The 72,089-nt window shown below is 38.8% G+C and overlaps 1 long non-coding RNA gene across 1 annotated transcript; it reads left to right on the top strand.

Annotated features, from left to right (window-relative positions):
• Positions 1-34,913: 34,913 nt before the first annotated feature.
• On the top strand, positions 34,914-43,175 carry LOC116563699. Its single transcript, XR_004274526.1, has 3 exons — positions 34,914-35,298; positions 37,203-37,273; positions 42,766-43,175. It is a non-coding gene; the product is annotated as an uncharacterized LOC116563699 (long non-coding RNA).
• Positions 43,176-72,089: the final 28,914 nt, after the last annotated feature.

Below are 72,089 nucleotides of genomic sequence, written 5' to 3'. Positions count from 1 at the left end.
GTCTCCACAGGAAACTTGCTGTTCTTTTTCTCCTTCTGCACAGCTCCGTACCTTTTATGAGCAGGAGGCGTTTTAAGTCATGTATTAGGTACATGACTCACATGTCTTGTCTTTTTTATGAGATTTCCGAATTCTCCTTGTATAACAATGATCACACTGATCAAGCTCAGTCCCCTTCTCTTCTTCCTTTCCCTCTTGATCTCTCTCACTTGCCAGCCCTGCTTTCTTCTCTGCCAGCTGCCCTTCCCACTTTTCTTGTGTTTCTCTTCTTGGTTTCCTCCTTTCTCTGATTGACAGATAACTAGTTTTTGTTTGCTCGCTGGACGTTAGAGCTCCTTCACATCCTCTGTGTGTCTCTCTCTGCTTTTATTTCTTTGATGAGAAAAGCAGACCCTTAAGCCTCCAAGGAATTTGGAGCTATAGAGGTTAGAGTTCTCACTTTGGCCTGAGGACAGCTTACCCCTTCCTTCGCCTTTTGTTGGGGATAGGAATCTTCCTCTTTCCTAAGGTTTTGGTGGCCTTTGCCTGGAAGTTTGGAGAATTAGTCTACAGCTACCAAATTAGTGATGTTTTCAGCCATTTTGGCTGAACATTCTTATGTATGGACCAGCCACAATGCCCTGTCAACAGGTGAAGCCATGGAGTCAGTAAGAGACAGGGTGTAGGTGTCTGAGGATTATTCCATCCAGCTCAGCCAATGAGACACATAGTTTGTATAAGAATAAACAAAAGAGACAAAAATAGCTTGAGAAAGACTGGGCAGAACTGTGAAATTAGGATAGCAAGAATCTATACAGAAAGAGAAAGGAATTTTACTTTGAAGATATTTTGTGGCCATCTGAGCAGAAGCTGCTCCACATGTTCCTTCCATTTGTGACCTAGAAATGAAGTTGATGACAGTTGATAGGAACAGCTCCTTGTTCACAGGAATTAAATAAAGGGAAGCTGTAAGTAAGTGTTCCAAGTACAAACGTGTGGCTCAAATAAGCCCAAGACTTAGCTGCCTGTGTATTGAATAAGGTTGTATTAATACGAATTCCCAAATCTCACTGATTTTACACCTACCCCCACTGTGAAAGATCATCTCTCTCCACCTCTCCTGTCCCCTAGATACATAAGTCAGTCCCCATGTCTTACATAGGACCAGGACCAAGGCAGCTACTTTCTGCTGACCTTGACAATTTAGCCACTTTCAGGTTACCGCTGCATGTGGTGGCCCACTTAATGCTGTAGATATATTTGTGAGCCACTGTCTCTCTTGGAGCTGGGCAAGTGTTGACATGATGGGTAGATCTAGGTGTTTTTTCCTTGATGCTGGTGATGCTCAGTCCTCAGTGAGGTAAGGGGAAACAACTCCTGTCCAAGCAGAGTTGTTTGGGTCCAAAATGTTGCAAGGTTTTGTAAAAATACTCTTTCAGCTCATGCTCCAGCAAACTCTCTACCTGGGGAGTGGGTCTGCCAGAGTTATGCTACTTTCAGACCCTCCTATTCCTTCATTTCAGGCTAAGTCAAACTCCTAGCCATAGGAGAAATTCCCACTGAAGATCTTTGCACTTACCTTCACCTCTTCTGCCCCAGCCCTGTGCACGCTATACTTGCCATACTGTGAACAGGGTTCAAGCATTTTTCACAAAAACCTCCAGTCTCTACAAAAATCAATGTGGACAAACATAAACTCGGAGGGATACCCAGATATATCCAGATTTTGTCTCAGGCCTGGCCTTGAACTAAAGGGTCAGTGAACGTCATATTTAACAACTTCAAAATACAACTTGAGGCCACTTCAAAATATTCACCCCCAAAACTTCAATCTACTTGTCTCTACCCCTTTCTCCCACTTTTACTCAAGTACCAGAATTTCAGATGAAGGTTTTAGAATCTGTGTTTCACATTTCTGTGCCTGGCTTATTTAATTTAGACAATGTCCTATAACTCCATCTATGTTGTTGCAAATAACAAAATTTTCTTCCTTTTTTAAGGTGGAATAGCATTTCATTGTGTGTATATACCTCATTTTCTTCACTCATTTATCTGCCAATGGACACTTAGGTTGATTCCATGACTTGTCTATAGTGAATAGTGCAACAATAAACATGAAAGTGCCAACATTTCTTCAACAAATTTATTTCAGGATTGCTGGTTTACATGGTAACTGTGTTTTTAGTTTTTTGAGGCATCTTCACACAATTTTTCATAGTGGCTGTACTACTTTACATTCCCACTGACAGTGTAAAACAGTTTTCTTTTCTCCACATCCTTGCCAACACTTGTTACTTTTTGTATTTTGATTATAGCCATATTGAGAGGTGCTAGGTGATATCTTATGGTGGTGGGAGTGTAAATTAGTTCAACCATTGTGGAAGACAGTGTGGAGATCCCTTAAGGATCTAGAACTAGATATACCATTTGACTCAGCAATCACATTACTGGGTATATATCCAAAGGATTATAAATTCTATTATAAAGACCCATGTACACATATGTTTATTGCAGCACTGTTCACAATAGCAAAGACTTGGAACCAACTCAAATGCCCATCAATGATAGACTGGATAAAGAAAATGTGGCACATATACACCATGAAATACTATGCAGCCATAAAAAAGGATGAGTTCATGTTCTTTGTAGGAACATGGATGAAGCTGGAAACCATCATTCTCAGCAAACTGACACAAGCACAGAAAATCAAACGCTGCATGTTCTCACTTATAAGTGGGTGGTGAACAATGAGAACACACGGACACAGGAAGGGGAACATCAAACACTGAAGCCTGTCGGGGGTGGGAGGCTAGAGGAGGGATAGCAGGGGTTGGGGGATTGGGGAGGGATAGCATTAGAAGAAATGCCTAATATAGATGATGGGGTGATGGATGCAGCAAACCACCATGGCACATGTATGCCTATTTAATAAGCCTGCACATTCTGCACATGTACCCCAGAACTTAAAGAATAATAAATAAATTTTTAAAATTTGCATTTCCCTAATGATTAGTAATGTTGAGCATTTTAAAATGTGTCTATTTTCCATTTATATATCTTATTTTGATAAATTTTATTCATATCTCTTGGTCATTTTTCAGTTAGCTTTTCTTGTTTTATCACTATTGAGTTGTTTATATATTCTGAATATTAACCCTTTATTGAATGTAAATATTTATTGCTTGCACATGTATTTTCTCCTAATCTGTAGGTTGTTGCTTCACATTGTTAAATGTTTTCTTTGCTACACAAAAGCTTTTTAGTTTGACATAAATTCATTTGTTTTTGCTTTTATTGTCTGTACTTTTGGTGTCAAATCCAAAAGGGAATTACCCAGACCAATGCTATACAGTGCTTCCTCTGTGTTTTCTTTTATAAGTTTATGGTTTCTTATCTTACATTTGAGTCTTTAATCAATTTTGAGTAGGTTTTTGTATATGATGTGAGATAAGAATCTAATTTTTTTTTTTTTGCATGTGGATATCCAGTCTTCCCAACACTATTTATTGGAGAGGCTATTTTTTGCATTGTATATTTGTATTAGTCCATTTTCACATTGCTATAAAGAACTGCCTGAGACTGGGTAATTTATAAGGAAACAGGTTTAATTGACTCACAGTTCAGCATAAGAAACTTACCATATGGTGGAAGGAGAAGGGGAAACAAGGCACCTTCTTCACAAGGCTACAGGAAGTGGAAGTGCTGAGTGAAGGGGGAAGAGCCCCTTATAAAACCATCAGATCTTGTGAGAACTCACTATCATAAGAACAACATGGGGAAACCACCCCCATGATAAAATTACCTCAGTTGGTCTCTCCCATGACATATGGGGATTATGATACTTACAATTCAAGATGTGATTTAGGTGGGGACGCAGCCAAACCACATCATTCCACCTCTGGCCCCTCCCAAATTTCATGTCCCTTTTGCATTTAAAAAGTAATCATGCCTTCCCAACAGTCCCCCAAAGTCTTAATTAATTCCAGAATTAACCCAAAAGTCCATGTCCAAAGTCTCATCTAAGACAAGGCAAGTCATTTCCACCTATGAGGCTGTAAAATGAAAAGCAAGTTAGTTACTTCTTAGATACAATGGGAGTACAGGCATTGGGTAATTACACCCATTCTAAATGGGAGACATTGGCCAAAACAAAAGGGCTACAGGCCCCATACAAGTCCAAAATCCAGAGGGGCCATAAAATCTTAAAGCTCTGAAATGCTCTCCTTTGACTCCATGTCTCACATCCAGATCATGCTGATGCAAGAGACAGGCCCCCACAGTTTTGGGTAGCTCTGCTCCTGTGGTTTTGCAGGGTACAGCTCCTCCTCCCCCCCAGCTGCTTTCATGGGCTAGTTTTGAGTGTCTGTGGCTTTTTAAGGCACATAGTGTAAGCTGTCAGTGGATCTACCATTCTGGGGTCTGGAGGACGGTGGCTATCTTCTCACAGCTCCACTAGGCAGTGCCCTATCGGGGACTTTGTGTGGGGACACTGACCTGACATTTTCCTTTCGAACTGCCTTAGCAGAGGTTCTCCATGAGAGCCCCACCCCTGCAGCAAACTTCTGCCTGGACATCTAGGCATTTCCATACAGGCTCTGAAATCTAGGCAGAGGTTCCCAAGCCTCAATTCTTGATATCTGTGCACCCACAGGCCCAACGTCATGTGTAAACCACCAAGGCTAGTAGCTGGCACCCTCTGAAGCAATGGCCTAAGCTTTACATTGGCTCCTTTTAGTCATGGCTGAGATGCAGGGCACCAAGTCCCAAGACTGCAGAAAGCAGCAAGGCCCTGTGCCTGGTCCAGGAAATAATATTTTCCTCCTAGGTCTCCAGGCCTCTAATGGGAGGGGCTGCCGTGAAGACCTCTGATATGCTCTGGAGTCATTTTTCCCATTTCTTGGCGATTAACATCTGGCCCCTCATTACTTATGCAATTTTCTGCAGTGGCTTGAATTTCTCCTCAGAAAATCAGTTTTCTTTTCTATAGCATCCTCAGGCTGCAAATTTTCCAAACTTTTATGCTCTGCTTCCTTTTTAAAAATAAGTTCCATTTCTAAAACATCTCTTTGTGAATGCATAAAACAGAATGCTTTTAAGAGGAGCCAAGTCAGCTCTTGAACACTTTGCTGCTTAGCAATTTCTTCTGCCAGATACCCTTAATCATCTTTCTCAAGGTCAAAGTTCCACAGATCTCTAGGGTAGGGTCAAAATGCTGCCAGTATCTTTGCTAAAATATAGCAAGTGTCACCTTTATTCCAGTTCCCAACAAGTTCCTCATCTCCATCTGAGACCACCTCAGCCTGATATTGTCCATATCACTGTTAGCATTTTGGTCAAAGCCATTCAACAAATCTCTAGGAAGTTCCAAGCTTTTCCACATTTTCCTGCCTTTTTCTGAGCCCTCCAAACTATTCCAATGTCTGCCCATAACTCAGTTCCAAAGTTATTTCCACATTCTAAGGTATCTTATAGCAATGCCCTACTACTTTGATACCAATTTACTATATTAGGCCTTTTTTACACTGCTATAAATAATTGCCCAAAACTGGGTAATTTATAAAGGAAAGAGGTTTAATCGACTCTCAATTAAGCATAGCTGGAGAAGCCTCAGGAAATTTACAATCATGGCAGAAGGCAAAGGGGAAGCAAGGCACCTTCTTTACAAGGCGACAGAAAGGAGAAGTGCTGAGTAAAGGGAGAAGAGCCCCTTATAGAATCATCAGATCTAGTGAGAACACACTCACTATCTTGAGAACAGCATGGGGGAAACTGCTCCCATGAGTCAATTACCTCCACCTGGTCTCTACTTGGACACATAGGGATTGTTTTTTTAAAAATTTTATTTACTATACTTTACTTTCTGGGGTACATGTGCAGATTGTTCAGGTTTGTTACATAGGTATACATGGTGGTGGTATGCTGCATCCATCACTCTGTCATCTGTATTAGGTAATTCTCCTAAAATTATCCTTCCCAATCTGCCTCCATGCTATCCCTCCCCTAGCCACCCAACCCCTAGCCCTGGTGTGTGAGGTTCCCCTCCCTGTGTCCATGTGTTTTCATTATTCAGCATCCACTTGAGTGAGAACATGAGGTGTTTGGTTTTCTGTTCTTGTGTCAGTTTGCGGAGAATAATGGTTTCCAGCTTCATCCACGTTCCTGCAAAGAACATGAACTCATCATTTTTTATGGCTGCATAGTATTTCATGGTGTATATGTGCTACATTTTCTTTATCCAGTCTATCATTGATGGGCATTTTTTTTTTTTTTTTTTTTTTTTTTTTTTTTTTGAGACGGAGTTTCACTCATGTTACCCAGGCTGGAGTGCAATGGCGCGATCTCGGCTCACCGCAACCTCCGCCTCCCGGATTCAGGCAATTCTCCTGCCTCAGCCTCCTGAGTAGCTGGGATTACAGGCATGTGCCACCATGCCCAGCTAATTTTTTGTATTTTTAGTAGAGACGGGGTTTCACCATGTTGACCAGGATGGTCTCGATCTCTTGACCTCGTGATCCACCCGCCTCGGCCTCCCAAAGTGCTGGGATTACAGGCTTGAGCCACCGTGCCCGGCCCAAATCTTTGCTATTGTAAAGAGTGCTGCAATAAACATACATGTGCCTGTGTCTTTAGAATGATTTCTAATCCTTTGGATATATACCCAGTAATGTGATTGCTGGGTCAAATGGTATTTCTATTTCTAGATCCTTAAGTAATTGTCACACTGTATTCCACAACGGTTGAATTAATTTACACTCCCACCAACAGTGTAAAAGCATTTCTTTTTCTCCACATCCTCTCCAGCTCTGTTGTCTCCAGATTTTTTACTGATCCCCATTTTAACTGGCATGAGGTGGTATCTCAATGTGGTTTTGATTTGCATTTCTCTAATGACCAGTGATGATGAGCTTTTTTTCATGTTTTTTGGCTGCATAAATGTCTTCTTTTGAAAAGTGTCTATTCATATCCTTTGCCCACTTTTTGATGGGGTAGTTTGTTTTTTTTCTTGTATATTTGTTTAAGTTCTCCATAGATTCGGGATATTAGCCCTTTGTCAGATGGGTAGATTGCAAAAAAATTTTCCCATTCTGTTGGTTGCCAGTTCACTCTATTGACAGTTTCTTTTGCTGTGCAGAAACTCTTAATTGTAATTAGACCCAATTTGTCTATTTTTGCTTTTGTTGCCATTGCTTTTGGTGTTTTAGTCATGAAGTCCTTGCCCATGCCTATGTTCTGAATGGTATTGCCTAGGTTTTCTTCTAGAGTCTTTATGGTGTTAGTCCTCATGATTAAATCTTTTTCTATCTACAGTTAATTTTTGTGTAAGGTGTAAGGAAGGGATCCAGTTTCAGCTTGCTGCATATGGCTAGCCAGTTTTCCCAACACCATTTGTTAAATAGGGAATCCTTTCCCTATTGCTTGTTTTTGTCTGGTTTGTCAACTATCAGATGGTTGTAGTTGTGTGGCATTCTTTCTAAGGCCTCTGTTCTGTTCCGTTGGTCTATATCTCTGTTTTGGTACCAGTACTATGCTGTTTTGAGTACAGTAGCCTTATAATATAGTTTAAAGTCAGGTAACACGTTGCCTCCAATTTTTTTTTTTTTTTTTTTTGGTTAGGATTGTCTTGGCTATTTGGGTTCTTTTTAGTTCCATATGAAGTTTAAGGTGGTTTTTTCCAGTTCTGTGAAGAAAGTCATTGGTAGCGTGATGGGGATAGCATTGAATCTATAATTTACTTTGGGCAGTATGACCATTTTCATGATATTGACTCTCCCTAACCATGAGCCTGGAATGTATCTCCATCTGTTTGTGTCCTCTCTTATTTCCTTGAGCAGTGATTTGTAGTTCTCCTTGAAGAGGTCCTTCACATTCCTTGTTAGTTGTATTCCTAGGTATTTTATTCTCTTTGTAGCAATTGTGAATGGGAGTTCACTCATGTTTTGGCTCTCTGTTTGTCTACTATTGGTGTATAGGAATGGTTGTGATTTTTGCACATTAATTTTCTATCCTGAGACTTGGCTGAATTTGCTTATCAGCTTAAGGAGATTTTGGGCTGAGATGATGGGGTTTTCTAAATATACAATCATGTCATCTGCAAACAGGGACCATTTGGCGTCCTCTCTTCCTATTCGAATTTCTTTCTCTTGCCTAATGGCCCTTGCCAGAAATTCCAGTACTATATTGAATTGGAGTGGTGAGAGAGGGCATCCTTGTTTTGTGGTGCCAGTTTTCAAAGGGAATTCTTCCAGTTTATGCCTATTCAGTATGATATTGTCTGTGGGTTTGTCATAAATAGCTCTTATTATTTTGAGATATACTCTATCGATACATAGTTTATTGAGAGTTTTTAGCATAAAATGCTGTTGAATTTTGCCAAAGGTCTTCTCTGCATCTATTGAGATAATCATGTGGTTTTTATCTTTGGTTCTGTTTATGTGATGGATTACATTTATAGATTTGCAGATGTTGAATCAGCCTTGCATCCCTGGGATGAAGCTGACTTGATCTTGATGGATAAACTTCTTGTTGTGCTGTTGGATTTGGTTTGCCAGTATTTACTGAAGATTTTTACATCAATGTTCCACATGGATATTGTCCTGAAATTTTGTTTTTTATTTGCATCTCTGCCAGCTTTTGGTATCAGGATGATGTTGGTCTCATAAAATGAGTTAGGATGGATTCCCTCTTTTTGTATTGTTTGGAATAGTTTCAGAAGGAATGGTACTAGCTCCTCTTTCCACCTCTATTAGAATTTGGCTGTGAACTCGTCTGGTCCTGGACTTTTTTTTGGTTGGTAGGCTATTAATTACTCCCTCAACTTTTACTGGTCTATTCAGGAATTCAACTTCTTCCTGGTTTGGTCTTGGGAGGGTGTAAGTGTCCAGGAATGTATTCATTTCTTCGGATTTATGGGTTTATTTTCATAGAAGTGTTTGTAGTAATCTCTGATAGTAGTTTGTATTTGTGTGGAATCAGTGGTGATATCCCCATTATCATTTTTTATTGCATCTATTTTAATCTTCTCTCTTTTCTTTATTATTAGTCTGGCTAGCAGTCTATCTATTTTGTTGATCTCTTCAAAAAACCACCTCCTGGATTTATTGATTTTTTGAAGGGTCTTTTGTGTCTCTGTCTCCTTCAGATCTGCTTTGATCTTAGTTATTTCTTGTCTTCTGCTAGCTTTTGAATTTGTTTGATTTTGCTTTTAGTTTTTTTAATCGTGACATTAGGGTGTCAATTTTGTCTTTCCTCACTTCTCTGGTGCGCATTTAGTGCTATAAATTTCCCTATAGACAGTGCTTTAAATGTGTCCCAGAGATTCTGCTACATTGTGTCTTCATTCTCATTGGTTTCAAAGAACATCTTTATTTCTGCCTTCATTTCATTATTTATCCAGTAGTCATTCAGGAGCAGATTGTTTAGTTTCCATGTAGTTTTATGGTTTGAGTGAGATTCTTAATCCTGAGTTCTAATTTGATTGCACTGTGGTCTGAGAGACTGTTTGGTATGATTTTCGTTGTTTTGCATTTGCTGAGGAGTGATTTACTTCCAATTATGTGGTCAATTTTAGAGTAAGTGGGATGTGGTGCTGAGAAGAGTGTATATTCTGTGGATTTGGGGTGGAGAGTTCTGTAGATGTCTATTAGATCCACTTGGTCCAGATCTGCATTCAAGTCCTGGATATCCTTGTTAATTTTCTGTCTCATTGATCTGTCTAGTATTGACAGTGGGGTGTTAAGGTCTCCCAATATTATTGTGTGTAAGTCTAAGTTCCTTTGTAGGTCATTAAGAACTTGCTTTACGTATCTGGATGCTCCTGTATTGGGTGCATATATATTTAGGACAGTTAGCTCTTCTTGTTGCATTGATCCCTTTACCATTATTAATGCCCTTCTTTGTCTCTTTTGATATTTTTTGGTTTAAAGTCAGAGACTAGGATTGCAACCCCTGCTTTTTTTTTTTTTTTTTTTTTTCTCTCCATTTGCTTGGTAAATCACCCTCCATCCCTTTATTTGGAGCCTTTGTGTGTCTTTGCACATGAGATGGGTTTCCTGAATACAGCACACTGATGAGTCTTGACTTTTTATCCAATTTGCCAGTCTGCGTCTTTTGACTGGGGCCTTTAGCCCATTTACATTTAAGGTTAATATTGTTATGTGTGAATTTGATCCTGACATTTTGATGCTAGCTGGTTGTTTTACCCATTAGTTGATGCAGTTTCTTCATTGTGTTGATGGTCTTTATAGTTCAGTATGTTTTTGCAGTGGCTGGTACTGGTTGTTCCTTTCCATGTTTAGTACGTCCTTCAGGAGCTCTTATAGGGCAGGCCTGGTGGTGTCGAAATCTCTTAGCATTTACTTGTCTGTAAAGGATTTTATTTCTCCTTCATTTATGAAACTTAGTTTGACTGGATATGAAATTGTGGGTTGAATATACTTTTCTTTATGATGCTGAATATTGGCCCCCACTCTCTTCTGGCTTGTAGGGTTTTTGCTGAGAGAGCCACTGTGAGTCTGATGGGCTTTCTTTTGTGGGTAGCCAGACCTTTCTCTTTGGCTGCCCTTAGCATTTTTTCCTTCATTTCAACACTGGTGAATCTGACGATTATGTGCCTTGGGGTTGCTCTTTTCAAGGAATATTTTTGTGGTGTTCTCTGTAGTTCCTGAATTTGAATGTTGGCCTGCCTTGCTAGGTTGAAGAAGTTATCCTGCATAATGTGCTGGAGTGTGTTTTCCAACTTGGATTCATTCTCCCAGAACTTTCAGGTACGCCAATCAAATGTAGATTTGGTCTTTTCACATAATCCCATATTTCTTGCAGGCTTTGTTCATTTCTTTTCACTCTTTTCTCTCTAATCTTGCCTTCTCCCTTTATTTCATTGAGTTGATCTTCAATCTCTGATATCCTTTCTTCCGCTTGATCGATTTGGCTATTGAAACTTGTGCATGCTTCGTGAAGTTCACATGCTATGTTTTTCAGCTCCATATTGTTGTTTATGTTCTTCTTCACACTGGTTATTTTCATTAGCATTTCATCTAACCTTTTTTCAAGGTTCTTAGTTTCCTTGCATTGGGTTAGAACATGCTCCTTTAGCTTGGAGAAGTTTGTTATTACCCAACTTCTGAAGACTGCTTCTGTCAATTCATCACAGTCATTCTCATCCAGTTTTGTTCCCTTTCTCTCTCTCTCTCTTTCTTTCTTTCTTTCTTTCCTCTCTTTCTCTTTCCTCTCTTTCTTTCTTTCCTTCTTTCTTTCTTTCTCTTTCCTTTCTTTATAAGATCTCACTAAGCTGGTCTCAAACTCCTGGGCCCAAGTGATCCTCCTGCTTCAGCCTCCCTAAGTGCTGGGATTACAGGCATGCACCACTACACTGAGCCACATTTATTTTTGTCTTCTTCAATTTCTTTCATTAGCATTTTATTATAATCTCAATGTCCAACTCTTTAATCTCCTTGATTAAATTTATTCCAAAGTAATTGTTTATTGGTATCTATTGTAAAAGGTTGTTCTCTTGATTTCTTTTTAGGATAGTTTATTGTTAGTGTATAGAAACACTACTGATTTTTGTGTGTTGATTTTGCATCCTCCAAATTTACTATATGAATTCATTAATTCTAGCAAGTTTTTGGTGGAATTTTTAGGGTTTTCTATATATACAACCATGTCATTAGCCAAACAGTGATAATTTTACTTCTTCCTTTTCTGTTTAGATGCCTTTTATTATTTCTCTCATCTAATCACTCTGGCAATCCACCACTATGTTGAACAGAAGTGGTAATCGTTGACATCCTTGTCTTGTTCCATGTCTCAGTAAAAAGGCTTTCATTTTTTCACTATTGAGTATGTTAGTGGTTGGTTCCTCATATATGACCTTTATTGCCTTGAGTTACCTTCCTTTTATAACAAATTTGATGAGTTATAGAAACGATGTTGAATTTTGTCAAATGTTTATTCTGCATCTAATGAAATCATCATGTTTTTGTCTTTCATCCTATTAATGTGCTGCATCACATTTATTGATTGTGTATGTCAAACCACCCTTGCATCCTTGCAATAAATCCCATTTGATCCTTGTAGATTAGCAGTCACCAACCTTTTTGGCACCAGGGACCAGTTTTATGGAAGATGATTTTTCCTTAGATAGGGGTCAGGGGGACTGTTCCACCTCAGATCACCAGCCACCAGATTCTAATAAGGAGCAGACAACCTAGATCCCTTGAATGCTCAGTTCACAATAGGGTTTATGCTCCTATGAGAATCTAATGCCACTACGCATCTGACAGGAGGTGAAGCTCAGGTCATAATTTTTGCTGGTTTGCCACTCACCTCCTGCTGTGAGCCCTGGTTCCTAACAGGCTGTGGACTGGTATTGGTCTATGGCCTGGGGGTTGGGTACCCCTGTGGTGGATGATCCTTTTAATGTGTTATTGAATTTGGTTTGCTAGTATTTTGTTAAGGATTTTTTCATCTGTGTTCATCAAGAATATTGGAATCTAATTTTCTTTGCTTACAATGTCATTGTCTGGCTATAATATCAGGGTAATATTGGCCTTGTAAAGAGGGTTTGGAAGTTTTCTCTTCTCGTTGATTTTCTGAAAGTTTGAAAAGGATTTATATTAATTCTTCTTTAAATATTTGGTAGAATTCAGCAATGAAGCCATCCACTCCTGGTTTTTTTCTTAATGGGAGACTTTTTATTACAGATTTAATCTTTTTATTTGTTATTGGTTTGCTCAGATTTTCTGTTTCTTTATGATTCAGTCTTTGTAGTTTGCCTGTGTCTAGGAATTTGTCTGTTTCTTCTAAGTTACCCAATTTGTTGGTGTATAATTGTTCATCATGTTCTCTTATGATCCATTGTATTCTGTGATATCAATTGTAGTCTCTAGCCACTTGGGGCTAGAAGCAAGTATTAGTGCTAGGCCAAGCTTCCTTTTCTTTCTTTCTTTCTTTTTCTTTTTGAGAAAGAAGACAGTTTTATTATTAAATAAATATTAAGCCAGAATGTGATACACATCACAAGCAATCCACTAAGAACTTGCAAAGACAGAAAGAAATCTCACCCTTTTATAAAGCTAAATAGACACAATCCATTATGTTCATGTTTTCAAGATAAAATTGCTACCATTCTAGTATCTTTTTGAGTGGAAGTAGATTTTGCAATTTGGAATCAAGTGATGGCTGACAAGTCTCCACATTCCCCCAGGGGACAATACTGTGCCCTATGAGGGCCATACCTAGAAGTGAAATTGCTGGGTTGAAGCATGAGCTCACTGTCAGCTTTGTTAGAAATAGCAGTGGCTCTCCAAGTGACCCTGCTGACTTACAGAAGCACTCACAGTGCATTCACGGTCCTGTTTTTCAATATCTATTATGTGAGAGAGGTTATTGGTCATTGGGTATTCTTTTCTCGTATTGGCTGTTAATATTGTTTGCTTAGTTTTCATTTATCTTTTTGTTTATCAATTTGTTCAAATCTTTTAATGTTATGGTATTATGGGTAATACAGTTTTGTAGATATATGTGTGCAAAACATTAGTTTATCTTTTCATTTTTATAATATGTAATGAACTGAAAGTGCAAATTTTAATGCTTTGGGTTTATTAGTATTTTTCCTCATCGTTTTTGATTTTTGTGTTTTGTGTGAACATCACAAATACCTGTGGTCAATATATTGTAATTTTTAAAAGCTTGCGTTTTTACATTTAGGTTTTTAATCACCTGGGATTTAGTTTGTTTATAGTGGGAGGTAGGAGTATATTTTTATTTTTTCCACATTGAAGAAAATCTATTGTTTTCACTTCACCAAGTTGTGATGGAATTTGCATGATTTTTTGAATACTTTTTCTTTTACCCAATGACCTTTGATGCTGCATATGTCCTATATTGGGATTCTAGATGTGCATGGGTCAGTTTCTGGGACCCCTATTTTGTTCCATTGGTCTTTTGTCTATCTCTGGCCAATCTCAGATTGTCTTAATTACTACAGATAGAAAATAAATGCTGATGTTAGGTAGGACAAATCACTCAATCCTGTTTTCCTTCTTTAAAATTTTTATATTTGTTATTGGTCTTTTGTTCCCCCACATACATTTAAAAATCATGTTATTAAATCCATGAAAACTTTTGGATTCTCTGTTAAAATTACATTGGATAAATGAATGCACTGACGGAGTGCTTACATGGTCCAGGCACTGTTCTAAGTATTATTTCACTTAATTCTCACAATAACTCTACAGACAGGTGCTGTAAACTCCTCCCTAGTTTTCAGAGGAGGAGATGAGATATAGAGAGGTGAAATAACCTTTCCAGGACTACATAACCAGGAAGTTGCAGATCCAGGATTCCAATGCAAGCAGTCAGGTTCTAGAACCTCCATGCCTTACCATTATATGGAAGGAAACTGATGCTTGGAGAAGCAGAGAAACTAGTCCATCTGGGCAGGGCTTCAGGGGCATTGATTAATGACCCTGTCTCTAATTCTCTTATTTCATTTTCTAGATGTTCACTTCTCCAGATCCTCCCATGTTTACTGTAAAGTCTAATTCTCATACTAAATCCTTTAATCCCCTAATACATGGCTCTACTTTCCTAACTGAACCATGACACACTCACTGTACTTTCCAGCTCACACATAACTTTCATAGACATGATCTCATGTACTCCAAAGCTCTCCTGGGATTCAAATTATTATTATTTTTTCTTTATGTCTCCCCAAACAAACCCTAAGCCTCTCAAGAGTGAAGATGGTAAAAGAAGAGAGGAATGCTCTTCCTGTAGTGACCTCAAGTCTTAAGTGAGAAAATAGATACAAAATATAGGAGTCACAGTTCATGCATTTGCCAAATGAAAGTAATTCTGAACTTCCAGATGCTTTTTCAAGAAGGTAGAGGTTTGCAAGTCTGGAGGACAGCTCCTGCAGATGAAAATAAATTCTACCACTTTCCCAGAGAGTTTTATTTCCTCCATATGTTTATACATTTTTCTTTCTTTATGGTTGTGATTCATCTCTGGCTCAAGAGATGTGTGGTGGTTGGGAATTGAAGGCCATAAGGGCTGCAAAATGATGTAGACAGTTACTGCAGTGACATGATGCAATTCTAAGAATTTGCACAAATATGGAGAGTTCAGACAGCCATAGCGTGGTGGAAGTAGCTCTGTGAACCCTGACTTTCACTGGGAAATCACTTGGTTTTAGGTAAGGCCAGAGATCACAGAAAAGATGATTGATAGCAAACTTTTACAGCTGCTTTGGGATAGCCTTAGCTATGAGTAAACATTTTCATTACCGATCACAAGGATGTTAGCTTTGATCAGGCCTTTAATGAGGCTTTCTAGTGCTTGTTGTTCTCTCTTCTGCTTTTTTGCTCCTTGGAATTTTACTGCCTCCCTCATAGGCTAGTTGCAAGGTGGATGAAATAATCTATGTAGAACACTTGGCACTTCCCCAGCTTCTCCCATGTTTGCCTGGCTCAAATACCTACTAAAGTGCCTACTGCATAACTGACAACTTGAGATTCATTGGAACACCAGAAATAATTCCCAGGATGTCTGACTTCTATTCTGGTACCCCTTTTGCATTAACTTAAAAAAAAAAAATCAGTTGTTATGTAATGCTCACTCATATATTGCCTTCATATCCCATGTGGCAAAGCACATACTTGTGTTGTAACACCGTATATGGTTAGAGACTGCCTTCCTGGTTCTACTCATTACATTCCAATCATGGCATATCCTCCAAACTTTCTTTTCCCTTCATAAATCCTCTTTCTTTTTTTCCCTCACAGCTTTCCTTAACGGGATGCCTATTAGTTGTGGCTGCTTGATGTGGACACCAGGTGGCGCTGGGTATCAGATTTGGAGAGGCAGTTGTCAAGGGAACCGGGCTCTGCCACCACGGGAGGCAGGCTGGCTTTCCTCCTCCAGGGATGCTCATGCAGGAGGGAGAGGTTGCATGCTGTACACACTAACCTTCAAGAATTCTCCTCTCTCTCTCTCTCTCTCTCTCTCTCTCTCATCATTTAGAAAGGAAGAAATTGTTAATTTTAAAAAATAAGTCAAACTCGAATTTTACAAGAAAGTCCCCCTTTAAACAAGGCCCTACCACACCCAGCTACAAAGTAATGCAAAATTGATAGTTTCTTAACGCTGATGCAAAGGCTTCACTGAGAATGACTTTTCCATTTTTGTGGCAACAGAACAAGGAAGCAGAACATAACCTCTAAGAAGAAAGGTAGTTATTCAGAGAGGGGTAAAGAGACTCCAGGGGGAACTGAATCGCAGCCTGGAATGAGAAATATTACCATTCTTCATAAATGCTAAGATGTCATTGATTTTAAGTCTCCCCACTGTTTTATTTGCACTAAGGAAGAAAACAGTCCTGCCAACTAAATTGAATCATTGATTGTAAGACCCAATCTGATTTCAGAGATATTTAAATGTGAATCAAACTTTCTGTCTTTGTATTAATAAATATGGTAACACTGAGAAAAGTATGCAGAACCGATTGCCTTCTAGTTATCTTAGCCTCCTCCTCAACCTGTGTCTAGCCTGGAGCACCTAAGAGATGGGCTTGAAAACAACCAAGGTTACAGGACTTCTAGAAGAATCGTTCTTGTTCTTACTGAGAGTAAATACAGACTGTTTCTTTCCACATCTCCTTAGAGAGCTAAATGAACCCCTGTAGTCAATGATGATTCACTGCAGCCACTAGACCAGAGTTTGGGCCAACTGTGGTCCTTGGGCCAAAACTGCCTCAATGCCTGTTTTTTTTAATACTCCAGAAGTTAAGAATGGTTTTCATAGATGAACATTTACAATCAATTTGAAAATAGGAAGCATTAGCTGTGACTCCAATTAAGCAAAATGTGATGCCTTCTAAAAGTATTTTATTCTTGTCATTAGTAGACTTGTATTTATAAGAAATTATACTCAATTATTATTATATTTTGAATTTTGCCAATAATACATTTGTGAATTTTACCTCTTGTTACATAAGTAGTTATAGAATGTCATCAGCTTTGCCACTTGGGCTGAAAAGCCTAAAATATTTGCTACCTAGCCCTTTACAGAGAAAGTTTACTGAACCCTACTCAAGACCAAAATGGAAATTATAGGTTAGTCTGTTTCAGTCATCAATAAGAGTGCCAAGATACCTGAACAGAAGTCAGGCTGAATAAATCAGTTTGCTGCAAATGGCCAGACCCAATCAATAGATGCATAGTGGGAATGTAGCTATTCAGTAATGAGATTTTTAAAAACACTAGATATCCACATATAAAATTAGTGCTATTCTACCCAAAGTGGACACCTAGAGAAATTCTATGGTTATTTTAAAGCTCTCAGAATGGTCTTTAAAACTAGTTTATGAACCATGTAATGAAAATCTATTATCCATTCCTATTAGCATTTCTTAAGTATGTGCTCAGTAAAGTGAAAGACATTGATGTGGAAAAAGATGAATAACATATTGTAGTTTCAACTTTATAATCATATTTTTTTTGACCTCAAATAATGTTTATCCGATTTCAATCACTAGTTTTAACTTTAAACGACTTTGAAAAATTTTATAAAATATGCCCTCAAGGTTCGAAGATGCAATTCAAACTAAAACTGGGCCAGGCATGGTGGCTCATTCCTGTAATTCCAGCACTTTTGGAGGCTGAGGCAAGAGGATTGCTTTAGCCCAGGAGTTCAAGGTTGCAGTAAGCTATGATCACACCACTGTACTCCAGCCTGGATGATGGAATGAGATCCTGTCTTTAAACAATAAAAATAAAATATATTGATATAATGCAATCACAAAAGAGAATTGTAATGGAGTTTTAAAAATGCTCAGAGCAGTGGCACAATTGCACAGCCTTCTAATGTGATTGGGAAGAAATACTGCCTGGAAACTCTCTAGCATACACAAGACTAATGTTTTTGATAAAAAGTTCATTCTGTTATTTTATGATCACACTTCATATATTCATATACCACACCAGACTACAGCTTGGCAAGGAACCAATTTCTTGTTTTAGTTGGGAGAAGGGCTATATATAAGGAAGCGGGAATGTTGAAGCAAAACTTTTCTCATAGGGGAATTCTTAGATGCTTTCCCCTTGAAAAATTATACTGCCTCAGAATTAATGGTCATGATAATTTTGAATCCCACTTCTTGAATCTTGGATTTACAGCTGATTTCCTTACTGAAATCTGTATCTGATACTGCTTTCCAAGGACACTGGACAAGTTAATTATGTCTAATTCAAACCTTATTTCTGAAAACAGGGAGAGAGATTGAGAATGGAGAGAGGGAGTGAAGAACAGAGACACATGTACAGAGAGAGCAAGAGATGCAGAGACAGAAAGAGGAATTGAGAGATATTAAGAGAGAGAGATAAAACAATGCAAGTTAGCCCGGTGTGGTCTGCATCTGTTTGGGAGTTAGGAATTGGATTTAAAGTTGAACAGAGAAAAATGGGAGGGCCACTCTACCCTCCTATTTGTCCTAGTTATGTAACTAGGGATGTAATAGCAATGTAGTAGCTTATCTCTCTATTAATGTAACTGGACCTGACATACTCACTAGACTGATTTTCTTTCGTAATTTTCTGTTCTTGGTTACTTTCAAAACTATGTCTCTGACTGGAACAAAGAGAATTGTACATTCAGGGCCTCTATAAGTTCACTTTTATTAATTATCAGTTCGGATCTTGTCAGTGAAATTGGTTTATCGTGACTTTAGCTCAGATCGTAATGTACTTATTGGTCTCTGAAATTCCTGTTTTGGGGGCATGGAGGCAGGGATCTCTAGAAGATTTTCCTCAGGGCCACATCTATAAGAAAAATTGGCATAGTTATATCAAAATGTACAGTTTCCTCTAAGCAACTTTTAAATTACATTTTATTATTTATGCCCTTAAGGATATTTGTCTCAATCTTTTCTTTCCTTAAAAAAATCAATTCGTATTAAGTACATTCTTTTCCTGCGACGCTTATGTTAACAGATGAAAAAGGTTTGCGGAAAGGAGAAGAGTTAGGATATGGTATTTTTGAGCTAAAAAGCATTCCAGAAGGAAAGATGCAGTGCCAGCCAGTCTTCTAATGTTTTGGGGAACATGATGAGATGGTTTATTTTCAAAGCTGTCAAGTCTGAAGGCTTCCTTGGATTTTCAGTGTGGTAGTGTAATCAAGATGGGGATATAACCTTGCTGAAGCACTTGCTGTCTCTTCCACCTTTTAGAAGCAAAAGATCAGTTTGCTTCTAAAAGACTCATGTTGAAATAACATTTGTAGTAAATAAAGTCATGAACTCTTCTACACATTTGTCTTTCTTTTGCCCGAAGTGCATTGATGTGAGTGTTAAAAATCTCACCAAAGCAGAATTCATGTCATATAGCCCCCTAAAAGAATTTTCTCCTGGGAGGTAATGCTGAGTGTTTTGTTTTGTTTTTGACTTGTAGTAAAAATACTCTGTGTGTAGAGATGTCTGGAACTGATTATTCATTGAAGACTGCTCTTTGTATGTTTTTAATGTTCATCCAGAAGATTCAGCTCTGGCTCAGCAGATAAACGATTTCATATACTTGTGCATTCAAAATATTTTAATTATTACAAAATGAAGAGAGTTGAAATGCCTTTTTAAAATTCAGATGCTTGTCTGTTGGTTTTAAAGTCTTGGATACTTTGCTTTTTTACTTCTGCATAGGGTCTGTATGATGTGCCCTGTATCCACATGGTGCATATGAGAGCAGTCCCTGTGAATGGATATCAGTGAGTATAAATATAACTGGGGGCCGGGCGCGGTGGCTCAAGCCTGTAATCCCAGCACTTTGGGAGGCCGAGGCGGGTGGATCACGAGGTCAAGAGATCGAGACCATCCTGGTCAACATGGTGAAACCCCGTCTCTACTAAAAATACAAAAAATTAGCTGGGCATGGTGGTGCGTGCCTGTAATCCCAGCTACTCAGGAGGCTGAGGCAGGAGGATTGCCTGAACCCAGGAGGCGGAGGTTGCGGTGAGCCGAGATCGCGCCATTGCACTCCAGCCTGGGTAACATGAGTGAAACTCCGTCTCAAAAAAAAAAAAAAAAAAAAAAATATATATATATATATAAAACTGGGATTACCCCTTGAAACATCCCTCTGTAATAATGTAAAGAAATATGATTCTAATGTATCTGACACTTTTTAGATAAGGTACTTATGCTTAAATCTGCACACATAAGCTTCATAACCTGCAAATGTTAACAGCTGTAAGAGAGATAGGGCTGGAAATACAGTGGTGGTCATGATTTCAACTTAGAACATAAGATTATAATTTATTATTTTATAAACTTTCCATAACCTATCCTATTTAAACATTTTCCCTAGTATCACTGGGTATGAGAAAAGGCTTCATAGTGCTTTGAGTTTCTTCCTCACTCATATTCTGTGGATTACAAAACAGATTTCAATTTGATACTCAAAACAATTATTTTCTTGTGTGTGTGTGTGTGTGTGTGTGTGTGTGTGTATGTGATATCGGCTATGTAGAATCTTCAGACACTGTTCTAACTACTTTCGATGTATTAATTTTTAACTCCAACAACCCAATGAGGTGTATTATATATTTTATTTTTTTTCCAAAGGGGTAGCTGCTAACACCTAGCCCCACACTAGTTAGTAATCAAACTAGTAGGTAATCATTACTACCTATTGATTTATTCCTGCCAGGTGTCCTATTTTACCTTTGAACAGAAGTAATCTGGAAAGGAATCTTTGGTTTCACTAAGAGCTAGTAGGGGAGGCATGGTGGGTGGTCATCCTGGCATCCCTGAAGTGTCATCCTCTTCCCTGTCTCATTGGCCACAAATACTGGCATGGTGGAGCATTCCTGGAAGACTTTAACAGAGTCATGGACCATAGCTAACATGCTTCAAGTCAAGCATAGCATTTTCTTTGGTTCTCAGGCATTTTTTGGTCACACTGCCTATTACAGAGACAACATTAGATGAGGGCAATTATATTGTTTTATGAAATATGTTTTATTATATGTTTTATAATGTGTTTTGTTATTTGGATTAAAAAACAGTGGAAGTGCAAAGAATTTTTGGTGATATATTAACTATACATTTTATTGGCCTAGTGTCAGTGCTAATGTTTTATGTTTAGAAGTTAACTATTATTGTTATTTAAATTTTCCTAAAGGCTGAAAGTAGTCTTAATGGAGACCTCATCTCCATTCATGTTTACACAGCAAAAGCAATCTTATTCTTTGAGGTTCATTCACAGATTTGAAAATCAGATAGATTGTTCTTAGAAATCAATTTACAGTGTTATTGTTTGAGTATGGCATACATTGGGTTTTTCAAAGGAAATATGCAATCTTCTTAAACTCAAATCAACATCCTCAATCTGACAGATGAGAGGAACTTGGTGAAAATCAAACAACCGCTAATATAGCAAATTGCAAAGGTAAGAGTGGAGATGGAAAATCTATACTCAGAAGAATATTTTTCTCTACAGATTTATATTTAAATAAGCCAGTCAAATGGGTTGCCTTAAAGGACAGAATCAGAAGCATAATTAACCTCTCTGTGGTTGTTAGAAATTGAGAATGTTTAGTGTTTTATAACTGTCTTTTTCTTTTATAAGATAGTGAGTTACATTATCTTTAAAGGAAAATTCTGAAAGTAAGCCCTTTGGTGATTATAAAAAAACCCTGTGGTTATTAATTCACATGAATACTTTTGAAGTCATTCTTGCTTTACATTTTGGACTTTTAGTTTTAATTCTTCCCTTCAAAATTTGCTTCTTCTCTTCTTGCCATTACCTTTGGAAAGGCAAATATTTGTCTCTTTCCAATATTAATGAGATCTTGTTTCCTCAATAACAAAGTAACTGCTGACGGATAAGACAATGAAAATGTTCAATTTTTTTCCCTCAAGGCATTTAATTCACTTGGCTTTTCATCTTTGAGATTGTCAGTTCTGATAAAATTTCAGTATAAATCAGCAAAATATTTGGCTTATTAAGAAGAGTCAAACTACAGAGAATACTGGTCTACAGAACTTCAGACAATCCCTGAGAGAACTCTAAGGTAGTATTTTTGGCTATATTTTATTGGGTGAATGCTCCTGGAAATAGCTGTCAGGGTGTTGATCTTTGGAGCTTTAATACCTTAATTTTCTTGTCATTTTATTTCCAACTTTCTTCTGCATTATTTTACCTGGACGAAATTCACCCTTCAGTCAAGACACATTTAGGATAATAGTTGTCAGGGAATCAACTTGTTTCCAGGAGGTTTTTAAGGCATTTTGATTTCTTCAACTATTATTCTAAATTGGTGTAAAATGGAGAGTTTTTCTCTCTACCATACAATTTATTAAAATATTATGAATTTGTCAATAAAAATGAGGAAGCCTTGCTCTCTGTGGTTTTTCTTTTTTAACTATATCTGACCATTGCTGAGAAGAGTCTTTGGAAAGCCCATCGTGTTATATGTGTTTGTTCATTTGACTATCATTCTGTTAGACTGTGAGCTACTCAAGGACAAGGATTGTGTCTCAGCACCCAGTGGATACTAAATACATGAAAACAAATGACTGCAGTTTAAGAGAAGGTTCTGAGTCTTGCTTCTAATTCCCAGCAAGACTGAACCAAAGGCATCCAACAGGCATAGTTGTGGCATATTCTGTATTTTAAGAGTCTTTGAAGAAGAATGGTCAGCAAAATTGTGTGCAACATGTAGCATATTTACACAGTGAACTTCCCAAAGTACTTACATAATCACATCTATCCTAATAATTAGGTGATGTGTATTGATCCTGGTTGGGTATTGCACTTAGTAGATAATAAATACTTGCTGAATGTGTGAAGGACTAAAGAATTTAGCAAATGAGGGGTTTAAAACACAAATCAACTGTGACTAACTTAAGAAAGTTAACATAATAATTTGAACTAAACTCCAAGTTTCCTGAATTGCTAAGTATATCATGTTGTCTCTTATTTCACCTCTGACTTTACATAATAAGATGAACACTTCTTACAGATACTTGTTTTTTAAAGCTTGCAACAGCTTAATTTGGAGGAAGGTCAATATGACCTAATGTAAAATTAGAAGTATGTAATATTTTTTAAAAATGGACTTCCTCATCCTTCACTTTGTGATATGGTTTGGATGTTTGTCCCCTCCACATCTCATGTTGAAAAGTAATCCTCAGTGTTTGAGGTGAGGCTTGGTGTGAGGTATCTAGGTCATGGTGTGAGGTGTTTGGGGGCAGATCCCTCATAAGGCACCCTTCCTGCAGTAATGAACCCTCACTGTTAGTTCATGCGAGAGCTAGTGGTTTGAAAGAGCCTGGCAGCTCTTTTGCTCCCTCTCTTGCCTTGTGATATGCTGGCTCCCTCATCACCTTCTGCCATGACTGTAGGCTTCCTGAGGTCCTCACTAGAAACTGAGCAGATATTGGCACCATGCTTCTCATAAAGTGTTGAAGAACCATGAGCCAAAATAAACCTCTTTTCCTTATAAATTACCGAGCCTCACATATTCTTTTATAGCAATGCAAAATGGCCTAACACACTTGGTTTCCAGGATATGACATTCTCTTGGTTTTTCTCCTACCTGAGTAGTTGAGCCTTCTCAGCCTCTTAAATACCATCTATATGCTGATGACTCGTACATTTGTATCTCTCTCTCAGACTACAGACTTGAACAAGAAATTGCGTACTTGACACCTCTACTTCATGACTCATAGAGCTCTTAAAAACAGAGCCCCTGACTACCCTCCCACAACTTGTGCCACTACAGCCTTCCCTATCTCAAAGGATCTTCAATGTTTCATTTATTAAGCTCAAACACTTGGAGATATCCTTGTCTCCTCTCTGTATCTTCATCTTAGAGAGTCTACATAATTTATTGTGCAAACAAGGTACTTTCAGAATGAAAGAAACTGCTGTAACCAATTATGACCAGACAGCAAATTAAACTGAGATTGTTCAGGGCAAAAGGGATTTGTGATACCCTACTCCTAACCCACATCCAACCCATCAAGAAATGTTAGCTGAACCTTCAGAAATGATCCAAAATCCACCAACTTTTTACCACTGCCAACTATTAAAATCTTGCCTCAAGTCACTGTTATTGTCTCTCCTGGATCCTCCAATAACTTCCTAATTACCTTTCCTATTTCCACCATTCTCTCATCCTGTCCAAACTCAGTCCCAGGTTGGCCCTGTGTATGTAGGCCTCCATGGTAGGGCTTTTTTCAATGTTTCTTCTCCCTCTCTTCTTTGCAAGTACTTTAGAATATTTTGTGTAGGCATAACAGAATGCCACGGACTGAGTAATTTATAAATAAAATAATTTTATTTCTTGTGGTTCTGGAGGTGAGGGGCCTATATTTGGTGAGGGCCTCCTTCCCATGTCATCCCATGGCAGAGGAAAAAGGGAAAGAGAACATGTACATAAGAGAGAAGGAAGGGAACAAACTCATCCTTTATAAGGAACTCACTCCTGAAATAACTGATGTACTCCTGCCATATGGCAATATTCCATTCATAAGGACAGAGATCTTATGACATAACTGCCTTGTAAAAATTCCACTTCTCAATATTGTATTAGCGATTATGTTTCCAACACATGAACTTTGAGGCACACATTCAGACCACAGCATTTCACTTCTGGTCCTTCCCCAGATTTATGTTCTTATGTGCAAAATGCATTAAGTCCATCTCAATAGTCCCTAAAGTCTTAACTTGTTCTAGCACCAACTCAAAAGTCCAAAGTACAGAGTTTCATAGGAATCAGGTATGGGTGAGTCTCAGTTCATTGGGAATGGGTGAAGAACAATTCATCCTGAGGCAAATTACTTTCCAACTGTGAGCCCATGAAATTAAACAAGTTATGTGCTTCCAAAATACAATGGTGGGAAAGGCATAGGCTAGACATTCCCCTTCCAAAGGGAAGTAACAGAAAATAAGAAATGAAAAACATGTCCCAAGTAATTCCAAAAACCAGCAGGGCTAACAACATTACATTTTTAGACTCCAAAATAATCTTTGACTCCCTGGACCAACTTCTGGACATGCTGGGGTGCGGGTTAGGCATCTAAGGCCTCAGGCAGCCCTGCTCTCACGACTTTGCTGGGCTCAGCCCACTCAGCACTCTCACAGGTATGCCTGCAGCTCTTCTAGGCTGGTTCTGCATACTGGTAGCTCTACAGTTCTGGGGTCTCAGGAATGGCTCCATTCTCACAGCTCCATTAGGCCTAGTGGGGACTCTTGGCAGCAGCCCTCCTCCTGTAGCTTCACTAGGCATTATCCTAGTAGGGACTCTCTGTGGCGATTCCACCTCTGCAACAAGTCTTTGCCTGGGCTTCAGGCTGTCCACTACATCCTTTGAAATCCAGAGGAAGCCACAGACCCACAATTCTTGCATTCTGCATAACTGTAGAATTAGCCCATGGATGCCACCAAGGCTCACTGCTTGTCCCCTCCAGAGTGGAGGCTTGAGATGCACTTGGGCCTGCTTGAGTCAGGTTGGAGAGGCTGAGGAGTGCTGCATTAGAATGTGGAGAGCAGAGACTGAGGTATCCCTGGGCAGTGAGCTCCAAGGTACAGAGGGTACTTGATATGGTTTGGCTGTATCCTCACCCAAATCTCATCTTGATGATTGATGATGATTGAATCATGAGGTTGGGTTAGGTCTTTCCTGTGATGTTCTCATGATAGTGAGTAAATCTCACAAGGTCTGATTATATAAGGGGGAGTCTCCCTGCACAAGCTCTCTTTGCCTGCTGCTATCCAGGTAAGACGTGACTTGCTTCTCCTTGCCTTCCATCATGATTGTGAGGCTTTCCCAGCCATGTGGGAACTGTAAGTCCAATTAAACCTCTTTCCTTTGTAAATTGCCCAGTCTTGGATATGTCTTTATCAGTGGCATGAAAACAGACTAACACAGTACCCTAGGCCTCTCTACTTTCTTCTCCTAGGGCCTAGGCCTTTGTACTCTGAGCCCTGGGCACTGGTAATTTTCAAATTGCCTTCCAGGTTGTTCTTCCATTGTTCTGATAAATGGCCCCAGGCTTCATCCTACCCATACTAATCTCTTTATCAAATGATTGCTTGGCTGCATCTTTGATTTCCTCTCCTGAAAATGTCCTTAATTTCTTTCCACACAGCCAGGCTGAGAAGCCTTCAAATCCCCAATCCTGTTTCTCCTTTAATTTCAAATTTTGTCTTTTAATCATTTCTCTCTTCTATTTTACTGTATGCAGTTAAAAGAAGTCACACAACTCCTTTAATATTTTGTTCAGAAATTTCTTCTACTGGATATCCTGGTTTATTGCTTTTAAAGTCCCTCTTCCATAAAGCCCTACAATATGGACACACTTCTGCTAAGTTCTTTGCAACTGTGTAATAAAGATGGCCTTTTATTCCAGTTTCCATTACCTTGTTCCTCAGTTCCATCTGAGACCTCATCAGAATGAACTTTGCAGTCTATAGTCTATAGTTTTACCAACATTCTGATCAAGACCACGTAAGTAATATCTCAGAAGATGTGGGATCTTGCTTCAAATCTTGTCTTCTGAGCCCTCACCAGAAGCTCCCTAAACACTTCATTCACAGCAATGTAGATATTCTCTAGCCTCCTCCTCCAAATTCTTCTAGCCTCTGTACCCATCACCGAATTTCAGAGCCACTTCCATATTTGCAGGTATCTGCTATAACAACAGCCTCACTCTCAATATCAATTTTCTGTCTTAAAAAATCCTCACATCTGCAAGACATGGTGGGCCACACCTGTAATCCTAGTACTTTGGGAGGCTGAGGTGATAAGATCATTTGAGGCTGAGATTTCAAGACCAGCCAGGGCCACATTGTGAGACTCTGTCTCTACAAAAAGTGTTCTCACCTCTGGCAAGGAACTTCTTGATGCATTATTGCATGGCAGAAGGTGGAAGGGGAAGAGAGCACATGTTGGGGTGGAGAGGGGAACCTCATCCTTTATAAGGGACACCAGTCCTGCAACAATTAACCCACTCCTACAATAATGCCATTAATTCACTCGTGAGGGCAGAGGCCTCGTGACCTAATCACCTCTTAAAGGAAAAAAATCCCTGCCCCTCCCCCAGTGATAGGAGACCTCAGTGGTGTAGAAGTTCCTTCTATGTCTTCTCTACAGGTGGAGGGTTTTCTTTTTTCACTCCCTTTTTTCTTTGTAGCAGCGAGTCTTTTTGTGTGCCTTGTTTGGGGACAGTGGTAATAGGATTTGCTGCTCTCCCCAGTGGTTTAAGACTTTTGCTCCATATGGGAGAAGGGACCTGGGAAGGAATTCTACCCACAGAGGGGGCTGATCCCATTCTGTACATCTGCACTAACAGGGTGGATTCTCTCCATGCTCCCATCTGTCCTTACTCTTCCTGTGGTGTTTTGGGGCCAAGAGCCTGCTGGAGTGCAAACTCCACTGTGTCTGGGGCTCACAGGGCTCTTCTTTCACAATAGCCCACACTTGGCCTCTAGCAGTGTATTAACATTTTAGTTGATTCTGTTTTGCCCACGTGCACAGCGGCTGTTGCCTCCTTCGCCTGTGCTCTGCTGTAGGTGAGCCAGTCTGTGCATCCCACTCTTCTTGATGGGGCTTGTCTCTACTTGGGATTTGGGTAACTTTATAGCCTTGCCACTTTAGCTGTCTCTGTTAGGGTGAGAAAAATGCTTTTTCCAGTTTTTTACACTCAAGCAGAAGCAGAACTTGGCTCTTATTTTAATGATGTGCCTTTGACCAAAATTTTCTGGAACCTCTTTTTGAGAATTCTCTTCTACATTGAATATCCCCGGTTTGTAGCAAAGTTTTACTCTTTAACAGTGAATTTACTCTTGTAGGATAGCTTGAAGTAATTTTGAAGTAAGCTTGATCAATAAATGTGTAAACATGCTGAATACTGTTGCTTTTAATAATCATAGACTCATAAAAGATGAGGGTATATATTAGTAACCAGAAAGATCTATAAGAAAGCATGACTTAGTCCAGCCAGGTTTATTTCATCTTGGAATTGCTTTGATCTGATATTGAGACAGCTGCACTGGTTACTTTGGGGAAACAGAGGCAGAGAATAAAGGAAAGAAAAGGTGCTGGGTAAGCACTTTAGAGGGGGAAGTTCCACCCACCATCACCTACATCAACATTCCCAGACATTCACTAAATAATTATAACAATCTGACTTTAGGCAATTGGGCACATGCCTAGCTCCCTCTCTAGAGTATGGTGTAATAGGAAAAATCAACTAAAATTTGAGGGCCATCTCTATTACTTAAAGCTACGTAAATTCCAGCATGTCATTCAACCATCCAGAGTTTAATTTTTTCATCTAAGAAAAAAGATAAGCATACCATTCTTTCATAGGGTGGCTGTGAGGCTCTATCAAAATAATATATGGGAAGTGTTTGTATAGATCTAATCCAATATTAGTTGTTAGTGATTAGATTTTATTATTTTGTTTGTGAGCAACCTATCACTGTCATAATTATTAACAATGACAAGTGTTTATTGAGCATCATATTACGTTAAACTGTGAGATTAATAAAATTATTTTAATGACTGCTTAATAAGTAGAAAAAATTACTTTTTTGAAAAAGAAAGCATAAGCTTACTCTTCATTAGATAGATCTGGGTTATTAAAAAATTCCTCTTCAAAAAATATTTTCTCTTACTTCTATATTATTTGTAAATATATTTCCACTGACATATCAGCCTTAGGTCAGACTTTTTATGGGATTTTATGTTTTTCCTACATTGGGATATCTTTTATAATTAATGTCTGTATTACTTTACTACAAGTGATTTTAGAGAATGTGGTAGTTTTATTATATATTATTACACACATTTTTATTATGTTTAATATATATTTATTATAAACTTTAGTTTTACTTAGCTCTTATTATATATTGTTGGAATACATATTTTATATCTATATACATTATTGCATATATATGCAGATTAATTTTAATTTTCCTACACACTTTTCATATGTAAATTAATTGAATCCTCATGACAGCCCTCTGAGGTTGGTAGTAGAGTATTTCTACTTTACAGTTGAGGAAACTGAGGTATAGAGAGGTTAATAATTTGCCCAGGGCCTATGGCTACAGAGTGGAGAAGCTGGATTTCATTGCTTGCTCTAGACTGTGCTCCTGTAACCAGGGTGGAAACTGCCTAGGGGCTTCCCGAGAGACAGGGACAAAAATACCTTGCCTTACAGAGGAAGATGTGATGGATTACCCAGAATTTCTCTTGGACTTACAGTTATAGACAGGTACACTTTTTTCCTCTCCTGTTTTCAGAACAGAAGTTAACAACTGCACTCATTCTATATAAATGCCTTCTACTTTTGTATCCATCACAGGCCTGTTATGGGTGTTCATTAGAGGCTCAATAAGTGGATAAAAAGAGACTTCCAGGTGAGGACTTCCTAACCAAGCCAGGGGCAAAGTCAGGTTTTGGCAATAAATTACTATCATTTTTCCCTTTGTCCCAATCACCAGGGCCCAGGTCCTTCCTGCTCCAGAATGGGTCTCTGTTCAAGCCACAGGTGAAGGTGTGATGGGGTCAGAAAGAGGTTCTCTCTTTTGATGTTAAATGAGTGAGAAAATAGTGAATTGGCTCCAGTGACAAACTTAGAGGAAAATTTCAAGTCTTGACATTTTTATTATTGAGAGGTATTTCAGATTGACAGATAATAAGATAAGGTAGGTTATGCTGAAAAACAGTAACAAGAGATATCCATTTTTTTGTTGTTGTTGAGTTTCTAAGTCAGTTTGGAAAACTATTGGCTTATTTCATTTCAAGCCAGCTTGGACATCTGTCATCGATAGAAAAAACATGTTGTTTAATGGTGCTGAATGATGCTTCTCCCTTTGGAATTTACTGTCTCTTCTTGGAAAATGTCGCCAGCTCTTACGCATATGGATTTTAATCCCCCCTTTGGCTACATTTTGCAAATTGTAACTTCAGCTGATGGTGCAGAAACTTTGGTTATATTATCTTTAACAAATTTGTTAGCAAACAGAAAGATCCTGAATGACTGCCATGATCTTGGACAGTGGCATTGACTTAAAGAAATTTCTCTGCAGCTCCTAATTATGTCCCAAGAAGGCCTTTTTTCATTTTTACTAATGAACTTTAAACTTGCAAAAGGCAAGCAGCTATATTCTATGGAATTTGGCCAGTTATGTTTTATTAATGGAGGCCTGGATGACAAGCAAATGTTCCTTGACTTCTTTCCAGTTGTGGCTTTGTGTAGTGCAAAGCCATCATTCAGGATCTTCCCCAAGGCTGCATCATGGTTCACCTGGGATCCTGTACTTTCGAATTGCTGTACATGAGATTTCACAGAGATGTTTACAGTGATGATTCACTTGATATTTAATAACATGGCCTGGTATCCAGTCACATGTTTACAGTGTCTTGAACAAATATTTGGATCAAAGAATGTCCAAAAAGCAATTCTCTAAAATCTGTATTGCAAAAGCCTAAGAGACCCAAATATATATAAAGTGGAACTTCTTTTCGTGATGAAGCCATGGCTAGGATATAAGTAAACATCTTCTCCCCTTTTCTTGGTAAAAGAGGATACTGGTAATGTGCAAGCTAAGGGATTTATTGAATTTTAAACTAATTGTCCCTAGTATTAGGGAAAAAAAAAAAAGCAGGAGAAGAAAACAGCTTATATAAAATGCCCTGTTCATACGAGGGTGAGTATTAGATTTGAAAGAATCATCATCCTTCTCCAAAAGGAGAGAATTACAAAGTCTTAAGCCAAATATTCCAGCAGACATGGAGGAACTCCTCATTGTGACTGGAAGCCCCTTAGAAATCCTGTTAGATTTGTTGATTTCTGTTGGAAGCATCTGTGTGTATCCAAGCAATGCCCAAGTGTGCCTGGAGGGGGGTCTTCTAAAGGAAATCTCTACTCATCAGAGCATTTTCTTTGGAATGCTTCCATGCCATCTCAGGCCTCTAAGGAGATGCTCTTGTGTCCAGCTCTTCCTCAGCATGTCAGAGGCTTTAAAGTATTTGGATGAACCAAGTAGATCCACATGGCAAATATCTGCTGAAGTACAAATCTATACTAATAGGATAACATGAATTATGAATTGCCATTTGAAACCATGCTGTGATAGAAGAAAATGACTGCAGTTTCAGCATTAAAGTGCCAACATGTATTAACCCCCTGGAGTCACTTCATGACCCCTCCACATGCACCAAGGTCAGTGAAGGTTCCCATGGTCAGAAGGATGAAGAATCAACACCACCACCTGTCATGGTCACTTCAGTAGCTGGTCAACTTTAGTACATTAATTAATGCCTTCTTTCATATAGCCATAAGGTTGAATGAAGATCCAGCCTCTTTTCTAAGACAAGAACTAGAGAATATCTTCTTACTCAGTTATTTACAAGTAAAGAGGGCATTGGTGGAGAGCAATAGTGAATCCAGATAAACTGGTACAAATGAAACAAGAAGCTGGGGCTGTTTACAGATCAGCAGTAGGGAGGCTCATCAATCAAAAGTTGTTTTGCTTTTTGGTACTGAAGAGAATTATAGATAGTTATATAGCTAAGACTGTAAAAGAAGTATCATTACTGCCCTGAACTGGTATAAGACAACAGAATCTCTGTGGTGGACGCCATGATTGTCACCTCTATTTCACTTTCCCCATTGTACGCCAGCCATAAGGTTTGAGAGCTGACCCCCAGTCAGGGTGAGCTTATCCTCTTTTCCAAAACAAGAAGTTCAGGGCAATGAGACTCAAGGAGAGATTTGCTAGAGGCTTCTGGGAAATAATATTATTACTCTTAAGAGTTTCTGAAAGTGACTGTCTCTCTTGCTGGATGTGAACAAAACAGTTGTGGTACTGATTGCTACCAGAAGCCCTCCTATGTCCATGAAGAAAACCAGCTTTAGGAGCAATGTCATTCAGAACTCAGGTTCTTTTTCCGTGTATTTACTGTGGAGAGGACAGTAGATACACGGAAAAAGAACCTAAGTTCTTAATGACATTGCTGGGCACCTGGTAAAGCTGAGGCACACTTTATTTCTGGACTTTTTAGTACATGGACCAATGCCTATCCTTGTTTTTAGTTTGAGTTTGATTAATGAATCTTGCTGCTAAAAGCCTCATTATATACTCATTATTTTGGCAGACCTTCACATAGGCACCAAGAGAAATTATGGATCTCCCTGGCTAGGTCAACAACCAAGGGATGGCCACTCTGCACAAAATTTAAATTGTAGTATGTGAGATTTCAGAGAGGGCAGGTAGTACACATGGATGAATCACCTAGTGTTTAAACATAATCTAGTGTTCACTCATACGAAATGTTTGGTTATAACTAATTTCTGTTGTGGTAGGATAGGTAATCTAGGAATCAGCCCCTACTAGATGGAATTGATGAAGAGACTACTAGAGGAAGTCTGGTGAGATATTACTAGTCTTAAAATATCCTAACAGGCTTACTTTCAAACAGGACTTAGAGATACAGATCAAGATTGTGACTAGCTTGGGGAGGTTTGTATGCAGTACAAGAAAATCCGTACAAATTGGGGAAAAGGGCGCCAGTGAAATTTACATTATGAAATACCACTGAGACATTAGACTCAGCTCATCTCTGTTCTTAGGCAAATAGTACCAAAATGTCATGTAATATTTAGAGGTGACATGACTGTATGTGGTATTTGAGGCTATTTATTGTAAAAATTTATATATTTACATTTTTTCCAAACACTGGGGAGTTTCAGTAAAGGCTTCATTCTCTTCCTTCCTCCCTCTCTTTTCTCACCCTCATTCCCATACTCTCTCCTCTTACTGTAGGTCCTACTCTTATTAATCTTTCAAATCCTTGGTTCTTATTTTAGCAACAAGTGGAGGTGGGCCATGTGCATTGACATACTTCATCTTCATATCTTTTTATGTTCATGGGAATTTTCATAGCACGTTGACCTGATGCTTTCTATAAGTTTACTGTAAAATGTTGATTGGATTTTGTGGGTCTTCCTGATACTAGACAGATCTTGTGAAATTTATTCTTTCTTGGTTTGTTTACAAGATAAAAACCATCTGAGCATCTAGGGTCCAAGGCCTAAAAACCTCAACAGCAGGGAGCTGTAGTAGTCGCCACTCACCTTGTCCTTTTCTTCTTCTTTTTCGTGTCCTTGTTTATTATTATTTTTTTTTCTGGCAAAAATTGGTTACTTTGCTTCTGTACCTATTGAAAGAACTGACTCTTGATAGCAGGAATGAACCAAAGAATCTTCTGATTGTTTTAAGACAAAAAGCTTTGAATAATTACAGCTAAGACTACAACAAAGTGAAAAGATTTTGCAAAGCCCAGATAAGATAACATTGAAGTCAATATCACTAAGTATTTTCACTTATTCCCTCTATCACAAAGCTTTCTGTGAACCTCTCCACTGAAATAAATCCTTTTATCTTTAGTACCTCTCTCACCTTACCTGGACCTCTCTTCTAAGATTGACTTCATTAACTGTATAGGCTTTGGGCTGTGTTTTATTCATCTCCATATTCTGGTACCTGGTCTAGAGCTAAGTAGTACATAGCACATGTTAAGTTAGCACACGACTACAAAGTTCTAGAGGCATTTAGGCCTCACTTACACAATAAATATTCACTGAGCATCTATTCAGTACCAAGCACTGTTCTGGGCACTGGGATATACTGTGATAAGTAGAACTGTCAGTCTTTACCCTCATGGAGATTTCACTCTAGTGAGAGAGACTGAAAATACACAAATAATATGAAATATAATGTCAGGCAGTGAAATGGCAATGGGACATAAAGAAGGATAAGAGGATGAGGAGGATGGGGTAGGATGAAGGTAGAGTACTATTTTGTGAGAACTCAGAGACAACAAAGGAGTAAATGAAGCCACGAAAATATCTGAGGAAGGAGCACTCTAGGCAGAAGGAATAACGTGAGTGGAACAGCAAGAACGCCAGTGTGACCAGCAGGAATGCTCAGAGAGGAGGTTGCGACCAGCAGAGTGGGATCATGTGGGATCTTATAGGCTACGCAATAGTTTATTTTTAGTATGGTGGGAAACCAGTAGAGGATTTGGACAAGCAATGGACATGATAAGAAGTTCATTTTTAAAAGGTTGTCCTGATTGCAATATTCAGAATGGATTATTGTGGGATACAAGTGGATGTAATAAAACAGATTTGGGGAAAATAACTTCAGTCTAAGTAGACCAGAATATAGGTAATGAGAGTGGTTAGCAGTGGTTAGATTCCCAATGTAGTTTGGAGTTCATATTATCAGGGCTTATTTGAACTAATAAAACTCTCCTAGAAGGTACGCACTTTACAGAATTTACACTCATGTAAAGGCTGATACTTGACTGCTCGGGCTATAATCTAACACAGTGGTTCTCAATTGTTTTGGTTCCAAGACTACACTCAAATACTATTGAAGACCCCAGAGAGTTTCTCTTTATGTAGATTAGATCTATTGAAAAACATACGTATTTTTAACATATTGGCTGGTTCATTTAAACCAACAATAATAAACTTAATATACCAATTACATGTTAATAGAAATACCATAATTTTGTAAAAACTAACCATATTTTTAAAACAAAAACATTAGTGAACATAATGGCATTGCTTTACATTTTTACTAATTTTCTTAACGTCAGAAGACAGCTGGATTCTCATTTCCGCTTCTGCATTCATTCAGTCTGTTGTGATATAGCACATCCTGTGACTTCTGAAAAACCTCACTGTACACAGGTGAGAGAATTTTAAATCAGGTTTAGCCTAAAGCTGCCTCCTTATATATTTTAAGTTTGGCCTAAAGCTTTCTCTGCACATGATGAACTATCACCTAAATGGAATTGTAAACAGACTGTGGCCTACTGTTGGGCCAATCAAATGTGGCCAACTTTCCAAACTATGTTAAAATGAGGTAAATGCTGAGTTGTAACCAACCTAGCTGTGTCTGCACCTCATGTCCATTTTCTGTAGGTCACTTTCCTTTTTTCGTCCATAAATCATAAGTCTTCTTCAGCCATGTGCCTATGCTGAAGTCTCTGAGCCTACTCTGGGTTGGGAGACTGCCTAATTCACGAATTGTTCTTTCTCAATTAAATTCTTTTAAATTTAACTTGGCTAAATTTTTTTTAAACAAGAATGAAAGTAAAAAAGGTCAATAACATATTAGTATTACTATTTTTTAGATGCTGACCTCACGGACTCCCTGAAAGGATCTCTATGCCCTCTATGGTTCCTTAGACTACACTTTGAGAACTATTGATATAAAGGAAAAAATGCTCTTAGTGGTAAGATTACAGCTATGTAAAAGAGTTAAACGCATAAGTCCCATGAATTACAATGATAGAACCATTATAGAATGTCTTTGTCACTTGTAATCACCAACACTCAATAGAAAACCAGACCACAGTTTAAAGATTGCTTTAAATTAGGGATCCATAATCTTTTAATTCTGAACACCACCAATGGGGGTAAGCATGAAACAGCAAAGATTCTGATAGAAGAGAACAAAGCAAGGAAAAAAATCATAAAAGAAACAGGCTGGGCACTGGCTCACGCCTATAATCCCAGAACTTTGGGAGGCTGAGGCGGGTGGATCACCTGAGGCCAGGAGTTCGAGACCAGCCTGGTCAACATGGTGAAGTCCTGTCTCTACTAAATATACAAAAGTTAGCCAGGCCTGGTGGCACGTACCTGTAATTCAAGCTACTCAGGAGGCTGAGGCAGGAGAATCACCCGAACCTAAAAGGAGGAAGTTGCAGTGAGCTGAGGTTGCACCACTGTACTCCAGCCTGGCTGACAGTCCCAGACTCAGTCTCAAAAAAATAAAAAAGAAAAAACAAATTAATAAAAGAAACAGAGACAGACTCATAGGCCAATGATAAAGAGGTGACAAAACAGAAAGGATTTCTGTTGTCGGATTGGGAGACTAATGATAAAAATTGCCATTGGGTGGCTCAGTGGTTCTCATGTCCATTAGCCATTCTGATCTAACAAGTCAGCTTTGCTCAGGCAGCCTGGTTCTGAACTGTGTGCCCTAAGGCCTTCCCCACAGACAGGGTGGGGGAGGGAGGCCCAAGGAGGAGACACCATACATCTGAAGCCATATGTTGGTCTGACATTACTACATGAGTTGCAAAAACAATCTCTACCAAAGCTTTTCCATTTCCAATGCCAACACTTCATTTCTCCAAGTTAAATTCTGTCTTTAATACTATATTTGTCATAAAATCCACCATAGGTGAGTGTGACTGAATATAAAATAACCTAGTACCCCGTTTGCCTGGATCAGAATTCCAGGGCGTATACTCAGACAACCCCAGTAGTGAGGGAAAAGGGAAGCTTTATCCTCTCCAAACTAAGCATCAAGCAAAACTCAGCTTGTCTTTCCAGAAAACACAATGGATCAGTACATGACATTCAAAACCAAAACTCTATTAACACTCAACTTTTGCCAAAAGGAGCCACAGGAATCCACAACATCCTTACATGGCTTTAACTATCGAAGTAATGTGTAGGATGTCAGAATAGGTCTTAATGGGCCAGGCACAAGTTTCCAAAGAAATTCTGCTGAGTTCTGCTCAGTCTTATAGAACACAAGCCCAGCTGCTGCTAAAAGTAAGGCAGCTTGAAATTTCTGTGCTGGGCAAAAGGCAGCCAAAATGTCAGTGACCTGCTTACTCCCCTTGTGGGCATGGGACTTGGTATTCTGCCATGCATCTGACACCATTGAGAAAGGTTATTTGAGCCCAATGGGACGGGTAGCAAAAATGTAAATGCTTACCAGCTTGCAACTAGAACATATGCACCCCACTGGATTGTCATAGTGTTGTGAAGAATTTATCTGTTTTTTTTTAATCTGCAAAACTTCCTCTTATTCTTTCTCTTTTTAAAAATGCAAATGAAAATGGCACTGGTGTCTCAGGGTTTTAAAGAGCAGAGAGTGCCTGTTATGCAGTGATTTGTGACCGAAGACAGCAAAGAGGTTGGAGACACATTGTCAAGAGCTAGGTGCAAATCCATGGGCTTAAGAAAGCCATGACTTATTTACGACTTCTTATTTGCCACTGGTATCACTTAAGTTTTTAAAGGTTTTAGTATAGTAATATACATATATTGTTCTTTTTTGGAAAACAAGCATGTCTGAAATGTTCCTGAGATTCTTGTAACAGTTATCATTTTGTTTTTGCAGTTCCACTTTAGCACAGAATAAAATCTGGACTGTGTCTGTTTGTGAGGATTTTATGCCTACTTGGTCATCAGGTAAAATTCCTTTCTGTGTTGTGAAAAGAGGCAGACTGGAGTCATTAGTCACTGCCAATGTCGTATCAGTTCTTGCTGGCTTACTCTCGTAGCACTGGAGACATTAATAAAATGGGCTGCCAAAGCCCCTTGCAGGCAAACTTGTAAAGTAGGAAGCAATTTTCTTTGGTTGATTCCCTCTCAAAGGCAGTAGGTGTTGTAGCATCAGTGAAAAGAATTAAGATCATGGGCTTTGCAATCAGAGAGACTTATGATTGGATTGTATTTCTTCATTTATTCATTCAACAAATATTTATTAAGTGCCTACTAAGTGCTGGCCTCTTTTCCAGGCATCGGGATGCAATAGTGGGAAGAAAACAAACACGGGTGCATGCTTGCTAGTTGGGAAGGCAGCCACTAGCATCCAGGTGACAGGCTTGAAGCCTAGCCTTATGCTGAGCAGTTTTTTACCTTTCAGCTGCTAACCTTCCTTTCTATACAGTATTCCATGGGTCTGGGATGGTATTCTTTCTCCTTTGCCCACTGGCTTCCTATAAGGGTCTCATGTATCAGTCTGTCTGCATGCTGCTGATAAACCCATACCCAAGACTAGGCAATTTACAAAAGAAAGAGGTTGATTGGACTTACAGTTCCACAATAATAGCAGAAGACAAGGAGGAGTAAGTCACATCTTACATGGATGGCAGCAGGCAAAGAGACCTTGTGCAGGGAAACTCTTGTTTTTGAAACCATCAGATCTCATGACACCCATTCACTATCATGAGAGCAGCATGGGAAATATCCACCACTGTGATTCAATCATCTCCCACCAGGCCCCTCCCACAACAGGTGGGAATTATCGGAGCTATGAGATGAGATTTGGGTGGGGACACAGAGCCAAACCACATCAGCTGGAAACAGGGATGCTAGAGGGAGACTAGGAGGGTGGAGAAGGGGCTTTCTTTTCCCTTTTTGTTTTTGTTGTTCCTCTCAGCATTGTCCCAACAGTGACCTTGGCCTGACAGCAGCAGTTGGTTCCAGTCTCCAGACTCTTATGAAAACCTGATAGCCAGTCTGTTGGTATGTTCTCAGAAGTAATGGCAACAGCATAGTCATGCTCTTCTTCAGAGGTCTGAGCCCCAGCTCTTTCTCTGAGCTTCTGGGCTGTGATTATTCCAACCTCTTCCTCAGACAGCGGCTGCTCCTGCTGTTGTACATCAGTTACTCTGGCGATCTCTTTTACCCATTCACACTCCATCATCTGGAAAAACAAGTCCCTGTAGTAGATTTTATGTTAAAATGCTTCATGCATTTTTTGTTTTCTTGACAGGATCCTGATATACTCACACTGTACCAGCTTACCTTACAATATTTGAGATTTGTAACAAGGATGCTGGGGAATAGTTAACCAGTTATGAAGCACATTATCTTGGTACATTCACCATTTTCAATAATGAAAAAAGAGCAAGAGAGTACACTTATGTAGTTACAAATTTTGTATGATTTGAAGGAGGAGAAAGCAAAAATGTCTGTGCTTACTTCCAACAGATTAACATGACATTTTTGTGAAAATGAAACATATCAGGGGTAGCTTTTCTTACACATTTGTTTAGACCTATAAAAGAAATAATATTATGACCTACCAAACCATAACTGGATATTACAAACCCATATCCTTCCAGTTTCGTTTATTGGGAACAAGGCTTCTTCTCACTGTCATTCTTCAACCTCTTTTCTGCAAATTCATTTTATTTCTATATTCTCCATATATGATATAAATTAATTTAATCTGAATATGTGTGGATTCTATTGTAAAGAATGCATTTAACAACACTCATATCCTTTTATTTTATTTTTTATTTTGATGGAGTCTTGCTCTGTCACCCAGGCTGGAGTGCAGTGGTGTGATTTCAGCTCACTACAACCTCCACCTCCCTTGTTCAAGCAATTCCCCTGCCTCAGCCTCCCGAGTAGCTGGGATTATAGGCACATGCCACCATATCCTGCTATTTTTTTTTTTTTTTGGTAGAGATGGAGTTTTGCCATGTTGGCCAGACTGGTCTCGAACTCCTGACCTCAGGCGATCTGCCCACCTCAGCCTCCCAAAGTGCTGGGATTACAGGCGTGAGCTACCGCGCCTAGCCCATATCCACTTTTAAGCCCTGCCTTTACTACTTTTTGATGTTAATTTCTAAGTATAGAACATACTTTTTCCTAAATGCAATCTAGCATGTAATGCACTGGATTTTGGAGAGCCAACTTTATATAAATAGGATCAGTGACTCCCTCTCAGATACTGATATGCAATTCCAATTCTGTCAGATTCATAATTATACACTTAACAATCTTATACTATGAAATGAAAATAAGAACCTGTCTATCTGGCTATCTATCTATCTAAATATCAAGCCTGTCTGTCTCTCTATTTACCATGCCCTTTTAAAGTTGCCTTAATATATTCTAGTAGATGGAAGTTTGGCAAGAAGATATAGGTCTTTGTTCACAGGAAATAGGAAAAAGCCTAAAACGTAAAAGTTCAGTTTCACTTAATTTAAAAAAATGTACATATAAGGTGCCTCTAAGTAAAAGACTAGAATGCATTTAATTAAGAATTAAACATCCTTTGATGAGTCTTTGTACATATTTTACAAGTTGCTATAGTTCCCAAGAAATAAAAAGTACATCTTTTAGTTTCACTTTCATGTCAGATTTCCCAATTTCTTCTTATTTTTTGTTTAAGGAGGACTTTTAAAAATTGTCAGATGAAAGATCATGAAAAAATAATTGTTGATGATAGATCACTGTGTGATTTTTGGCATCTAACTCAGGAGATCAAAATCTGGTAACTTACAACTCTTTGTTTCCATCAGATGATTACTCAGCACTTATATGCATTAAAAGATGGTAATAAGGATTGAACTGATGTTGAATCCTGTTTCATTTCGCCATTAAATAATATTCATCCAAGTTTACCTAACTGAGAAAGAAATATGTTGCATTCAGAAGTGGATTTCCAATAACATTTTACTTTTTTTTGCCCAATAATTACTTTTCAAAATTTGAAACATACTTACATTTATTTAATCAACCATGTATAACTAATAATTGTAACAATAACACAATAAAGAAAAATAATTTAATACTTATAGCTTCATGTTTGCAAAACAAAAAACTTGTTTCTTATAATTTTCAGTTTCAAAATATATTTATAGCAGAGAAATATGATAGGGCTATCAATAAAATATTTCCAAGCATAACATCATATTACATTAGGGCAAAATTATGTGAAGGAAGTAGAATGAAAAAACTTCACAAAGAGGCCAAATATTGGGAAAATGTCCAATCATCAAAGAGCATGGTCATTGTTATGGCTTGCCTCTGTGTCCCTACCCAAATCTCCTCTCAAATTGTAATCTCCACAGGTCAAGGGAGGGACCTGGTGGTGATGAATCATGGGGCCGAATTTCCCCGCTTGCTGTTCTTGTGGTAGTGAGTTCTCACAAGATCTGGTTGTTTGATAAATGTCTGACGCTTCCCCCTTCTCACTCTGTCTTTCCTGCCCCTTTGTAAAGAAGGTGCTTGCTTCTCCTTTGCCTTCCACCATGATCGTAAGTTTCCTGAGGCCTCCCCAGCCATGCAGAACTGTGAGTCAATTAAACATCTTTTAATTATAAAGTACCCAGTCACAGGTAGTATCTGTATAGCAGTGTGAAAATGGACCAATATAGTCATGTATCTTTTAAATAGATGATTATCGGTATAAAAACACTATGGTATTTAGATTTATTGCCTTTATTTAAAAATGTAATGAACACTTGATATTTATAAGTATATGTATAATATAATGAAATTATGTCTTTGCCACTTCTTAAACTAATATTGACGTATTTTAAGTAATAGCCTAAAAATATGTACAGGGGTGTCTAGTTTTTCATACTTATTTTAGGAGACAGAAGTAAGAAAATTTGAAGACCACTGGCATACAGAGACTAGCAAGTAGCTGAGACTAGCCTGGGCAACAAAACCAGAGCCCTTCTCATTCAAAAAAAGAAATAAAAATATTGTATTTAGTATTTTTCTTAAACATACATTGAGGAAAAGTTTTTAGAGCTAAAATATTGGAATTCTATTTTTAATATCAGACACAATCTTTTGTTTTCGTATTCACTGTAGTGGCCCATGGATTATCCTGTTGGTATACTATTTTAGCGTAAATCATTTGTATATCTCTTCCAGTTTGCTTGGCACATAGAAAATAACTAATAAATGTTGATTTTAATTAAAATTAAATAAGATAATGGCCAATTCGTCCTTTAGTGGTTTTGTTTTGTTTTGCTTTTTTGAGACAGGGTCTTGCTCTATCACTGAGGCTGAAGTGCAGTGGCACGATCATGGCTCACTGCAGCCTCCACCTCTTGGGCTCAAGTGGTTCTCCCACCTTAGCCTCCCAAAGTGCTGGGATTTCAGGTGTGAGTCACCATGCCCAGCCTAGTCCTTTATGTTTTTAAAAAAGTATGGCTTCAACTTTAATAAACAAATTTAACTCTAGATAAGTAAAGAGAACTGGTGCTTCATTCCATAACAATCATAGCTTAGATAACACCTTCAACCCAGCCCTGTTTTGCTGGCCAGTGTGGAAACACTCATTACCTGTCACTTTTAATTACATGCTAGGACTGAAAGGTCACAGACACTTTTATTTTTGAATGGGACTTTTCAAGTCTGCAAAGGTTATTAGTTGCTGAATCCTACAAGTTACTAACTCCTGACTGTAGATTCCAGCCTGAATCTGTTGCCCATAGATATAACTACAGATTGTAAAAACCGTGATTATTCTGGGCAGACATAAAGCTCTTTGCATTGCACACAGCAGCAGTGGAAAAAACAAAATTAATCTTGCAAATGTTATTGAAATATAAATGTCAACATATTCTCAATTGGGTATGAGCATTCACAAACTTGTGTTCAGGCACCAGGGGTGCTCACAGCACTTGCAAAGGAAAATCTCAACCCTGAAAGACAAAAGCAAAGATGCAAGCAGTTTCCTCATGTCTGTTTGCAAATGTACTTAGCATGGACTCTGTCAAATCCTTGTTCACAGAACCCAACTTGAGTCATTCTGTTTAAATAAACTGTTAGTGTCCTCTCTCTTACTTTCTACAAAAAAGTGACTATATCATTGAAACTGCTGTTATGCAAGATCTTCTCCATTTCCTGCCTCCAGCCTTGCAAGCTTTTGCCCTAAAATTGATTCCAAAAAGCAGCCAGGAAACCTACCCATAGAAAGGGTGTTCTGTGCCAATCCAATCTTCCTGAAAAGCAAGCAGTCTCTTTGATCCTGCAATTTCCTATGCTCATACCACAAATAGTCTGCTGTCGATGCTAGTGTGCTTTTCATTTACATTTTACAAGGTTGGCAAGGCCACTCTCAAAATAATTTCACCAACCAGGCGACATGTCAAGGTGTCTCTTAGTTGTGTACCTAAAGTTAATTCTTTATTTTCTTGAAACAGCCAACAAGGGATTCCAAAGATAGAAGAGGAAGCACCAACACCATGAACATCATGGTCAGGTTATTTTGTGAGAAGAATAAGGCTAAAGTAAAAACCTTGGATTTGTCTTTGTCCTTGTACATGCTATCTGGAAAGAGTTTTCTTAAAAGTATTGTTGTGAACCCATCCATTTCCCCAGTATAATTGAATGCAGGGTTTAATGAATAAAATGAATCTAGTTTTAGTTCCTGTACTGCTGTGGTTTCAATAACCTCTATATTTGAATAACACATTTCAGTAGATATGTTTGTTAGTGTTGACTTTGTAAGTTGACAAAGAAAGGGTAGCATTATCAACCATGAGAGGATAAAGAGAATTCTATGTGTTTTACGGACATATGTTTATCATTTTGAATTTATATATAGTCAAGGATGCAACTCCTCCCTCAATTTATATAAGCTCTTGATGGCTTCTACAGGTATCCCTCCCTGTAAATATTTTATTAGCTGAGTCAGAGTATTCACATACATTCTCAGTAAGAATGTGTTTTAAAGTCACAAGTTCAGAACTGTTAGCAAGCTGGTTGCAATGCTGCAAAGTAATGGAAATCCTTAGACAAACTCAGCCAGTTTGGTCTTGTTTAGTGAGGGTATGCACTGAGAAACCCCATCTTCAGGTACCAGTTAAATAACAGTAAGATGTATCCCTGAGGTTCCCAGTAGTTGTACCACACCCCGTGAGGAGACTCAATCATGACCAAAGCCCTTTGACACTCACTATCTTGACTACATCAAGTCTCCAGGAGCAAAGAGTTTAAAAGCTGCTCATCCACCATGATGAGTTTTGAGGTACTTGAAACTTCTCAGAAAAGAGGTATATTATGGGCATTGGTCGCTGCATCAGTGAAGAGGAACACGTGGCTGCAGAGGTCAGAACAGTTAATAGTCTACTCTGTTAAGAGGGGAAGGGATAATAAATTAGAGAGCACTTAATATTGGCACCACTGAAGGCAGTATGGGAATTGATAGGACTGTGTGAGGGAAAATCTTGTGCCACTACTAACAAACCCCCTAAACTCTTAAGCTCCCTTCAGAGAAAATTGCTTTCCTCTTAGGTCTTGCCTGAACCCTGGCTATACCCCCAGTACAAGTCCATTCCTCCAGAGCTGTTGAGTGGAGCTATTCTTCCTCCATAGTGTGCACACTACAGATGGAAAGTTGGGGTGTGTGTTTATTAGTGTTCCCAAGCACCCCATGTCACTTCACACAGGCCTGCATTTACTCTGTGTAAAACTCATACTTTCAGGAGGTTGATCCCACACCGTGGTGTATGTGGTACACTGGTGCCTACAGAGCCCTAAGGTCATTCTATTTCATGAAAGTCTCCAGCTTTCACTATCGCTCTCCATTCCAGCTACTGTTACAATTGTAGGGTATTTCAGGATCCAAGGGAATTGGGTGAGCTTAAAAACCTCACAATATCCCTGGACTTTCTAAATTCATTGCATTTCAGCCACCTAGGATGAAAATTATGGGTTCTCCTTTACCCCTTCCTCGCTATATTAAGGCCTCCCTAATTACCTCTTGATTCTTGAATCCATCCCTACCACCATGCCCTAGTTCAGAATTTTGTGTCTCTCCACTTCCTTGTATCTTCATCTAATCCCTTTGCTGCATAACCACCAATGCAATATATTGTATTTAAATATAGTCATGTCAGCTGAGCAAGGTGGCTCACGCCTGTAATCCCAACACTTTGGGAGGCTAAGGCGGGTGGATCACTTGAGTTCAAGAGTTCAGGATCAGCCTGGCCAAAATGGTGAAACCCTCTCTCTACTAAAAGAATACAAAACTTAGCTGGGAGTGGTGGTGTATGCCTGTAGTCCTAGCTACTCAGGAGGCTAAGGGAGGACAATTCCTTGAACCTGGGAGGCAGAGGCTTCAGGGAGCTGTGATCGCGCCACTACAGTCCAGCTTGAATAAATATAGCCATGCCAATTCTTTATTTAAATACTTTACTTGCATTTTTCTATCAATTTTCTACCAGGTGGTATTCAGGATTCTTACCATAACATAGCTCCATGAGTTAACCCCTGAGCCGCTTCCCACTTATCTTTCCAGCTCATCTTTCCATGCTCACCACTCTCTTGACTTTGTGGACAGCAAGATTGAAGGGCTTGCAGCTCCCTGTACATACCATTCTATGCCTTGCTTCCATGCTTTTGCTCACCCTGTTCCCTGTACCTGGACTGCCCTTCCATTCTCCCCATTCTACCTTAATGTGCCCCTTAGGACCTACTATGTAATATTCAGTGGGAAGGCCTCATACACTATGAGTTCAATAATCTTTCTTCAAGTTCCCAAACTAATCTGGGCACCTTTCTAGCAGTGTACTCATTACTTTCTATTCACTCATTCATTGGAATTGTCTGCTTATGTTTATCTTTCCTCATCTAGATGTAAACTGTAAGATCCTTGAATTCTTAGAAGATATCTTATTCAAATTCCTATTCAATAGTTGGCACAAAGTGGTTATAAGTAAAAAATAATGTTAAAACAGAGACAACATAATGAAAGCCTCCTATGCACAAGGCATTTAATAGGCATTTACATATCACATATTATCTAATCCTCACCACAGTTCTACATCAAGGAAACTCAGATTCAGAGAGATGGAACAGTTTGTCCAAGGTCACCTGGCCAGGGAATGGCAGAATTAGGATTTGAATCCCATTTGTTTGACTTCAGATCACACATTCTATTTACCACAACCACGTGTGAGGGTCATCCTGGAAGAATGCTCTGCTTTCTGAATCACAATGAGTTGGAGGGGAATGAAAGCTGCCGATAAAGTTAGCACATTAAGTGTCTAGCTGGTCACCACACTCCAGGGCAAGTGCAGCGTTTCATTGTTGCCTGCATTCCTACATCCTTCACCCATGACAGTCCTGTGGTCATGGACATTCAAAGATGTTTAATAGATAGACTTACTGGAAAATGTAACTGACTCATAGAGCAAAGAACGGCATAAACAACATGCCATTCATATTTCTATTACATAAGTAAATTGAAGGCATTACAGAAAAGGAGCATCCATAGACACTGTTTTACTTAGAGCTTTTCCCCCATGAATCATGGATTTACTTATGTAGCAGAATTCTTAAATATGAAATTCAAGTCATCAGCCTAATTAGAGTTTAATATAGTTACAAACTTTATTTTGAAGAGAATAAAAATATACGGAGTCAGAGATATTCCAGAAAATAAAGAAACCATAGGTATTATATCTTAAGAAGCAGCACAGTGTAGTTACAGTAAGTATTGCATAGATGAAAGCTATGCATATTTCAAAACAAAATTTCTGTGACTTAAATTAGCATCTGTCATTATGACAGCTGCAAACCATCCCCAAAGAGTCTCATCTTTATGTGTGGTTCAAGCCAGCCCATTAGTCAACATTAGATCAAAATCCCTCTCCATGATGCTGGCAAATGGATCTCATCTAGTAGAAATGCAACAAATGTTTATTGAAAACCTGCTGTAAGACCTGAGGTAGGCTTTGCGGAGGATATGAAGATAGCACATCTCTCCCTTAAGACTCTTACAAAACAGTCACGAATTAAAAGTTAAATCAGAATACAAGGTGTTATATTGATAGTGAGTCACACAGACAGTGGCTGTTACCAACTCTCCTTACCTTGGTTGACATTTCCTCAAGTCTATGTGTGTGTCTTTGTGTGTGTGTGTGTGTGTGTGTGTGTGTGTGTGTGTGTGTGTGTACAGACATTATCTCTTACTTAATGATGGGGATACATTCTGAGAAATGCATCATTAGCTGTGTTGCCATTGTGGAAACATCATAGAGTGGATTCACACAAATCTAGATGGCATAGCCTATTATACACCTAGGCTATATGTTATAGCCTATTGCTCTGTTCCCAGGCTACAAACCTGCACACCATATTACTGAACTTAATACCGTAGGCTACTGTAAGACATGGGTAAGTATTTATGTACCTAAACATATCTAAACATGGAAAAGTAAAAACAAGGTATCATAATGTTATGGGAACACTGTATGTGCTCTTTCATTGACCAAAATGTCGTGTGTCACATAACTGCATCTCTATTATTTATCTATCTCTATCTATCTATTGATCTCCATCTACATCTATCTATATCTCTTTGTATTTGTTGTTGTTGCCCTAGACTTCTCCACTAGGATTTTAAGTGTAGTAAGGGCAGGGACTTTGTGTGTCTTGATCACCATTGTATTCACAGCAACTACAATTCCTGGCACATAGTAAGTGTTCAATAAATATTTGTTGAATGAATGAGTGAATCTGGAGAAGAGATAAATTACTACAAACAGAACTAATTAAAGAACAGGGGGCATTTCATTTAGTTCTTGATGAATGAAGATGATCTGGATAAAGGCAGGAAGAATTTCAGGATGGACATTTAACAAGTACAAGGTTAGCTGCAGATAGACCTTCCTAGCTTTAAAGTATGTTTTCTGTTGTTCATTATTTAGCCGTAGGATTGATTGGACCAAGTAAGGAGTCTTCTGTAGAGTGTAGGCACTAGAACTGTTTGAGAGACTAAGTTGTTCATGTCAAAACAATTTCTGTTTCCCCAAGTTTGTGGCAGTCTGTCTGTGCTTGTAATTGTGGTTTCTTACCACTACCTAGGACTACATGTTCATTGCCTTGCCTGCAGCAGATGGCTAACAAGTCCTGTGTTGAGCAGGCTGTCAGCACTGATGGGCTAAAATGTCAGTTCATCTGAAAATGATACCTCTTCACCAGTGTATTTTGCAGAAAAATCCTTCAGAGCAAGGACACTGGCTCATTCATTGTGTTTTAATTTTTGTATTTTCCCCCATATGCTTGAAGTTTCATCTCCCTTGATTTTACTCTCAACCCACTAAGATTGATAATCAGTGATTGAGTGCTCAAAACCCCACTACATCCCTTATCAATCCTCCAGATATGTCTGCATGAAGACTCAGATGTGGGCCAGGCTGGGTGACTTTGTCATGGAGGTCAGCAGCAGCTGGGATTAAGTTTGTATATCTCCACTTGAAATTCTAACTGGGTGATCCAAGTATTCTTATGTTAACTTGGAGCATATGTAGAAGCTATAAAATTATTAACTTGTTGAATTTTTAAATATTCTTCTTTGCTCTTGCAGTTTCATCAAATCTGCTTTGTGGCTCAAATTTTTGCCTCAAGTTTTGAAAATGAGCTACAGGAAACTTTTAAGTTTTACTTATAAAGATAACATTAAGATGGCCAACATATATTAGGGCTTTGGTTAATTTTAAAAATTAATGAGGCCGGGCTCAGTGGCTCACGCCTGTAATCCCAGCACTTTGGGAGGCCAAGGCGGGCGGATCACAAGGTCAGGAGTTCTAGACCAGCCTGGTCAACATGGCAAAACCAATCTCTCCTAAAAATACAAAAATTAGCTGGGCATGGTGGCACACACCTGTAGTCCCAGCTACTCTGGAGGCTAAGGCAGGAGAATCGCTTGAACCCGAGAGGTGGAGGTTGTGATGAGTGGTGATCATACGACTGCATTCCAGCCTGGGCGACAGAGTGAGACTCTGTTAAAAAACAAAAACAAAACAAAAACAAAAACAAAAAACCATTTAATTGTGTCACCCTGAAGACCATAAAGCTGGTCATTCTTCCAGGGCTCACTTTATAGTGTCATTACCCCAGTATGCACTCTTCTCTCCTGACAAATTAGGCTATTAATAGTATGTTTAGCCTTCTGAAAAATTCTCGTCCACATGTGCTGGGAATATAAGACAGAAAAATATAGCCTGCATCATGTTCTAGATAAACATAAAGTATCCTGTCAATAATATAAATGATTCTTGTGAAAAATAGAAACTTTCACTTGCAATATTATTTGTTTTGCCTAAACTCTTAACATTTCAGTTATTTAGTATAAATCCATGGTCAGTACAGAGAACAGGTGACAGATTTGAGTTAGAAAATGTTAATATAGCACTTTCGATGCCATCAGGAGCTCAGTGATTTGTAACCTTTTGTTAATCTTCAGGAGCCTCCCCACAAACCCTATTGGTTAATGATGCTATTGCTACTCCTGCACAGATGGTGCAATGTGGCTGTGGAGCCTGTTGTTGGGGGGTGCTCAAAACATACTGAACTTGTCATGGGCATGGAATAGGTCAGAAATTAGGTTTGGCTTTCACCCTTTGATCCTCTCCAAGAGTCATGCTCCTTTCATGTCATCTACAGATAAAAAGTGGCTGGTGTTGCCTGCTATTAATTGGATTGGAATCATAAACTGTCATGTAAAAAAACTTATTTAATATAATTATGTAAGAATATACCAAGATATCATATAATTAATTAAATTTAACAAAGGGTAACCTCTATGTTGTGAGGGGGCTGTCATAGATTACAAGGGCATACAACGTTACCCGGTAAATGAGAGAAGATATTAGAACATACTTAACTTTTATAGCATTTTACAATTTTTCTATTTTTGTATCTTTCATAATATACATATTATGTTATTGTAGCATCACAAATACATATTAATATTTATGAATCCATACATATACATGTGAAATATTTTACTAATAGGATATGAGAACTACTTCATCTGGCTCTCACTGCACAAAAATGAGCTCTCCATTTTACTGCTCAATAGTTTAGATGAATACAGAGCCAAAGACAGAGGCATAGGGATAGAATGAAGACTAGCACCCAACAGGTCTGTGTTTAAATCTGGCCTTGGCCAGTTGCCACCCTGGTCATCTAGGACAAGTTTGCGTCTCCAAACATCAATTTCTTCATCCATGAAAAAGGGATAATAATGTAATTATTTTAAATTGGGCAATCTGTTTACAGTGTATACTAGCGTATCTGACACAATAAATTGTATCTATTATTTGTGAAACTCACTATTCAAGTTGTCCTCCAATTTGTCACATTTTCAGCTATCAGTAAAACACAGTTAACATTAAAAACATAAATAATGTCTATTCCCTCGGGATAAAAAGAGGTCCAGGTTTTCTCATTCTTTTCAGCTCTTTGGCCATGAAGGCTGCATTCTGCATTCATGAATCTGTGTATTGAAGGAGGAGGACCCTTGATTCTCGTCTTCGATAAGTTCTGCTCTGCTCAGCCATGGCTGGATTAATGCATGTCCATATCCACATTACAGAAGTCAGTAAGAAAAGAAAAGTCGGCTCACCCCATGTGGTTAAAGATAATAGAAATTTGCTTATTAGAAGTCTCGCAGAGAGGAAATTTCTTAATTACTTGCCTTTGATCAAAATGAAGGTAAATGGAAGCAATTCTGAAGCAAGCCTTGTTATTGTGTTTTTCTGAACATAGTGTGGAAGTCTGACAATTAGGAAGCAGTTTCCTGCAGTTCGTTCACATTTGTTTGAGTCTCACAGAGTTTGGAACCAAACTAATAAAGAAGGGAGTCACCTCACATACTTTTTAGAAGAAAGTGATATATAATTATGGAGTTTGCCAAGAACAAATCTCATCAGAGCAGCCTAATTAAAAAAAAAATAATGGGTTACTAGTCCATTTAGTTAATAGACTACAGTAGACACAATGTGTGTGATTTCAGAAAAGCATTTGCAGAATATGTCATGGCAATTTTATAGTCAACATGGGAAATGTGGTCCTGACCATGCCAGGATTAGGTAGGTAAGATTGTAACCCAGCCCGTACAGGACATTATGTGATTAAGTTAGTAATGCTTTGAATGATTGTTTTTGGGCAGATGGTTAATGATGAATTTTTTTGTGTGCAACAGGAAAAGCCTAGTGATCCTTACGATTTTAGTGTGTAAAATATTACCCAAATAACTACAGCTTTCTGAAAAACCTGGCTGCTTTAGAAAGAATGTAGCCGTGGTAGAAAATGCAGTCAGACAATCTATACAAAAAGAAATCTAGACCTCTAGTCCCAAAATGGCTGCATAAAAGCAAACTAGCTTTACCCCCCACAACAGAAAATAAAAAAATCAATTATACAGTACCAAGATTATCACCAGCAATATGTCAGAACTCAAATATAAGAGGAGACAGTTCCTGGGACCATCAAGAAGTGAAACAACTTACAGCACACAATAAGAGAATCAGACTTCCATATCTGAGACATCACTCTCCACAATCTGTCTGGCACCTAGTGTGTGAAAAATTTTCCCCAACTCACAGTTTCTATACTAGAAAGTGAGATGAAGTTTAACAACCAGCTTCCCCACCATCTTGGGTTTTCTAGAAAGAGATCTGTCCCAGCCTCAACCCACAGGAAGCATCAGGAGTTCTTGAAAGGAGAAATTCTCTGAGGACAGCCAAAGACAAAGGGGAAAGACAGGACCACCATCCCCAGCCCTGAAAACTCTGCTCTGTAACTCAGCCAAAGGAGAAACCAAATCAGAGTGGCTGGTCGGCAGCACCACACTGTAGAAGGATTTTTTTCATATATCCTCTGGGCATGAACCCTAGCCAGCCTTTCCACACCACTGGGATATCCCCTGAGACTTCCACCATTTGAGATGAGCGGCACTCAGGTTGTTTACTACAATCAAGACAAACCTGGGCTTGAGGCACCATGTAGTGCCAAGACAGCAGCAACCCAGCATCAGGGAGAAAAAGAAAGAAAAACAACAGGTGAATTACAAAGAATCTCTAAGCAAACATATCCAGTAAAAAACAAGCCAGATGACTGAAATAAAGAAGAAATCATTCAGTAGAAAGACATATTTATGTACATCCACAAGCAACAACAGCAAACGGGAAACTATGACCTCCTCATATGGAGAAAGCAAGTGACCAGTGACTGACCCCAATGAGCCTGTGATATGTTAACTCTCTGACCAAGAATTCAAAATAGCAGTTTTAAGGAAACTCGGTGATCTCCAAGATAATGCAGAAAAGCAAATAAGAAATTTATCAAAGAAATTTAACAGAGATTAAAATAATTTTTAAAAATCTAAAATAAATAAATGGTGGTGCATCCAAACAATGGTGCTAAAACATGCTACAAGGAAATAAACTATCAAGCCATGGAAAAGTATGGAGGAACCTTAAAATGCATATTACTAAGTAAAAGAAGTCATTATGAAAAGGTTACACACTATATGATACCAACTGTATGGCATTCTGGAAAAGGCAAAATTGTAGAGACATTAAAAAGATCAGTGGTTTCCAGGGATTAGGTAGGACGGAGGGATGAGTAGGTGGGATACAGAGGATTTTTAGGACAGTGACATTACTCTGTGTGATATTATAATGGTGGATACTTGTCAGTACATTTAGCCAAATTTTAAGAATGTACAATGCCAAGAGTGAAGCCTACTGTAAGCCACAAACTTTAATAAGGATGTGTCAATGTAGGTTCATTAACTGTAACAAATGTACCACTCTCGTGGGAGATGTTGGTAATGGGTGAGGCTAAGCACATGGGGATAGGAGTATATGGGAACTTTCCATACCTTCTGTTCAATTTTGCTGTGAACCTAAATCTGCCCTAAAATTAAAATCTATTAAAAATAAAAATAAACAAAACAAGAGCTCCAAAGCTACATCATTACACAATCACTTTGTTTATAAGTATAGCAGTAGGTCAGATTCTTCTATAGTAGTCAGTTGATTAAAAATGTTTACTATGGTCAAGGTATGAGTAAAGACTATTATCACCTTTCTCATTAGTATTGAAAGTCTTGAAGAGTGGTGGGTTGGTAAATGTTTAATAACCAGCTCTTTAGGAAAATAATGTATGCTTATAGATACCATAGAAATAAATAACCTCAAGTACATAGATAATAAGACAGATAATAAAATAAATAAGAAGTGATGAGTTTAGAGTTTACCTTTTTCAAAAAGGCTTTTAAACTTTAAAAATGTTTTATTTTGAAAAAATTATAGATTTACAGAGAGTTACAAGATGGTACAGAGTGTATTCATATAACCCCCACCACCCAACTTCCTCTAATGTTAACTTATTATATAACCATGGTCATTTGTCAAAACTAGCAAAAACATGGGTCTAACGTTGTTAAGTAATGTAAACACTCCATTTAGGCTTGGCCCGTGTTTCTACTACTATCTTTTCCTGCATTCCAGAATTCCATTTAGGATGCCATGTTGTACTTAGTTACCATGACTCCTTAGTCTCCGTGATCTATTTAAGTTTCTTAGGCTTTTCTTCTTTTCTCATGACCTTGGTTTTTAGTATAACTTATTAATTGTATGTATATTTATGAGTTATTGACTTTATAGATTCATAATTTATTAAAGCAGTTACCCAAAGAGTGTGGTTTCATGGATTGATGTCATATGAATAGAAGTTACTGCGGACATGCCCACGAGAACCTGTCATTGGTCTCTTCTCCTCAACCCTTTTACCAATGACTTAGAAAAATTTGTTGCTGTCATGAACATCATATTAGCAAGTGATACAAATCAGGAAGTGTTACAAATACATTGAATAATAATTCAGAACCATGGGGACTACAGCATAATAGGCAAATCTAACAGTGTAAAGTATTACAGGGATGAATGTATTACCCCACAATGTGTGCCAAAAAATCCCTCTATCACTGAGCCTAGAGAGATGTTATTTAAAAGAAGTGAATGCTAAAAACATGCTTAGGGCTTTAAGATTATTCATGCTTCTTTTGTGGACAGAATGGCTACCCTAGGGCCTGGTAAGAAGTAACTTGAAGGTCTGAGTTCCATTCGGGAGCATGATCTCTCCTCCATGTGAGGGAGATAAAAATATTTTCAGGGACATGCCAGTCCAAAATTAGGTAGCTAGTCTAAAATGGGACACGATAAGAATGATATAATCTTCAAGGGAGAGTCCAGAATCATAAATAGCTGTTGCCTAGGGAGGTATGAAGAAGGACCTGGAAAGGTGAAGCTAGGCAGAACTCTCTGCCAGTGATCAGGCAGCCACAGAGGCCTTGTATTTAGTTTCTGTAATGATGGGCAAGGTTGTTTGCAGAAGCTAGAAGTTACCCTCTAGGTTAGGGCATAGGTGATTGCAAGTAGAATATGTGCCCATGATGTCATTTGTCTGCCAAAAATCTACTTAGCTTACTCTGTTCCCACAGAAATACAGTGTCTAGCCTAAAAGAGCTGATAGTTGTATCTGTATTGATCAAACAAATTCAGAGTATTATGGTTGATAATTCTGGACACCAATACCCCGACCATTTCAAAGCGATATAGAGTGAGTGATTAGAGGCTGTAAACAATGCCATGTGATAAGCACGTAAAAAATTGAAGAATGCTTAGCTGAGCAAAGAGAAGATATAGGGGAGGTAAGGTGGTCATTTCTGAGCATATGAAAAGCTGTGTCATGTGGAAGCACAGACTCAGATAAATGGGTGGGCAGCACAGCAAAACAAATTTTAGCTCAAAATGCAGAAGAGCTTTTAATTATTAGGGCTGTCACTGGGCATGGTGGCTCACACCTGTAATCCTAGCACTTTGGGAGGCCAAAGTGGGTGGATCACCTAAGGTCGGGAGTTCAAGACCATCCTGGCCAACATGGAGAAACACTGTCTCTACTAAAAATACAAAAAATTAGCCAGGCATGGTGGCACATGCCTGTAATCCCAGCTACTCATGAGGCTGAGGCTGGAGAATCGCTTGAACCCAGGAGGCAGAGGTTGAGGTGAGCCAAGATCGAGCCATTGCACTCTAATCTGGGCAACTAGAGCAAAACTCCATCTCAAAAAAAAAATTATTAGGGCTTTGCAACAATGGGTAAGGCTATCTCAGGCAAAAGTGTTCCAAGTAGAAGAGAATAAACATTTGGTAGACATGCTGTCTGGATGATTGATTTAGATCTGTGATGCCAAGACGTGTTTCTAAATGTGACATAGTGCCTATATAGCTGGCTGCTAGCAGAATAATATTAGTATAACAGAGATGTTATGTTGGATCATTTTGGGCTCACATAAGCCCTTTAATCTTTTGCACTACCAAGCAACCCTGTATGAATGCAACTTGCCCTCATGCTGCTGAAAACAGCCAGCCATGTAGAACAATGCAGTATCCGATGTCTGTTCCGTCCAGGTTCATCTTGGCTCAGTTTGCCCAGGTATTCTGACTTAGATGTGCTTGTTGTACAGTTCTTCCCAATCTTTGTGATTTTTTAAAAAACTCAATACTTAACCTTTCTTACACTCTCTTCCATCAAACTAACTCCTCTCTTTCTTTCAAGGTTCAGTCCTATATTTACTATATCCATTTTTAAAGGCATTTAACATTTTAAAAACCATGCTGGTGTTTTTCTACTATCAATGTTTTTGTTAATGGCCTTCTTACCAAGTTACATGCACTTTCAGTAGTCTGTTTTTGTGTCTATTTTGCTCATTAACCCAGGAAGTTTTAGTTTGTGATTTGGAAGAGTAAGTGGTGACAGAACAGAATTGCCTATTCTGAATGAAGTGTTGGACTTAGAGCAATGGTTCCCAGTCCTGATGGCACATCATAATCACCAAGGGAAACTGGAAAAAAAAACAACCTTCAAATCTCTAGGGCCCACTTCCGGGCCTCCCAGGAATAGGACCTGTAACTTTATGTTTTTAGCAAGTCTCTGCAGCCAGCCTGAAACTAGCTGTGAAGCTGTGATTTGGAATCACTAGACAGATGACCTCTAGCTTCACAATTTTAAGATGCTACTCACCTCCCCTGTGATCTGTTACAATGAGACACACACTATCCTTGGAATAGTGAAGCAGCAAAACATGAATTTCAATGTCTATGTCGACAGCTGCCCCCACTGCACTGAATTTTATGTATCAAGCACAGTATGTTAAAACTATGGACATTTTGCCAGATAAACATCTCCATTTAAAATAGCCTTCAAGTCACAAATGTCTTCATATCACTAAAAGTTTAGCTCTCAAGAACATTGTGTTTATCAGGCAAATTTAAAAGGTGAACTTGTCTTTCAGCTAGACAGTCAGAAATTTAAATAGATTAAGAATATTCTGAAGTTGGAATGCAAATTGCCAATAGAACTCTAATTTGTGACTATTTTCATCCCCACCAACATGGGACATTTTGATATTATTGGAAATCTTTACTTGCAAGAGCTGTTATTAGAATAGGAAGGGTGGGGTGGTCAGGATGGAGGTACGTTTACTCTGCAGCTGATCATTAGCCTGGAACTTGCTCAAGTCAATTTTATGGCCATTAATTTCAATGCCCCCATTAGAAAATTTACTTTGAAGGCCATTTGCATGACATCTGCTCTCCTTTCAATCTTGTCTTCTCCCCTCAGTAAGTGTAATTTCCACAGTGACTGCTTAACTGACAATTTTAAGCAGGCAAATCTTGAACTTTCCACGTTAAATAGGAATCTAACTTTTTAGAAAGTTATCTATAGCAATGAAGTATTTTCTTAGTCTTGTGCTAAAGTATAAATAGACAGCTGAGCTATGGGCCTACTGCTGCCGAATCTTGATAAGAGACATGCCAAGAGGTTTGAAGAAGAAGAATAAGAAAAGCCTGATATAAAGCTGTGCTTCAATACTTCCAGCAAATTATAGGATATTAATAACCCATCCCCCGTTGTCGCGTGTGCAGGCAGGCTCACTGCAGCAGAACAGAGATTATGCCCTCCCTTGTGTACCTTGGATGTCTGACAAAACACATTTAAAACAGGAACCTTAACTCACACATCAAAGATAAAAAGTATTCCTTTTAACATTTCCTGGGAATTACTAGGTCTGTTCCGCAACTACTCTCACCTGTTAATGAGTTAAGGTCTCATTAGAATGGTGAGTGATTCTGTAAAGCAGGAACCCTGCATTTTGCAGCCACTGGTCTCAAAATCGTCACCACTTGCCTTGACTTCTTGGCCTTCTGTAGGTCTTTACAACAAAGAGAAAACCAGAATTGCATTTCTTCAGTCCCTTTATAGAATAATTTGACTACAAAATCATACTTTATTGGATAAATTTCTGTACGTAAGCAGAAGATATTTGAAATATTTATAATGTGGGAAAGGTTAAAAAAAGGAGTGAAAGCAAGTCCTTTGTAGAAACTAGAATCCTTGCCACCCTCCACCCTAAGCAAGAGAGTAAGATAAAAGTGACAATATTTACTGAGCCCTAAATTATCTTAAATGAGCAAGACTGAACTGAAAATTTCAGCGGTCTCTAGGCTACTTGAATGAGAGGCCCTAATCCAGAACAAGAAGAGTTACTGAAAATATGAGCAAGAAATGAGAGGAAGAAAGAATTAAGAGGGGAAAAGAGAGAAATGAAAGTAGATAAGGATGGAAAGAGAACAGAATATTTCATACCTTATATACTATGTTTGATACACTGCATACAACAACATCTTAGAAATATCATTTGAAAATGACTGTTCATTTTCCCAGAAAATTAAATATTAAAACAGCTTGTTGTTCATTTTGCTGCTGTATTGTGTGTTCCCCCTATTGTGATTAATCTTCTTCCAGTACTACCATACACCTAGTACATAGTAGACACTCAATAAACTGGAGGAGGGGGAGGCAGCAGGACAATGTTTGCTTTTTTATTTTTAAATACTTCAGTTTTTGAATCAGTATTACATTCACATTGTTATGAACTGAACTGTGTTGTCCCCCCACCTCCAAAATGCGTATTTTGAACCCCTAATCCTCAATATGATTGTATTTGGAGATAAAGCGTCTAAGAAGGTAATTAAGGTTAGATGTGGTCATAAGAGTGGGGCCCTAATCCCAGAGGACCAGTGTCCGTATAAGAAGAGGAGGAGACCTGGGGAGTGCATGCATGCAGAGGAAAGATCATGTGAGGACACAGTGGGGAGGAGGCCATCTACAATTAGGAAGAGAGGCCTCGTGAGACCAAGCCTGCTGTCACCTTGGTTTTGGAATTTCAGCCTCCACAACTATAAGAAGATACATTTCTGTGAAGCCACTCAGTCTGTGGTATTTGGTTAAAGCAGCCTGAGCTGACTAAAACAACATGGTCCCAATATTCAAAGGTAACAGTGAAAAGTCTTTCTCCTTGCCTGTTTCTCAAATGATGATATCCTTCCCTACCTTTAAAATAGTAGGCAGCATATTAATGAATTCCCTTCTGGCGGACTCTGACTAATGTGTCCGTCAGTAATACAATGGAATCCAATAGGCTGTAGTAGAGTGATGTCCTTACCACCAGGGGATATGCAGGGCTTTGAACTATTACCCTTTTTATTCTCACACTGTGGTAACTTTCCCTTTTTGAATTTTTAAAAATAGTTTTTAAGATTTTTCTCCATCAAGTTATCAGCTATTATTGGGTCTATGAATGTGCTTAACAATAGCACCTGCCCCACTTACTGCTGATTACCAATTTTGTTAAAATTGTTTCTTTTAAAAAAAAATCTTTATTTGATTTTAAGTTCCAGGATACATGTTCAGAACGTGCAGGTTTGCTACACAGGTAACATGTGCCGTGGTGGTTTGCTGCACCTATCAACCCATCACCTGAGTATTAAGCCCCACATGTGTTAGCTATTTATCCTGATGTACTCTACCTCCTCCTTCCCCCCACCACCTGCTAAAAGATCCCAGTGTGTGTTGTTCTCCTCTTTGTGTCCATTGTTCTCATTGCTCAGCTTCCACTTAGAAGTAAGAACATGCAGTGTTTGGTTTGCTGTTCCTGAGATAGTTTGCTGAGGATAATGGCTTCTAGCTCCATCCATGTTCATGCAAAGGACATGATCTGATTCCTTTTTATGGCTGCATAGTAGTCCATGGTATATATGTACCACTTTTCTTTATCCAGTCTATCATTGATGGGCATTTGGGTTGATTCTTAAAATTGTTTCTAAAGTAGAAGTCAGTAAGATCTAAGTGACAGCCAAGCTTTGTTGTATGAGGTAAGCACATGGGCTTTGATTTCTCTTTTACTGTTTCAAAAGTCATTTTTAAAAATTATTTTCTGGTCGGGCGCGGTGGCTCAAGCCTGTAATCCCAGCACTTTGGGAGGCCGAGGCGGGTGGATCACGAGGTCAAGAGATCGAGACCATCCTGGTCAACATGGTGAAACCCCGTCTCTACCAAAACTACAAAAAAATTAGCTGGGCATGGTGGCGCGTGCCTGTAGTCCCAGCTACTCAGGAGGCTGAGGCAGGAGAATTGCTTGAACCCAGGAGGCGGAGGTTGCGGTGAGCCGAGATCGCGCCATTGCACTCCAGCCTGGGTAACAAGAGCGAAACTCCGTCTCCAAAAAAAAAAAAAAAAAAAAACTTATTTTCTATGTTCTGGTAGTTGAGGTTGCCAGAGAAGTGATTTGCAGTTAGCATTCTGTATTCATAACTGACTGTTCCTCCTGTATAATTTCACAGTCTAATATGTCCTGGTTTTGCCAGGAGATGGCATCAGTTTGCCTGGTAGCTTATAGTTATGGGCCTTGCATTGTTTGCCTTTGAGAGTTTCAAAAATATCCACTTATTCTCAACCCATCAGTTTCACATATCTGCCCAGATGATTTGATATCTAAGCAGAAAACTATTTGGAGCAATAAACTACAAATTAAACAAGGAACCCCTTAATTAGGTGTGAGCTTTTCCATTACACATGCATGTAATACTCTCTGGAAAAGTGCCTGGTGGGCAGCACTCAGGCTGAGGACTAAACTGTGAGAGCCCCTTTAAATCATTGCTTGCTAAGCATCGTCATTGTCATAGATTGAAACTAGACAGATACGAACACTCTCTTTTACTCTCTCCCAGTCCAGAAAGGGAGCAGCAACTTTCTTGCTCCTTAGTCTAAACTTAACCATACAATAAAATATGACCATTTCCCTATATTTTTAGCCCATTTGGGAGAATCAGCCAGGCCTGGATGTACCTCTAGTTCTATCACATGAGTCTGGAGTCTGAGAGACATGAGTTCAAATCTTTTTTTTTTTGAGACGGAGTTTCGCTCTTGTTACCCAGGCTGGAGTGCAATGGCGCGATCTCGGCTCACCGCAACCTCCGCCTCCCGGGTTCAGGCAATTCTCCTGCCTCAGCCTCCTGAGTAGCTGGGATTACAGGCACGTGCCACCATGCCCAGCTAATGTTTTGTATTTTTAGTAGAGACGGGGTTTCACCATGTTGACCAGGATGGTCTCGATCTCTTGACCTCGTGATCCACCCGCCTCGGCCTCCCAAAGTGCTGGGATTACAGGCTTGAGCCACCGCGTCCGGCCCATGAGTTCAAATCTTGATTCCAGCACTAACTGGCCAAATGACTATACTGAAATTTCTTAATATTTCTACACCTTGCTTTTTTATATGTAAAATAGGAATATTCTTAATATCTATCTCATAGTGTTGTTAGGATTAAATGAGATGATATATGTGAAGAACTTCTTGGAACCTTTTGGCGTGAAGATCAATTTAGGATATATTAACTATTTATGGGCTACTTTAAAAATTGAGATTTGAAATATATTTAAGTCTCTTGGAAAGAATATATATCCATACAAATTAAATTGCCTACATTATTTAATAGAAGAATGTCAGTGAGAAAATGGCATGCTCATTATCCCCAGCAATTTTGCTATCAGGGCACAACTCTAATCTTTCATTGTGGAATTAGCTTGTGAGTCAAAAGGGATCCACAGACCATGGGATGCTCAATGTTGAACACAACACTAAGAGTTGATGGATAATTTGACTGATTAGAATGACTTATCATCATCAATAAATCACAGCATGTGAAACCGTACTGCATACCTTGAATATTATTGCTTCAACTCTCATTCCCCTCTCATAGCACAAAGCATTTTGCTTAACAAGAGCCCCAATTTTTTTTTGAGACGGAGTCTCACTCTGTCACGCAGGCTGGAGTGCAATGGAATGATCTCGGCTCACTTCAACCTCCGCCTCCCAGGTTCAAGCGATTCTCTTGCCTCAGCCTCCTGAGTAGCTGGGATTACAGGCGAGTGCCACCGTACTCAGCTAATTTTTGTATTTTTAGTAGAGACGGGGTTTCAACATCTTGGGCAGGCTGGTCTTGAACTCCTGACCTCGTGATCCACCCGCCTCGGCCTCCCAAAGTGCTGGAATTACAGGCGTGAGCCACTGCACCCGGCCGCCGCATTCTTATTAAAGTGAGCCCACAGGAAATGTTTGAAAATGGTATCCTAAGACCAGAATCACATGAAGGTTTGTTGAAATGCAGATTTCTGAGGCTGAGCCGGTTCTGGAAGTATGAATTATTAAGAATGCAAATGATGATAAATTTACAGAGTTATTGCCCTGAAATGTACAGAGGTAGGCTTTTTAAACCTTTTTCTTGAGTTTTCCATTTTTTTTCTTGTGCATTTTCTCCAAACAACAAAGCAGTTAATTTAGAACAGCGATTTCAAATCCCATCTCCCACCTGCTTTTGGATTGCACATTGAGAGTCTGATTTCAAAGGTGTGCAGTGAAGCTTGGATCAGTCTAATGTTTCTCCAGAAATCACGGTTCTGACAATCCTGATTTTATCAAAGCTCTATGAGTGCTAATTAGATTTTCTGAATAGAAGACAAATATCTTTCTCTTGTTAATTATTTTCTTAAAAGATAGATAACTGTATGTTTTATCCTACTTTAGCCTTAAAAGAAAACCTAACTCCAAGCCTGTATGTGATACATTATCTGAGATTTTGAATAAATAACGGAACATCTGGAATCTTCATGATCAACCTAGAAATTTCAGTTTTGCACAAATCTCTTAATACTCTAGTATCTGGAAAAACGAATTACATTCCCTATGCTACATAAAATCAGATTAATGAAACATCATAAGTATCTTAGTGTAATTCTCCAGATTTGACGTAATCTATGACCGCCCTCCTCTGCGACACATAGTTTTAGAGAGGCACATTCTCCTTTGCCTCAGAAAAGCCATATTTCCCCACACCATCATCTTCCATGGCTATCACAACTGGCTTACTTATTTTTTTAAGTTAAATTATTTGTCTTCCATGTATTTGGAGAAAGTCAATTATCTTAAAAACTTCACTGAATTCTTGTTGGGTATCTTCAAATGTGACATCCACATAAGGACAAAGAAAACGTCTCCAAAGGTCCTGATGAAGGTGGAGCAGTTTTAAAATTACTCAGGGCTTAGTACTCAACTTTTCAGCTGGAAGCAGATGTCCATGCTGTGAGAGGAAATTCCAACATTCAACAAATGTTGAGTCCAAAGTCCCAGGACTCAAGAAGTACATTCAGTACTTTGCCGGAAGTGATGCATGGAAAACAAGTACTTTAGTACCTGCAGCATTATAGGATAAGGGCATACTAGCAGGTGATGAATGTCCTGCCTGAGGAACTCCAAGCAGACAGTGATTTTCTATACTTTGCTTTAGAGGTGAGATCAGCATTGGAGGCTCAGAGAAAGTTGCATACAGAAGACACTGCATTTTGGTTGGAGGTGATTTGAAGGTGTTTGTTATTTCATGTGGTAGGGATGAGAGAAAATGGGTGGTAGTGAGAAAGGTCTACTTGTTTATTTCTCATCTCCTGTGAAGTATTTGACATCTGGGAGTTCCAGTTAGCATTTTTGAAGCTGTGTTTCAGATCAGCCTTATGCTTTTCAGTTGGCAATAATCTGAGGTGTCCCAGATGATCTTTTACACTTTGGTTAAATATTGTGATGATGACTTTGTAACTACTTCAAATGGCTGAACCACTGGCCAAATTTTGAAAAGCAGATCATCAATCCAGAAAGTGTGACATTGTGTTCACACACAACCAAGGATTGCAAATGATGCAATTTTAGCGTCATATTCTTCATCTAAGACAACCTACCAGAATCCTTTGCATAAATTAATAGTTAAGATTATTTTTATAGTTCTCCAGTGATCCAATAGTGCAAATTCTCTAGTGACTATACATAGACATCACTAGCTACATAGAGTCTAATCAAGTTGTCCAAATGATATGCTGAGTTCCCTGAAGAAACCCAGGAATTTTTAGAAAAGCATTAGTTACCTCTAGAAGTGTTATTTCTTCCACTTTCTTTCTCATGTTATCAAATAGTTTCGCATTAGCTCTAAAGCAGGTAGTCTACTTACACTATCAGGTCCCTTATCTATATTATCTGTGGCAAAATAATTCTGCTGACTTTGAATAATTACCAAGAGCTCACTTAACATGCCATCATTCTCTCTCCATCTGACTGAGGAATGTTCTTAAACTCCCTTAATCATTCCAGTCCACATTCTTTCAGTATAGCAACAGAGTGTAACTTTTGTTTCCTCTAATTCAGGATCATCAGAGTGCGTAGAAAACGACCACCTTTCATAGTGTGAACGATACAGTGTTTCAAGTATATTATCTCATTTGATCCTCAGGGCAAAAAGTTATATACATATATGTATATATAAATGTACGTGTCAATTGCTTTTTATAGGTCGTATTGAAACCACAGTTCAAGGGCAGTAACCCAAGATTACTCCACTAGTGAGCAATAAACTTGGGATTTTAACCACAGTCTTTGCTTTCAAAAGTCTATTTTGTTAAGGCTCATAAAATAATTCTTTGGTTTAGCAAAGTCCCTTGCTTATTTATATAAACCACTTTAAACATATTAAGTATATTAGTTAGAAACATTTTTTTTTTTTTGAGACAGAGTCTCGCTCTGTTGCCAGGCACCAGGCTGGAGTGCAGTGACGCTATCTCGGTTCACTGCAACCTCCACTTCCCGGGTTCAAGCAATTCTCCTGCCTCAGCCTCCCAAGTAGCTGGGACCACAGGTGCATGCCACCACGCCCAGCTAATTTTTGTATTTGTTTCACCATGGTCTCGATCTCTTGACCTTGTGATCCTCCCGCCTCGGCCTCCCAATGTGCTGGGATTACAGGCTTGAGCCACCGTGCCCGGCTAGTTAGAAACATTTTGAATACTAGTGACAAAAAACAAAAACAAAAACAGAACTCAAGCTAGTTTAGTAAAAAATGGAAACTTATCAGTTCAGGGGTCTGCAGGAGAAAGCAAGGGTGTGGCTGAACACAGGCCCCTGGGGTCAGGGACTCTGGTTCTGACAGGCCTCTCTTTCTGTCCCTCTTCTTCTGTCTTTTTCTTTTTGCCATACCACCTCCCGCCCCACCCCCCACCTTTTTTTCCAGGCAAACTTCTTTACATAGTGAGAAGCAAAGCTTTCAGCAACATCCCTAGCTGGTTTGGGTCAAATGCCCATCTCTGGACTCATCAATTGTGGTCAAAACAATGGGGCCCTATCATGTGAAGCCCCCATTATTAGAACCTCCGCATATCTAGAATCAGGGAAAGAGGATTCCCCAAAGAGGGAGGTTAACATTCCCAGGAGGAGGGAATTATATGATTTTCTACTTATATTTTCATATGAGTAGAAATGCATTTACCACGCTCCCAATTTATGTCAGAATTTCTGATTTTCTGATGCTCAAACCGCATTTCCTAATGCTACACTGCACCCAGCACAATGTCTGGCACCCAGCAGATGTTCAACTGCTATTCTTGAAAGTATAAATACATTTCACGGATTTTTACCTTCATTCTACTGCTTCATTAAAAATATTTTGTGTTTTCTTACATTCCATCTGGAAGTCTATAACTTAGTGCCTTGTGTAATGAATTTGGCACTATCACGTCTCCAAAATAATATGTTAAAATGGTAAGCATTCTATGGTTTTCTTGAGGATACTTTTTTTTTTTTTTTTTTGAGACAAAGTCTTGCTCTGTCGCTCAGGCTGGAGTGCAATGCTGTGATCTCAGCTCACTGGAACCTCTGCCTCCCAGGTTCAAGCGAGTCTCCTGCTTCAGCCTCCCGAGTAGCTGAGAATACGGGCGCTCGCCACCACACCCCGCTAATTTTTTTGTATTTTATTTTAGTAGAAACGGGTTTTCAGCATGTTGGCCAGACTGGTCTCAAACTCCTGACCTCAGGCAATCCGCCCGCCTCGGCTTCCCAAAGTGTTGGGATTACAGGCGTGAGCCATCTCCTTCGGCCAGGGACACATATTTATATGTAAAAAGCAAATTTATCTTGTCATTGAGATGCGCATCCACAAGTCACAAACCCCATTCTAACGCCAGCTTTGTGGTTTACTAAGTGATGTCAATTTCCCAACGTGGCGGATGACAAGTTGTGTATGTAACTGGAATAAAAGGCAGGGCAAAAAGTTGAAACCAGCCTCATTGTCTGGGTATTACTGGAAGTTCTTGGTATCACAGCTCAGGTAATCAAGGATGCCGATACTCCAGACTTGAGCTTAGAGCAGAAGTTTGATAAGCAAAAGGAAGAAAGCTCTCTGGAGCAGAGAGGGGTCCCAAAAAGATGGGTTGCCATTTTACAGAGAAATGCAAGCGTTTTTATAGACAAACAGGGGGAAAGGGGTGTTTTATTTACATAAGACTTTAATTTCTGACAGTTCCCGCCCCACTTTTTCTAGTGTGCATGCGGGCTTCTTAGTCTGAGTTACTCAGTGTTGCTTATCTCTTCCTACTGCGCATGTGTGACAAAGACGAGGCAGCTGAACCCAACCCTCCACGGTGGGTGGACGTGCTTGGACCGGGGTCGCTTCTCATCAGTGCTGCCGTATGCACTCCCCCTGTGCAGGCCTCCTTGTCTGAGTATTTTCAAGAAGGGAGAGGACTGTGCATACTGGGCCCACTGTATGTCTGTATGTCACAGAGGAGGCCTCTTTCTGTGTTCGTAGCTACTTTTTGTTAGAAGGAAATTCTGCTGAGGACTCTTGCCCTATCTGCCTAGCTGATTTCTCTCTCTCCTCTCACAGAGTGTAGCAGAAAGAACTCCAATCTATCAAGCAAAGTAATTAACAACAATTCAGATCTTTATTGGATGCTTAGAAAATATACAAGGGCTAATTTGTAGCCCTCACATACCGGATTTTCGTCTCCATTCCTGTTGTTTTTGTTTAATTCAATAATATTTACTAAATGTCTCCTATGTGTCAGACGTGCTTCCAGTGCCCGTAGAGCTGCACGGCTCCGTTCCCCTAGTTTCCCTCTCCACTCCTTGGATTCAACTCTCGACTTCATACTGAGTTTTGAAGTCACTCGGGTGGGGGAGGGTGGTTCTTGACTTACAGGGCCTCCTCTCCCTTCCAAGATCTTTAATTCGGCACATTATTTTAATTCTTTCTAATAAGTACCTTGATCTTCATTTGTGATATCTAGTGACCCAAAGGCAGCTCCCAACCTCCCTGGGGTTGATATGGGTGGGGTTCGGAAGAGAGGGGAGGTAGGAAAAGTCTTCCCAGGAAGGGTTTTTTTGTTTTGTTTTGTGTTTATTTTGGTTTTTAGTAGATGGGGGATGTGCACGTAGGAGGTGAGGGAGAGAGCAGACTGCAAATCCTGTAACTGATCCGTTTATTATCAGTTCTTTCAGCTGAATAATATGCTTTTCAAAAGTGATTTTCTATGTTTCAGAGACAGAAGAGGGGAGAGAAAGAAGAGAAAGTTGTGGGAGAGAGGTAAAAGAAAAGAAGAGAATGAATTGCAGCTGAGGAAGTGGAAGAGCGAGAAGAGCTTCCAGAGTCCAGGTGACCTCTCTCTTTGACTCCTAATTTTTGGCTTATTTCCCTAAATGCCTTAATGACCTGTAACACAGGTGACTGTCATGAAGTCTACATGGTGTATGTTTCTCTTACCACTGTCTGCTATTGAAGACATAGGAATTAGTTTTGGGAAGATGTGTAGTGGAGAAAGAAAAAGCAAACACAGTGGTTGAATGCAAAATGAATCATAGGAATTACCCAGTAAAATGGCTTAAAATCATATTGCAGGCTTTGAAGTCATGGAAAGTCTCTCTTAATGTATTGGAACCTAATCTGGTAATTTCACCTGGCTTCCCCATCCAGTGATCTCTTCTGTAATTTGTTCAGAAGTAAACAAATTAACAGCTTTTAAACAGCCAATTGCCATGGACGTTGACAAAATCTACAGGTTTCATTATTTGGTGTCCAAAGACATTTATTCCTATTTACATCAAAAACACTTTTGAATTTTTAAAGAGAGTAAGCCTTTATTTGAAAGAAATACACATTGAAGTTCTTTAATGATGAAAGCAGAACTGTCTTGGAGCTGATGCTAAAGCAGACCAAGAAGACCGTGTGTATTTTCAAATAAATCTTGAAAAACTCCTGAGATTTGGGAAAGGATGCAATCGTACACTGCCTATAGCTGAGCCTCACAGAAGCTTATCACAGCATAGAGGAAATTGTTGGAAAACTCACATGGGCATCAGAAGTTTCCTTTTATTGGAAACTTGCAGTTTTGCAGACTCCTTATAATTTAAAGACCTGAGTTGTTAACAGGAATCTAAATCTAGCACTAGAAACAGTTGAGACGATTTCACAGTCTATCTGCCCAGATCCTCATTATTAGATTTTCTGGGTGTTTTCTTATTTTTGACAGTTGCCTCACTCAAATTGAGGCAGTCTTTTAAATTTCTGTCTAAAATTAACTGGCATTTTCAGGTATATTGGCATCGTTTTAAAATCCACTTATTTTTAAGAACATTTGAATGTGAAAAGGGGTGTATATACAAACTGTTGGATCAGGCAAGTTTCCTTCAGGCTGTCTGGATGTGTCTATCTATAGCATTTGGCAAATACCTAGCTGTCACTCAAAAAAGACAGCTTATGTTCAAAGTTAATCTACAGTACCTACTTGAAGTCTGCTTTATTTATTTATTTTTTAATTTGGCCATATTATTCTTGGGGAATGGAAAGGAAAGAAAATGGCCAGGCACAGTGGCTCACACTTGTAATTCCAGCACTTTGAGAGACGGAAGCAGCCAAATCACTTGAGGTCAGAAATTCAAGACCAGCCTGGCCAACGTGGCAAAACCTTGTCTCTACTAAAAATACAAAAATTAGCCAGGTGTGGTGGCACGTGCCTGTAATCCCAGCTACATGGGAGGCTGAGGCAGGAGAATCACTTGAATCTGGGCTGCAGAGGTTGCAGTGAGCCAAGATTGTGTCACTGCCCTCAAGCCTGGCGACAGAGTGAGACTTTGTCTCAAAAAAAAAGAAAAAAGAAAAGAAAAAAACAAGGAGGGAAAATGAAAGGAAGTGTTTCCAGTTATTTAACTTAATTCCATTAAGTTAACTTTAAAATTTACATTGAACATTAGAAAGTTCCTCAAATGAATGTCGAATGTTAGTCTGTCATTTTACATTAGAAGCAATGGACTTAAGTCCTCTAACCACGTCACAGCTAGACAACACAAATGTTCATCCTTAGTGTTAATTAACTCGAATACCCACATCAAAGGTCTTTATTTTGGACTATGAATAACCAAATACTGATAATTCAGTTTGTTGATTGAAATTGCAAATCTACAGGTTTTCGGAGATTAAAGTAGGGTCGTTTTTGGAGGGTTGGATCTGGAGTTTGTAAAAATCTGTCATGAGGCTAAAACAGAACTGGAAACCACTTCTTTGTCTCTAAAATCTTAGAGATAAAGCCTATATCCTTAGTGAATAGCCCAGGTTTGAAGAGAATTGTTGCTGATGGACTCTGTTGCCTACGTTGTATCCTTTCTTCTTTGTTCCTGCCAGACCTTCATTTTGTTTAGATTACATCCTCCTGTCCCACATAGTCATGTGTTTCAGGGGAAGCTGACCCCAGTCCCACCTCTAGCTGTGGGCCTGATTGGCAGAAACATGACAGTCTCATTCCCTTTCTAATGTTTGGTTCAGTGATGGGCCTGGGGCACAGCACTGACCAGTGGAAATAGAGGCAAAGTCTGCTGCATGGGGGCAGAAGAGGAGTTCTAAGGAGCATTTCTGGGAGAGAATTATAAAGCTGTATTTCCCTTATTCCTCTGATGTTATTGTTTCTGGATGTGATGCCTGGAACTGCTGCAGCTATGTTGCTACCAGCCTGAGGTTAATGTTGATAGGAGGAAGGCAGAGCAGAGTAAAAAAGAATCTGGCTCTTCTATGACCGTGATAAGCCACTGAATCAACTACCTACTTCTGGACTTCTTTCTTTGTGAGATAATAAATTTCCCTATTGTTAACACCATTGGGTTTCTTTTATTGCCAGACAAATGGACCATAACTGATAAAGCTGTCCGTGGGGATTTGGAGCCTTGGTCGATTCAGTTGCTGAAATAGCTTTTCTAGTGCCACAACTTACAATAATGTGGGCTTTAACTATTCTATCAAAAATGAAAGCTGTGTGAGACAGCTCAGTTGAATATATGCCATTTTAGAACAAGAATCAAAGCTAGTCTGTGTGATTTGGGGTGATCCAACAAACTTCAGTGTCACTTATTAAATTGGGCTGAAAGTGCCTCTGTTTCCCAGAAGTACTTTCAGGATAAATTGAATTAAATAGTTTTAAAGTACTTTTAGAAGAAAGACATGTCACGAATTTGAATAATGATAGCCTTTTCTGACATGTCTTTATATCCATATAAGAACAAAGGCTTCTAGCATTTCCTCTCTCTTGAGTCTATGGAGTAATCATGTTTGTATGCTCTTGTAATTTCAGTGGTAGCAAAGAAAAAAATATTTAAGGATGTAATAGAGAAAATCACTATAGAGATGTACTTCTCAGATCCATTCCCATTTTAGTCAGACCAAATATCTCCCCATAAGTGCCACAGAAATATATAGAATCTCAGAACTAGACTTTTGACACACCAGTAGAGTGCAGATTGTCTAACACCATGCAGAAACCAACAGAATGTTTTTGAAGAGAGTTTAAAGACAAAATTGATATTCGGTTATTTTAAGAAGAGACACATACCTTGTCGATAGAATGATTCAAGTTGAAACATGCTAAATTTTTATGAGCAAGAGAATGAATGAATATAATTGAATATTATGTGGCAGTGAAAATTAACAAACAGGATGTACCTATATTTACATCAATGAATCACACATGTATAACAATGAACATAAAAATAAGGCAAATAAGATATACAATATGAGTGTATTAATATAAAATATAGTACTATGTAAAGTGAGACTATTCTTTAGGGATATTACATTTTAGTAAGCATAAAGAAACTCATGATGATGCTAATCACTGCAGTTAGAATATTTGTTACCTCTGAGTATTAGGAAAGGGAATGTGATCAGAGGGAGAAGCAAATGGGTACTTTAAACTTTCAATTATATTGGAAATATTTTATTCTTTAAGCTGAATAACAGATGCATGAATCTTCACTCTATTATTTTTATAGTTTTATTGTTTATGTGAAATTTTATAAGATGGTAGCAATAAAACGAAATAAGACTCTCAGTTTTATCCATGATGGGAGATGCATTGGTACTGAAAATTTTCTCAACTATGTGAGAATGACAGTCTCACTTTTGGTTTAGAAGATTCTAGGTTCACTCTTCACTGTGGTATTCTTCTAACCATGTAAAAATGGAACCTCCTTGATACTTATATAAGAGAGCCAGACAAACATGTGAGTCTAACCAGAGTCTGGTTAGTTTGTTATAATCGTTTTTCTTTTAATCCATGTTGAATGTGCCACCCCTTACTCTAGTGGGCAGGTTATACTACTCAGATACTCTTCCCCTTGCAAGGTAATTGTGATGTTGTTTTTATGCGTTGATGTGACTGACTCAGAAGATGCCCAGATGTCTGGTTAAACATTTGTAAGTGTGTCTATGAGAGTGATTCTAGAAGCAGTCAGAGTTTGCATTGGTAGACTGAGTAAAGTAGATAGCTCTCCGCAGTGTGAGAGGGCATCATCCAACCTGCTGAGGACTCAAATAGAACAAAAAGGTAGAGGAAGTTTCAGTACCTGGCCGTTTAGGCTAAGACATCTGTCTTCTTCCATCCTTGCACTGGGACTTAAGCCATCAGAACTCCTGGTTCCCAGGCTTTCCGACTCAAACCAGAGTTTACACCACTGGCTTTCCTGGGTCTCTATTTCTCAGCTTCTGCAATTGTGTGAGTCTATATATATAATATTTATTTTAATCAATTTAATACTTATTTTTAGTTATTTTAATATAATTTATGTATTTATTTTAAATTAATTTTTATATTATATATATATATCATATATATATATAAAATCTTCTGTTACTTTGACCCATTGTCCCATTGTTATCTTGTAATCAACTTTTCACTGCACATCTCTCCTTTATGGCATTTAAGGCAGTTATATTTATATTTATTTGTGTAATTATTTGATCAGTGTCGGTTTTCCAGTAGATTGCAAACTCCAAAAAGGTAGACTATCCTGTTTTGCTCACTATTATATTCCCAGAGCTTAGTAAAGTATTCAGTACATACTGGCTGAATTAATTGAATAAAATAAAATAGGATCACATCATGTTTTGTTCTTTACTGTAGCCTACTGACATCAAGACCTTCTTAAATTTTTCCCAGTGACATAAGAAAATGGGTTACTGTCTTCCTTCCTACCAAATCTATTTCATTTTTCTTGATTATGCTTGGCATTACCTGACTAGTTTATTTTAGGTTTCTCAAACTAAAGCCTGACTTGGAATAGGTGACACCAGGAAACATGAGGAAGGCAATGAGAAGAGTGGGGCAGCAGAGAGGAAAAGCTGCGGAAGGAGACTGGAGCAAGATTCAGGTCTGAGGAAAGAGGCCTTGCAGGTCCATAGCCTCAGAAGACTGGCTGCTCTTCATTCTGTGTTATTACCAGAAGGGGAGCAGAGAGTGGGAAATTGGAAATTAAGCATCTTGGAGGAAGGGCCACTCAAGTTAGTTGGCCGCAAATTCATTGCTCATGTAGATTCTGGGGACATAGTGTGGCATAGTGGTTGAGATGCAGGCTGGGAGAGTTAGCCAGACATGGTTCAGACCCAGGTAGGTTTGAGATCTGCTTCTGCCAGTGCACCTGTTGGGGAGCTTTGGACTGTAATCAATAGAAAACCTAACGCAGATGAGCTTAAAAAATAAAAAAACTTATTGACATTACTGGGAATTCAAATTTGGTTAGCCTTCAGGGTCAGCTTGATCCAGTGGCTCTTTTTTCTTTTCTTTTTCTTTATTTTTTTTTTTTGTCCATACTTTCCTCCCTCAAAAAAATTCATGTAGTTTTCTCTGTCTGCCCTGTCCCCAGGCTGGCTCCTCCCTTGGTGACTCTGCACACATGCTGCCTTCCCAACATCAGTCCTTTTCCTCTTGTAGGAGAGCCCAGATTTTTTTTTTCTTATTGTAAAGACAATATATGTTCATTTTAAGAATTTGGAAAATACAGAGAATAATATATAAAAATAAAAATTATCACTAATACTTCAATTTCAGAAAATCTCTAATAAGTATATATATTTTTACATATACTTGTATTTATCTTTAAGATACATCTGTTTGTATGCATGTGTGTATGTATTT

This window comes from Sapajus apella, unplaced genomic scaffold (assembly GCF_009761245.1).
Source record: "Sapajus apella isolate SASKATOON/1434 unplaced genomic scaffold, GSC_monkey_1.0 scaffold36, whole genome shotgun sequence".
NCBI classification, from domain to species: domain Eukaryota; kingdom Metazoa; phylum Chordata; class Mammalia; order Primates; family Cebidae; genus Sapajus; species Sapajus apella.
The sequence above is the reverse complement of the archived record's forward strand: the minus strand, read 5'-3'. Positions and strand labels throughout refer to the sequence as shown.